General features: G+C 44.0%; 1 long non-coding RNA gene and 1 other non-coding gene across 2 annotated transcripts; both read left to right on the top strand.

The window, feature by feature from the left end:
- The first annotated feature begins 200 nt into the window (after window positions 1-200).
- LOC117080450 lies at window positions 201-1,210 on the top strand. Its single transcript, XR_004435852.1, has 3 exons — window positions 201-326; window positions 411-413; window positions 1,197-1,210. It is a non-coding gene; the product is annotated as an uncharacterized LOC117080450 (long non-coding RNA).
- A 31,706-nt stretch (window positions 1,211-32,916) lies between these two features.
- On the top strand, window positions 32,917-33,021 carry LOC117080700. The gene has a single exon (XR_004435925.1). It is a non-coding gene; the product is annotated as a U6 spliceosomal RNA (small nuclear RNA).
- The last annotated feature ends 26,847 nt before the right edge of the window (window positions 33,022-59,868 follow it).

Below are 59,868 nucleotides of genomic sequence, written 5' to 3'. Positions count from 1 at the left end.
CAGAGGCAGAAGGGACTGCAGCTTTGTCTCAGATGAGACTTTGGGCTTGAGACATTTGAGTAAATGTTGGAATGAGTGAAGATCTTGGGGGTCTTAGCCAAGACGACGGGGAAGAGTCATTGAAGGCATTTCATAGCTTCACTTCACGGTCCTAATTTTCCCTATGATCGTACCAAAAAGGGGTTGAACTGGCTTGACGGTTCTGCAGGCTGTAGAAAAGGACAGTGGCTTGGGGAAATGGTAGGTCAGACATCATTGTATTTTGCAAAGTGAGAAGCACATGAGATTTTGGGGGGCAGGGACAGAATAATCAGATTTGGCTGTGTGTCCCTGGAGACACTGATGGGGAATTGTAATCAGAAATATGAAAAGTGGGGCCAGGTGGAAGGTAATTGAATGATGGAAGGCAGTGGGTGTTGGAAGGTGGGGATTGGGGAGAATGGGGGATTATGGTGGGGATGAGGGGTAAAAAGTGGGCCTTGGGGGAGGATCCCTCAGAAATGGTTAAACACCGTCTCCTTAATGTTCCCTCATGATGGTGAGTTGTGGTGATGGTTTCCGAGCTGTGAGACTGAATGGATACCGGCCTCCTGGGTATTGGACTTGCGCGGGCCTGTGATCCCATTTGTGTTTGTTCCTGGCAAACCTCTACCCTTTGATGGAGAAAACTTCCCCGATGCCTGTAGTGTCGTTGTAGCTTGAAAGAAAAGACTCCCGCCGGGCGCGGTGGCTCAGTGTAATCCCAGCACTTTGGGAGGCCGAGACGGGCGGATCACGAGCAGGATCGAGACCATCCTGGCTAATACGTTGAAACCCCGTCTCTACTAAAAATACAAAAACTAGCCGGGGAGGTGGCGCGCCTGTAGTCCCAGCTACTCGGACTGAGGCAAGAATGGCGGAACCCCGGGAGGCGAGCTTGCAGTGAGCTGTCTGGCCACTGCACTCCAGTGGGCGACAGAGCGAGACTCCGCCTCTAAAAAAAAAAAAAAAAAAAAAGAAAGAAAAGAACTCTTTAGTTAGCGACTCATAGGCAAAAGGGACTGTAGCGTTTTCTCCGGTGAGATGGTGAACTTTTTACACTTGAGTTAATGGTGAAGTGACTTAAGACTTGGTAACTTTTGAGAAGGCATCATTGTATTTTACTGTGTGAGAAGGATAGGATATTCGGGGTTGAGGGTCAGAATAACATGGTTGAGCTGTGTGTCCCTAGCTAAAGTCGTGCGTGATTGTGATCCTGAATGTTGCAGGTGGGGCCGGGTGGGAGGTGATTGATTCATGGATGGGAGAGGGGTGGGGTTGGAAGTCAAAAGAGGTGGGTTAGGTGGGGAGGAGTTGGCTGGCTGTAGGGTGGTGGGTGGTAGGAAGGGAGTAGCCTGCTGCAGGGGCAGAGGCTCATGGAAAACCTCGAGCAGGGCAGCGTACCTGTGGCTTTGCAGGCTTTAGCCCCCATGGCTGCTCTCATGGGCTGGGCTGGTGTTGAGTGCCTGCAGCTTTTCCATACTGAGGGTGGGAGCGGTTGGTGGGTCTGTGACTCTGGGGTCTGGAGGAGGGTGTGTTGTCTGGGTGGGGGCTCCAAGGCCATATTTTCCTTCTGTGCTGCCCTAGTGAAGGTTTCCAAGAGGCTCTGCCTCTGCATCAGGCTTCTGTCCGAACAGGAGGGGTGGAGGTGGTTGGGCTGGCGGATCCCTCACCGGTGGTTAATCCTCTTGATGCTGAGCTCATGATAGTGAGTTCTCGTGAGATCTGGTCGTATAAGAGGATGTGGCACATCCTCTCTCAGTCTTGCTCCTACTCCTGCCATATTCATTGCTGTTTTCCTTCTGGCCTGATTGGGAGGCTTCCTGAGTCCTCCCGGAAGCAGAAGCCGCTATGCTTCCTTTACAGCCTGCAGAACCATGAGGCAATTAAACCCCTGTTTGTTATGACCATACAGAACGTAAGTACTGCAAAGTGGAGCTATGGAATATCTTCAGTGTCTTTTCCCCCATCGTCTTGGCTGTTAGCACTGGGCTTCTCTTTAATGCAAATATCTGAAGCCTTCTAGAAGTTTCCCCCTGAAAATGGGCTTGTTTTTCTTCCACACTGCCAGGCTGCAAGAAAGATAGCTGAAACTGTGAAGCAGGTTCAGAAGTGGGTCACAGCCAGAGATTGAGGGTTTGGAGAGCTCGAAAGAAGGCGGAATATGAGGGAACGTTTGGGCCATTGTAGACATGTGAAATCGTTGTGATTAAAGGCTGACAGAAGGATGGACAGTGAAGGCCAGGCTTATGCGGTCTCAGATGAAAATGAGAACTTAGTCCAGTCCGTCATTGATGGCCATTTGGGTTGGTTCCAAGTCTTTGCTATTGTGAATAGTGCCGCAATAAACGTGTGCCACCAACACGGCCAGGTATCCGTATGTAACAAAGCTACACATTGTGCACATGTACCCTAGAAGAAAGTATAATAAAGAAAAATGAGGAAGTTACTGGGAGCAGGAGCCAAGGTTCCTTTTGTTTTCCTGTAGCAAAGAGCATGGCTGCAGGGTGACCTTGCCCTGGAGATCTGTGAAACTTCCAACGTGAGGGTGAGGATGTAGTGTGTTTCTGGTGGAATGGACCTCTAGGCAGCATAGCAGAAAAGGGGCCCTATCTGCATCCAACAGCCTGTGCTCTTATGTGTGACCAAGGAAAGGAGCTCAAGTTGGAACTTCTATGTAAATGACAAGCAGAGCTCCAAAGTTTGAAACCTTTCTAGCCTGGCCAAGTGGTCCAAAAGAAAAGCTGGCTCTCAGGGGTAAAAGTCATGAAGGCTCCAGAAATGTGCGTCCAATGGAGCCCAGCGCTAATAGCCAAGACGATGGGGGAAAAAGCCTTGGAGGTATTTCACAGGTGTTTGCAGCAGCCCTTGCTGTGACAGGCCCCGGGACCTAGGAGAGAAGAATGGTTTCCTGGGCCAGCCCCGTAGCCCTGCTGCTGCTGCTGCGTGCAGCCTCAGGACACTGCTGCCTGCATCCCTGCAGCCCCAGCTCTTGCTCCAAGCTTGGCTGAAAAATGCACAGGTACAGATTGCTTGACTGCATCAGAGGGTGCAAGCAAGAAGCCTTCCTGACTTCTTGCATAGTGTTAAGCCGCGGGTTGACAGAGCACTAGTCCAGAAGGCTTGGGAGCCCTGTATAGATTTTCAGAAAATGTTGAAAATGCCTGGGTGTCCAGACAGAAGGCTGCCAAAAGGGCAGAGCCTCATGGGCCACCTCTGCTAGAGCGGTGCAGAGGCAGAATACGGGGTTGCAGCCTCCACACTGGAGGCCACCATCATGCAGATCCCAGACTCCTAGACCCACCAAGAGTTTTGGACCCTCTGTGGGTAAAAACTGCAGGCACTCAACACCAGCACAGCCTATGAGGGCAGCTTGGGGGGCCGAAGACTGCAAAGCCACAGGTGCAGAGCTGCCCCAGGCCTTGGGAGCCCAGCCCTGACACCGGGGACAGGGAGTAAGAAAGGATGACTTTGGAGCTGTGTGTTTGAGTAACTGGCCTGCTGGGTTTTGGACCTTCACGGGACCTGTAAGTCCCGTGTGTGTTTTGTTGTCTCTGGCAAAAGTCTTTCTTTTGGGTGGGAATTCTTATTCAATGCCTGGACAATCATTGTACCTTGGAAGGAGTTAACTTGCTTTCATTTCAGAGGCCCAGAGGCAGAAGGGACTGCAGCTTTGTCTCAGATGAGACTTTGGGCTTGAGACATTTGAGTAAATGTTGGAATGAGTGAAGATCTTGGGGGTCTTAGCCAAGACGACGGGGAAGAGTCATTGAAGGCATTTCATAGCTTCACTTCACGGTCCTAATTTTCCCTATGATCGTACCAAAAAGGGGTTGAACTGGCTGACGGTTCTGCAGGCTGTAGAAAAGGACAGTGGCTTGGGGAAATGGTAGGTCAGACATCATTGTATTTTGCCAAGTGAGAAGCACATGAGATTTTGGGGGGCAGGGACAGAATAATAAGATTTGGCTGTGTGTCCCTGGAGACACTGATGGGGAATTGTAATCAGAAATATGAAAAGTGGGGCCAGGTGGAAGGTAATTGAATGATGGAAGGCAGTGGGTGTTGGAAGGTGGGGATTGGGGAGAATGGGGGATTATGGTGGGGATGAGGGGTAAAAAGTGGGCCTTGGGGGAGGATCCCTCACAAATGGGTAAACACCGTCTCCTTAATGTTCCCTCATGATGGTGAGTTGTGGTGATGGTTTCCGAGCTGTGAGACTGAATGGATACCGGCCTCCTGGGTATTGGACTTGCGCCGGGCCTGTGATCCCATTTGTGTTATGTTCCTGGCAAACCCCTACCCTTTGGATGGAGCAAACTTCCCCGATGCCTGTAGTGTCGTTGTAGCTTGAAAGAAAAGAACTCCCTTTTAAGTTGAGCGACTCATAGGCAAAAGGGACTGTAGCGTTTTCTCCGGTGAGATGGTGAACTTTTTACACTTGAGTTAATGGTGAAGTGACTTAAGACTTGGTAACTTTTGAGAAGGCATCATTGTATTTTACTGTGTGAGAAGGATAGGATATTCGGGGTTGAGGGTCAGAATAACATGGTTGAGCTGTGTGTCCCTAGCTAAAGTCGTGCGTGATTGTGATCCTGAATGTTGCAGGTGGGGCCGGGTGGGAGGTGATTGATTCATGGATGGGAGAGGGGTGGGGTTGGAAGTCAAAAGAGGTGGGTTAGGTGGGGAGGAGTTGGCTGGCTGTAGGGTGGTGGGTGGTAGGAAGGGAGTAGCCTGCTGCAGGGGCAGAGGCTCATGGAAAACCTCGAGCAGGGCAGCGTAGCTGTGGCTTTGCAGGCTTTAGCCCCCATGGCTGCTCTCATGGGCTGGGCTGGTGTTGAGTGCCTGCAGCTTTTCCATACTGAGGGTGGGAGCGGTTGGTGGGTCTGTGACTCTGGGGTCTGGAGGAGGGTGGTGTCCTGGGTGGGGGCTCCAAGGCCATATTTTCCTTCTGTGCTGCCCTAGTAGAGGTTTTCCAAGAGGCTCTGCCTCTGCATCAGGCTTCTGTCCGGAAACAGGAGGGGGTGGAGGTGGGTTGGGGTGGCGGATCCCTCACCGGTGGTTAATCCTCTTGATGCTGAGCTCATGATAGTGAGTTCTCGTGAGATCTGGTCGTATAAGAGGATGTGGCACATCCTCTCTCAGTCTTGTTCCTACTCTGCCCATATTCATTGCTGTTTTCCTTCTGGCCTGATTGGGAGGCTTCCTGAGTCCTCCCGGAAGCAGAAGCCGCTATGCTTCCTTTACAGCCTGCAGAACCATGAGGCAATTAAACCCCTGTTTGTTATGACCATACAGAACGTAAGTACTGCAAAGTGGAGCTATGGAATATCTTCAGTGTCTTTTCCCCCATCGTCTTGGCTGTTAGCACTGGGCTTCTCTTTAATGCAAATATCTGAAGCCTTCTAGAAGTTTCCCCCTGAAAATGGGCTTGTTTTTCTTCCACACTGCCAGGCTGCAAGAAAGATAGCTGAAACTGTGAAGCAGGTTCAGAAGTGGGTCACAGCCAGAGATTGGAGGGTTTGGAGAGCTCGAAAGAAGGCAGGAATATGAGGGAACGTTTGGGCCATTGTAGAGACATGTTAAATCGTTGTGATTAAAAGGCTGACAGAAGGATGGACAGTGAAGGCCAGGCTTATGCGGTCTCAGATGAAAATGAGGCACTTAGTCCAGTCCGTCATTGATGGCCATTTGGGTTGGTTCCAAGTCTTTGCTATTGTGAATAGTGCCGCAATAAACATGTGTGCCACCAACACGGCACAGGTATCCGTATGTAACAAAGCTACACATTGTGCACATGTACCTAGAACAGAAAGTATAATAAAGAAAATGAGAAAGTTACTGGGAGCAGGAGCCAAGGTTCCTTTGTTTTCCTGTAGCAAAGAGCATGGCTGCAGGGTACCTTGCCCTGGAGATCTGTGAAACTTCCAACGTGAGGGTGAGGATGTAGTGAGTTTCTGGTGAGGATCCCTCACGAATAGTTGAACACCGTCTCCTTAATGTTCCCTCATGATTGTGAGTTCTGGTGATGATTTTCGAAGCTGTGAGATTGAATATTTAAATAATATTTAAATATTTAATAATATGTGATCCCGTTTGTTTTATTTTCCTGGCAAACCTCTACCCTTTGGATGGAGAAAACTTCCCCGATGCCTGTACTGTCGTTGTGGCTTGAAAGAAAAGAACTCCCTTTTAAGTTGAGCGACTCATAGGCAAAAGGGACTGTAGCGTTTTCTCAGGTGAGATGGTGAACTCTTTTCACTTGAGTTAATGCTGAAGTGACTTAAGACTCGGTAACTTTTGAGAAAGGCATAATTGTATTTTACTCTGTGAGAAGGATACGTTATTCGAGGTTCAGGGTCAGAATAACATGGTTGAGCTGTGTGTGTACCTACCTAAACTTGTGCATGATTGTGATCCTGAATGTTGTAGGTGGGGCCTGGTGGGAGATGATTGACTTCTGGATGGGAGACGGGTGGGGTTGGAAGTCAAAAGAGGTGGGTTAGGTGGGGAGGAGTTGGCTGGCTGTAGAGTGGTGGGTGTTAGGAAGGGAGGAACATGCTGCAGAGGCAAAGGCTCATGGAAAACCTCGAGCAGGGCAGCGTACCTGTCTCTTTGCAGGGTTTAGCCCCCATCGCTACTCTCATAGGCTGGGCCTGTGTTGAGTGCCTGCAGCTTTTCCATACTGAGGGTGGGAGCTGTTGGAGGTCTATGACTCTGGGGTCTGAAGGATGGTGGTGTCCCGATTTGGGGCTCCAAGCCCATATTTTCCTTCTGCGCTGCCCTAGTAGACGTTTTCCAAGAGGCTCTGCCTGTGCGTCCGGCTTCCGCTTAGAAACAGTGGGGTTTTGATATGGGGTGGTGGAAGGATCCTTCACCAATAGTTAAGCTCCATATTCTTGATGCTGATCTCCTGATAGTGAGCTCTCATGAGATATAGCCGTATAACATGATATGGCACCTCTTTCCTGTATCGTCTTGCTTCTACTCCTGCCATATGAAATATTTCATTGCTGCTTGGCCTTCTGGTATGTTTGGGAGGGTTCCTGTCTTCCTAGAAGCCGAAACCACTGTGCTTTTTTTTTTTTACAGCCAGAAGGGACTGTGAGTCAGTGAAACCTCTTTTCTTTATTTACATTCAGAAAATCAATGCTGTGCAGTGAAGCTATGAAATACCTTCGAGGCCTTTCCCCCAATCTCTTGGCTACAGGCACTGGGCTTTTTTATGCAAATATTGAAGGCCTTCTTGATGTTTCCCGCTGATAATGGACTTTTATTCTTTTACCACATCGCCAGGCTGTGACAAAGATAGCTGAGTATGTAGAAGTACGTTCCGAATTGGGTAATGGCCAGTGATTAGAGAATTTGGAGAACTTGGAAGAAGACAGGAAGATAAGTTAAGGTTTGGACCATTGCAGAGACTTGTTAAATAGTTGTGATTCAAAGGCTGACAGAAGGATGGACAGTGAAGGCCAGGCTTAGAAGGTCTCAGATGAAAATGAGCAACTTACTGGGAACAGGGGCCAAGATTTTCTTGTTTTTGTTTTTGTTTTCTTTTTTTGTTTTTTGCCTTAGCAAAGTAATGGGCTTCACAGTGACCCTTCCCGGGAGATCTGTAAAACTTTGAAGTTGAGGGTGTTGTATCTGATGGAATGAACTTCTAAGCAGCAAAGCTCAAGAGTTGTTTTGCCTACATCAATCACCCTGTGTTCTTATGTGTGATCAAAGAAATGACCATAGTTGGAACTGAAAGAGATCAAATAAAAAGACTAAAAGGCAGACATGAAGTCCACAGGCAAACAGCCCGGGCGGCGCCCTGACAGCCCAGGCGGCGCCCTGAGCCTAGTTAAAGATCGACCCGGGACCTAACGGATTAGGTTATCTATAGACTCCAGACGCTGAAAGGACAAATGTTGTGAAAGTCTCTGTCCTGCTCTGTTCTGTTCTAATTACCGGTGTCTACCATATATCTTAGTCCTGGGCCCAGTACAAACATATTCCTCTATGTGTCCCAAACTTCCTGAGCCCAGTACAAACACATGCCCCCATACATCCTAGAAACACCACCTAGAGAGCCCCTGATAAGGTCACAACCGTTTGTAGTTTTACTAAATGCGCGGGAACAAATAGAAACTGTTAATTGTATAACTTAGAATATTAACCAATTACCAATTGTGATACTGTGACCAAAAGAATTTCTTTGTACCTCTGTAACCTTACCTATCCTATCCTGTATGCATCGAGCTATAAAAAGCGGGCGCGTGCATCATTCGGGGCCCTCTTGTATGTTATAGAACATAGGGACCAAGTTTGAACTTGCATTAAAGATCCTTGCCGCTTGGCTTTGACTCTGGACTCTGGTGGTCTTCTTCGGGGAACAAACGGTCTGGGCATAACAGAACTTATATTTAAATGAGAAGCAGAGCTTAAACTTTTGGAAAGTTTGCAACCTGAACAAGTGATCCAAAAGAAAAGCTGATTTTCAGGGGGAAAATCTAGAAGGTTTTGCGTATTTGCATAAAAAGTAGCCTAGTACTAATAATTCAAGACAATGGGGAAAAGGCCTTGAAGGCATTTCACAAACCTTGGGGAGAATAGGGGATTATGGTGGGGATGAGTTACTGCCACTGGCCCTGGGGCTTAGGAGAAAAGAATAGTTTCCTGGGCCAGCCCCATGGCCCCACTGCTGTGTGCAGCCTCAGGACACTGCTGCCTTTATCCCTGCAGGTCCAGCCCCAGCCGTGGCTGAAAGATGCATGAGTACAGCTTGTGTCACTGCATCAGGGGTGCAAGCTCCAAGCCTTGGTGGCTTCCACGTAATGTTAAGCCAGCAGGTGCACACAGCACAAGACTAGAGCCTTTGGAGCCTTCATCTAGTCTCCAGAGGATGTATCAGAAAGTCTGGGTGTGCAGTCAGAAGCTTTTCCAAGAGGCAGAGCCCCATGGTAAACCTCTACTCGGGCAGTACAGAAGGAGAGTATAGGGTTTGAGTCCCCATACAGGGAGGCACCATTTTCCAGACCCCAGTTTTATAGACCCACCAGCTGCTTGCACCCTTAGTGTTGAAAAGCTACAGGTACTCAACACCAGCCCAACCCACGAGTGTAGCTGTAGGGGAAAGATGCTGCAATGGCACAGGTGCAGAGCTGCCCAAGGCCTTGGGATCCCAGCTATCACACCACCCTGTGCTCTGGATGTGGACATAGATGCCAAAAAGATGACTTGGAGCTGTAGGATGGAATGAGTGGCCTGATTGGATTTTTGACTTGCATGGGGTCTGTACGTCCCATCTGTGTTTTTTGCTTCTTTCTGATAGGTTTATTTTTGGCTTGGAATGCTTACCCAATACCTGTAGAATCATTGTACCTTAGAATTAGTTAACTTGTGTTGTATTTCAGAGACTCGGGGGCAGCAGGGACGGCAGCCTTATCTCAGAAGAGACTTTGGGCTTTTTACATTTGAGTAAATGCTGGAATGAGTTAAGACATTGGGGGACTGTAGGGAATGCATTATTGTATTTTGCAGTATGAGAAGGACATGAGACTGGGGGGCCAAGGGGAGAATAATATGATTCGGCTCTGTCTCCCGACCAAAACTCATGCGGAATCGTCATGGGGAATGTTACATGTGTGGCTTGGTAGGTGATTTAATCATGGTGGACAATGGGGGTTGGAAGTGGGGGTGTGGGAGAATGGGGGTTCATGGTGCGGGTGGGGGTGAAACATGGGGATGGGCGGCAGATCCTTCACAAATGTTTAAATGATGTCTCCTTAATGCAGTCTATGTGATAGTGAGTTCTCATGATAAATGAATGCTGTCCTGTTGGGTTTTGGACTCGCATTGGGCCTGTGTCCCAGTTGTGTTATTTTTCTGGGAAAATCTTCCCTTTGAATTGAGAACGCTTACCCAGTGCCTGTACCATCACTGTAACTTGAAAGAAAAGAACTCCCTTTTACATTCAGGGACTCATAGGCAGAAGGGATTGCAGCCTTGTCTTGGATGAGACTTGAAATTATTTCATTTGCCTTACTGCTGGAATGAGCTAAAACTTTTGGAAACTTTTAAAAAGGCATGTTTGTATTTTTCTCTGAGAGGGATGTGAGATTTGGGGGTGTCGGGATCAGAATAATATGGTTTGGCTGTGTTCCCCTACACAAAGTCATGGGGAATTGTGTTCCTGTATGTTGGAGGTGGGGCCTGGTGGGAGGTGATTTAATCACAGACGGGAGGTTAGTAGGGGTGGAAGGAAAAACAAGTGGGTAGGGTCAGAGGAGTGGGCTGGCAGTAGGGTGGTGAGAGGGTGGTGGGCAGTAGAAAGGGGTAGTTGTCTGCTGCAGAGGCAGAGCCTCATGGAAAATCTCTACTAGGGCAGGGCACCTGTGGCTTTGCAGGCTTTAGCCCCCATGGCTGCTTTCATGGGCTGGGCTGGTGTTGAGTGCCTGTAGCTTTTGTCATATGGAGAGTGCAAGCTGTTGGTGGGTCTATGAATTTTGTGTCTGGAGGAAGGTAACCTCCTGTGTGGGGCCTCGAAGTTATATTTTTTCTGCACTGCCCTAGTAGAGGTTTTCCAAGAGGCTCTGCCTGTTCCTGAGGCTTCTGCTTGGAAACAGTGGAGGGGGGATGGGGGGGTAGGGCGCAGATCTTTCACCAGTGGTTAAGCAGCATCTTCTTGATGCTGACGTTGTGATAAAAAGTTCTCAGGAAATCTGGTTGTATAACAGCTTTTGGCATCTTTTTCCTCTCTCTGTCTTGTTTCTACTTCTGCCATATAGAACATACCATTGCTACTTGGTCTTCTGGTGTGATTGAGAGGCTTCCTGAGTCCCCCCATAAGCAGAAGACTCCATGATTTATTTAAAGATTGCAGAACCATCAGCAAGTTCAACCTCTTTTCTTTCTGATTATACAGAAAATTAGTGCTGTGAAGCAGAGCTATGAAATGCCTTCAAGGTCTTTTCCCTGTTGTCTTGGCCATCAGCACTCATCTTGTTTTCAGGCAAATATCTGAAGCCTGCATGAATTTTTCTCCTGAAATGGACTTTTCTTCTTTTACCACATTGCCAGCCTGCAATAAACGTAGCTGAAAATGTGGAAGCAGGTTGAGAAGTGTGTAACCACCAGAGATTGGAGAGTTTGGAGGTCTTGGAAGAAGACAGGAAGATGAGGGAAAGTTTGGACCAGAGTAGAGACTTGTTAAATAGTTATAATTAAAAGGGTGACAGAAGGATGGACAGTGATGGCCAGGCTTAGAAGGTTTCACATGAAAATGAGGAGCTTACTGGGACCAGGAGCCAAGGTCACTTGTCTTTTTCCTTAGCAGAGAACATCAGTGCATGATGCCCGTAACGTGGAGACCTGTGAAACTTTGAATGTGAGGGTGATGATTTAGAGTGTATCTAGTGGAATGAACTTTTAGGGAGCAAAGCTCCAGAGGTGTCCTGTCTGTGTTGAACAGCCTGTGGTCTTATATGTGACCAAAGAAATGACCTCAAGGTGAAACTTACATTTACATGAGGAGAGCTTAAAAGTTTGGAAAATTTGCAGCCTGGCCAAGTGGTCAGAAAGAAAAGCTGATTATCAGTGGGAAAATTCAAGAAGGCTTCAGAAATGTACATAAAATGGAGTTCAGTGCTACTAGCCAATACAATGTTAAAAAGGCCTTGAAGGCATTTCAGAGACTTTTGCAGCCTGCTGTCACAGGCCCTGAGGCCTGGGAGAAAAGCCTGGTTTCCCTCTCCTGTCCCATGGCCCTGCTGCTGTGTCCATCCTCAGGACACTGCTGGCTGCATCCCTGCGGCTTCAGCTCCAGCTCCAGCCATAGCTGAAAGATGCACAGGTACAGCTTGGGTCACTGCTTCAGAGGGTGCAAGCTCCAAGCCTTGGTGGCTTCCACATAGTGTTAAGCCAGCAGGTGCACACAGCACAAAACTAGAGGCTGGGGATTCTTTGTCTAGACTCCAGAGTATGTATGGAAGAATCTGGGTGTCCAGGTCAAAACCTTTCCAAGAGGCAGAGCCTCATGGGAATCATTTACTAGGGCAGTACAGAAGGAACATATAGGGTTGGAACCCCCCCCCCCCGCCACAGGGAGGCACCATTCTGCAAATGCCAGATTCATAGACTCAATAACAGCTGGCACCTTCCTTGTGGAAAAGCTACAGGTACTCAACACCAGCCCAGCCCATGAGGGCAATTGTGGGGGTTAGACCCTGCAAAGCAACAGGTGCAGAGCTGCCCAAAGCCTCACACCCTTGTGCTCGGGATGTGGTATCTGGATATTTAAAAAAAAAAGAAAAATGTAAGACTTGAAGCTGTAGGATGCAATGAATGGCCTGCTGGGTTTTTGACTTGCATGGGGTCTGTAAGTCCCATCTGTGTTTTTTGCTTCTTTCTGGCCAATTTCTTCCTTTTGGCTGGGAATGCTTACCCAATGCCTGTACAATCACTGTACCTTGGAAATAGTTAACTTGCTTTGTATTTCAGAGGCTCAGGGGCAGAAGGGATGGCAGCCTTGTCTCAGAAGAGACTTTGGGCTTTGGACATTTGAGTAAATGCTAGAATGAGTTAAGGCATTGGGAAACAGTGGAGAAGGCATCATTGTATTTTGCAGTGTGAGAACAACATGAGATATTGGGGGCCAGGGTCAGAATAATATGATTTGGCTCTGCCTCCCTGCCAAACTCATGGGGAATTGTAATGGGGAACGTTAAAAGTGTGGCCTGGTGGAAGGTGATTTAATCATGGAAAAGAAGAGTGGGTGTTGGAGGTAGGGGTGTGGGGGAGAATGGGGAAGATTATTTTGTGGGTGGGGATGAAAGATGAGGGTTGGGGGGCAGATTCTTCACAAATGGTTAAACACTATCTCCTTAATGCTGTCCACATGATAGTGAGTTCTCTTGATGATTTTGGAGCTGTGAGATGGAGTGAATACTGTCCTGCTGGGTTTTGGACTTGCCTTGGGCCTGCGGGCCCATTTGTGTCATTTTTCTTGAAAATGTCTTCCCTTTGGATTGAGAAAGCTTACCCAATGGCCGTACCATCATTGTACGTTGAAAGAAAAGAGCTCCGTTTTAAATTCAGGGACTCATAGGCAGAAGGGACTGTAGCATTGTCTCAGATGAGACTGCATTTTTACATTTGGAATGAGTTAAGACTTTTGCAAACTTTTGAAAAGTCATGATTGTATTTTGCCCTGGGATAAGGACATGACGTTCTGGAATATCAGGGTCAGAATAATGTGGTTTGCCTGTGTGTCCCTATGAAACTCATGTGGAATTATAATCCCTAATGTTGAAGCGGGTGACTTAATTATGAACAGGAGGTTGGTGGTGGTGGAAGGTAAAAGGGATGGGTGGGATTGGGAGGAGTGGGTTGGCAGTAAGGTGGTGGGAGGGTGGGGGATAGTAGGAAGGGGGAGTAGCCTGCTGCAGAGGCAAAGCCTCCTTTAAAATCTCTACTAGGACAGTGCACCTGTGGCTTTGGAGGGTTTAGCCCGTCAGCTATTCTCATGGGCTGGGCTGGTGTTGAGTGTCTGTAGGTTTTCCACACTGAGAGAGTGAGCTGTTGGTGGGTCTATGAATCTGGGGTCTGCAGGGTGGTGGCCACCTGCGTGGGGGCTCCAAGCCTATATTTTCTTTCTGCATTTTTGTAATAGAGGTTTTCCAAGAGGCTCTGCATCTACAGGAGGCTTCTGCCTGGAAACTGGGAATTGGGAGTGTGAGGCATCTCTTTCCTCAATGTTTAAGCACCATCTTCATGATGGTGAGTTCTCATGAGATCTTGTAAATAGGGCGTGCCACCTTTTTCCTCTCTCTGTCTTGCTCCTAGTGGCATATGAGACATTTCATTGCCCCTTGACATTCTGTAATGATTGGGAGGCTTTGTGATTCTTCTCAGATGCAGAAGCCACTTCCTTACAGCCTGCAGAATTGTTAACCAATTAAACCCCTTTTCTTTCTGATCATAGAGAAAATTAGTACTGGGAGGTGGATGTATGAAACGTCTTCAGGGCCTTTTCCCTATTGTCTTGGGAGTCAACACTCAGCCTGTTTTCATTCAAGTGTCTGAAGTCTTTTTGTATTTTGCCCCTGAAAATGGACTTGTCTTCCTTTACCACATTGCCAGGCTGTGACAAAGATAGGTGATAATGTAGAAGCAGGTTCAGAAGGAGGCAGCAGACAGAGGTCAGGAGACTTAGGAGGGCTTTGTGACGGGAAGATGAGGGAAAGTTTGGATCTTTGTAAAGAATTGTTCAATACTTGTGATCTGAAGGCTGATAGGAAAAGAGACAGTGAAGATCAGACTTAGAAGGTCTCAGATGAAAATGAGGAGCTTACCGGGAACAGAAGCCAAGGTTACTTTTGTTTCGCTGTAGCAAAGAACATGGCTGCACGGTGACCCTGCCCTGGAGATCTGTGAAACTTTGAACTTGAGGGTGATGACTTAGTGCATATCTGGTAGAAGGAACTTTTGGGCAGCAAAGCCCAAGAGGTGTCATGTCTGTATCAGACAGCCTGTGCCCTTATGTGTGACCGAGGAAATGGCCTCTGGATGGGTCTTATATTAAATGAATCCCAGCTCTTATATTAAATGAGAAATAGAACTCAAAAGTTTGGAAAATTTGCAGCCTGGCCAAGTGGTCAAAAAGAAAAGCTGATTTTCTGGGGAAAATTGAGGAAGGCTTCAGAAACTTGCATGTAAAGGAGCCCAGTGCTAATAGCCAAGACAATAGGGAAAATGCCTTGAAGGCATTTCAGAGACCTTTGCAGCAGCCCTTGCTGTCACAGGCCCTGGGGTCTAGGAAAGAAGAATGGTTTCCTGGGCCAGTTCCATGACCCCCCTTCCAGTTCCGTGGTCCCCTCAGGACCCTGCTGCCTGCATCCCTGCAGCTCCATCTCCAGCTCCAGCCATGGCTGAAAAATGCACAGGTACAGTTTGGGTCACTGCTTCAGATGTCACTTCAAGCCTTGGTGGCTTCCACGTAGTGTTAAGCCAGGAGGTCCAGAGAGCACAAAACTAGAGGCTTGGGAGCCTGCATCTAGACTCCAGAGTATATACGGGAACACCTGTATGTTCACGCAGAAGCTTTTCCAATAGGCAGAGCCTCATGGGAAACCTCTACTAGGGCAGTACAGAAGGAATGTATAGGGTTGGAGCCCCTAAACATGGAGGCACCATTCTCCAGACCCCAGATTCATAGACCCACCAACTGCTTGCACCCTCAGTGAGGACAAGCCACAGGCAGTCAACACCAGCCCAGCCCATGAGGGCAGCTGTGGGGGATAGACCCTGCAAAGCCACAGGCGCAGAGCTGCCCAAGGCCTTGGGATCCCAGCCATCATACCCTGTGCTCTAGTTGTGAGATGCAGATTCAGAAAAGGTGATTGTGTTATGCCCAGACCGTTTGTTCCCCGAAAAAGACCACCAGAGTCCAGAGTCAAAGCCAAGCGGCAAGGATCTTTAATGCAAGTTCGAACTTGGTCCCTCCGTTCCACAACATACAGGAGGGCCCTGAACAATGCGTGCGCTTGCCTTTTATAGCCTAATGTAAACAGGACTTGTAAAGTTGCAGAGGAACGAGGGAATTCTCTAGGTTACAGCATTACAATTGGTTAACATTTTAAGTTTATACATTTAGCAGTTTTTTATTGGTTCCCGCGCTCTCACAAACGGCTGTGTCTTATCGGGGATTTTCCAGGTGGTGTCCTTCTAAAGTTGAGATATATGGTAGTCTTTGAATTGAAAGATATATGGTAGGGAGACATATGGTGGGATGAGCCCAGGAAGTTGAGGGATATATGGAGGGGAGACATATGGTGGGATATGTTTATACTGGGCTCAGGAAGTTGAGAGATATATGGCAAGCACTAGTAATTAGAACAGAAAAAGAACAAGACAGGGACTTTCACATTGCTTGTCTATACAACATCTGAAATCTATAGATAACATTATCGGTTAGGTCCGGCGTCAACTTTTAACTAGGCTCAAGGCGCCGCCCGGGCTGTCTGCCTGTAGGGTCAACTTCTAACTAGGCTCAAGGCGCCGCCCGGGCTGCCTGCCTGTAGATTTCATTTGGTCTCTTTCAATTGGAGCTGTAGGATTCAATGACTGTCCTGCTGGGTCTTTGACTTCATGGGGTCTGTAAGTCCTTGGATATTTCAGTAAAGGTTGGAATGAGTTAAGTCATTGGGGGACAGTAGAGAGGTCATCATTGTATTTTTCATTGTGACGTGGATATGAGATTTGGGGAACCAAGGCCAGAATAATATGATTTGGTTCTGTGTCCCTACCAATACTCACGTGTAATTGTAATGGGGACTGTTAAAGGTGGGACCTGGTGGAAAGTGATTTAATCATGGACAAGAATGGGTGTTGGAGGTAGGGGTGTGGGGAGAATGGGGGAGATTATTTTGTGGGTGGGGGTGAACGAGGTGGGGGTGCGGGTTCTTCACAAATGTTTAAACACTATCTCCTTAATGCTGTCCACATGATAGTTCTCTTGATGATTTTGGAGCTTAAAGATTGAGTGAATACTGTCCTGCTGGGTTTTAGATGTGCATTGGGCTAGTGGGCCCATTTGTGTTATTTTTCTTGGAAATTTCTTCTGTTTGGATTGATAAAGCTTATCCAATGTCTGTACCATCATTGTACCTTGAAAGAAAAGAAAGCCCTTTTAAATTCCGGGACTCGTAGGCAGAAGGGACTGTAGCCTTGTCTGAGATGAGACTTTGAACTTTTTACATTTGGAATGAGTTAAGATTGTTGGAAACTTTTGAAAAGGCATGATTGTATTTTACTGTGTGATAAGGACATGATATTCTGCAGGTATCAGGATGAGAATAAAATGGTTTGACTGTGTGTCCCTATAAAAATCCATGTGGAATTGTAATTCCAAATGTTGAAGGTGGGGCCTTGGGGAGGTGATTTAATAATGGATTGGAGGGGGCTGGGGGTGGAAGGAAAAGGGTTGGTTAGGGTGGGGAGGAGTAGACTGGCAGCAGAATGGTGGGAGGGTGGGGGGTAGTAGGAAGTAGCCTGCTGCAGAATGAGAGGCTCATGGAAAACCTCTACTAGGGCAGTGCGCTTGTGGCTTTGCAGAGTTTAGCCCCTACAGCTGCTCCCATGGGGTGGTCTGGTGTTGAAGGCCTGTAGCTTTTCCACACTGAGGGTGTGAGCTGTTGGTGGGCCTATGAATCTGGGGTCTGGAGGTCGGTGGCCATGTGTGTGGAGGCTACAAGCCCATATCTTCGTTCCGCACTTTCCTAGCAGAGGTTTTTCAAGAGGCTCTGCCTCTGCAGGAGGCTTCTGTCTGGAATCAGTGGGAGTTGGGGGTGGGCCGTGGATCCTTCAGCAATGTTTAAGCACCATCTTCATGATGCTGCCCTAGTGATAGTGAGTTCTCCTGAGAGCTGGTTGTATAATAGGGCGTGGCACTTCTTTCCTCTCTCTTTCTTGATCCTACTCCTGCCACACGAATCATGCCATTGCCCCTTGACATTCTGTTATGATTGGGAGGCTTTCTGAGTCCTCTCAGATGCAGAAGCCACTATGCTTCCTTACAGCCTGCAGAATCATGAGCCAATTAAACCTCTTTTCTTTCTGATCATAGAGAAAGTTGGTACTGCAAAGTGGATCTACTAAATGTCTTCAATGCCTTTTCCCTATTGTCTTGGCAATCAGCACTCAGCTTCTTTTCATTCAAGTACCTGAAGCCTTCTAGAATTTTCCCCCTGAAAATGGGCTTGTCTTCCTTTACCACACTGCCAGGTTGTGACAAAGATAGCTGGTTCAGAAGGGCGCAGCAGACAGAGGTCGGAAGAGTTTGGAGGGCTTCGACGACAGGAAGATGAGAGAAAGTTTGGATCTTTGTAAAGAATTGTTCAATATTTGTGATCAGAAGGCTGATAGGAAAATAGACAGTAAAGATCGGACTTAGAAGGTCTCAGATGAAAATGAGGAGCTTCCTGGGAACAGGAGCCAAGGTTACTTTTGTTTTGCTGTAGCAAAGAACGTGGCTGCATGGTGACCCTGCCCTGGAGATCTGTGAAACTTTGAACTTGAGGGTGATGACTTAGTGCATATCTGGTGGAAGGAACTTCTGGGCAGCAAAGCCAAAGAAATGTCTTGCCTGCATTGAACAGCCTGTGCTTTTATGTGTGACCAAGGAAATGGCCTCTGGATGGGTCTTATATTAAATGAATCCCAGCTCTTCTATTAAATGAGAAATAGAACTCAAAAGTTTGGAAAATTTGCAGCCTGGCCAAGTGGTCAAAAAGAAAAGCTGATTTTCAGGGGGGAAATTGAGGAAGACTTCAGAAATTTGCATGAAAAGGAGCCCAGTGCTGACAGCCAAGACAATAGGAAAAATGCCTTGAAGACATTTCACAGACCTTTGCAGCAGCCCTTGCTGTCCCAGGCCCTGGGCCTAGGAAAGAAGAATGGTTTCCTGGGCCAGTTCCATGACCCCCCTCTATGTGCAGCCTCAGGACCCTGCTGCCTGCATCCCTGCAGCTCCAGCTCCAGCCCCAGCCATGGGTGAAAGATGCAGAGGTACAGCTTGGATCACTGTTTCAGAGGGTGAAAGCTAGAAGCCTTGGTGGCTTCCTCATAGTGTTAAGCCACTGGTGGACGGAGCATGAGACTAGAGGCTTGGGAGCCTCTCTATGGATTTTGAAAGATGGATGAAAATGGCTGGGTGTCCAGGCAAAAGCATCCCAAAAAGGCAGAGCCTTATGTGAAACCTCTACTAAGGCAGTGCAGAAGGAAAATAGGAGGTTGGAGCCCCCTCACTAGAAGCCACCATCATGAAGACCCCAGATTCACAGACCCCCCAACAACTTGTATCATCAGTGGGGAAATGTCACAGGCACTCAACACTGGCCCAGCCCATGAGGACAGCTGTGGGGCATGAACCCAGCAAAGCCACAGGTGCCAAGCTGCCCAAGGCCTTGGGAAACGAACCCTCACATCCCTGTGCCCTGGATGTGGGGCAAGGTTTTGAAAAGGGTGATTTTGGAGCTGTAGGATTGAATGACTGGCCTTCTGAGTTTGGAGTTTTTCATGGGTTCGGTAAGTCCTACCTGTGTTTTGTTTTTTTCTGGCAAAATTCTTCCTTTTGGCTGTGAATGCTTAACCCAATGCCTGTACAAGCATTATACCTTTGAAGTAGTTAACTTGCTTTATATTTCAGAGGCTCATGGGCCTAAGGGACTGTGGCCTTGTGTCAGGTGAGGTTTTACGCTTTGAATATTTGTATAAATGTTGGAATGATAAAAGATTTTAGGGGACTTTAGGAAAGGTATCATTGTAGTTTGCAATGTGGGAAGGACATGAGATTTGGAGAGCCATAGGCAGAATAATAAAATTTAGCTCCATGTCCCTATCAAAACTCATGTGGAATTGTAATCGGAATCTTAAAGGTGGGACCTGGTGGAAGGTGATTTAATCATGGTGGAGAGTGGGGGTTGGAAGGTTGGGGGGTAGGGAGAATGCAGGAATTATGGTGGGGATGAGGGGTGAAAATTGGTTGTGGGGGTGGATCCTTCATAAATGATTACACACTATCTCCTTATTGCTGTCCTTTTGACAGTGAGTTCTCTTCATGATTTTGGAGCTGCAAGATTGAATGGATACTGGCCTTCTGGGTTTTGGACTTGCGTTGGACCCGTGGTCCCATTTGTATTTCCTGGGGAATTTCTTCCCTTTGGATTGAAAAACCTTACCCAATGCCTGAACCATTATTGTATCTTGAAAGAAAAGAACATCCTTTTAAATTCAGGGACTCATAGGCAAAATGTTCTGTAGACTTGTCTCAGATGAGATGTTGAATATTTTACATTTGAGTTCATGTTGGAATGAGTTAAGACTTTTGGAAACTTTTGCAAAAGCATGATTATATTTTGCTCTATGAGAAGGACGTGAGACTGCAGGTGATCAGGGTCAGAAAAATCTGATTTGGCTGTGTTTCTTTATCAAAACTCATGAGAATTGTAATCCTTAATGGTGGTGGTGGGGCCTGGCTGGAGGTGATTTAATCATGGATGGGAGTGGGGTGGGGATGGAAGGAAATGGGGTGGGTAGGGTGAGGAGTAGGTTGTTAGTAGGGTGGTGAGAGGGTGGTGGGTAGTAGGAAGTGGGAGTAGTCTGCTACAGAGGCAGACGCTCATGGGAAGTCTCTACTAGGGCAGTGCACCCGTGGCTTTGCAGGCTTTAGCCCCCATGGCTGCTCTCATGGGCTAGGCTGGTGTTGAGTGCCTGTAGCTTTTCCACACTCAGAGTGCAAGCTGTTGGTGGGTCTATGAATTTGGGATCTGGAGGATGGTGGCCTCCTGTGTGGAGACTCCAAGCCTGTATATTCCTTCTGGACTGCCCTAGTAGAGGTTCTCCAAGAGGTTCTGCCTCTGCAGGAGGCTTCTGCCTGGAAACAGTGGGCGATGGTGTGGGTGGATCCCTTACCAATGGTTAATCTTCCTGATGCTGACCTCGTGATAGTGAGTTCTCATGAGATCTGGTCATATAACAGGGTGTGGCACCTCTTTCCTCTCTCTGTCTTCCTCCTACTCCTGCCATATGGAACATCTCATTGTCGCTTGGCCTTCCTGTATGGTTAGGAGGATTCCTAAGTCCTCTCAGAAGCAGAAGCCACTATGCACCCTTAACAGCCTGCAGAACCATGTGCCAGTTAAACCTCTTTTTAAAATAATATTACAGAAAATTTGTACTGTAAGAGTGGAGCTATGAAATGCCCTGAAGCTTTTTTCCTCTTTTTTTTTTTTTTTTCTTTTTTTACTCTTAGCATTTGGCTTCTTTTATATGCAAATATATGAAGCCTTCTTGTATTTTCCCCCTGAAAATGGACTTTTCTTCTTTTACCACATTGCCAGGCTGCCACAACGATAGCTGAAAATGTAGAAGCAGGTTCAGACGCTGCCCAGTTTGGAGGGCTTGGAAGAAGGCAGAAAGATGAGGGAAAGTTTGGACTATTGTAGAGACGTGTTAAATAGTTATAATTAAAAGGGTGACCATAGAGACTTGTGAAATAGTTATAATTAAAAGAGTGATTGAAGGATGGACAGTGAAGGCCAGGCTTAGAAGGTCTCAGATGAAAGTGAGCAACTTACTGGGAACAGGAGCCAAGGTTACTTTTGTTTTGCCTTAGCAAAGAACTTGGCAGGATGGTCCCTGTGCCCTGGAGATCTGTGAAACTCTGAACTTAAGGGCGATGATTTAGGGTGTATTTGGTGGAATGAACTTCTAGGCAGCAAAGCTCAAGAGGTGTCTTTTCTGTATCGAACAGCCTGTGGTCTTCTGTGTGACCGAATAAATGACCTCCATTTGAAACTTATATTTAAATGAGAAGCAGAGCTTGAAGGTTTGGAATATTTGCAGCCTGGCCAAGTGGTCAAAAAGAAAAGCTGATTGATTATCAGTGGGAAAATTCAAGAAGGCTTCAGAAATTTGCATAAAATGGAGCCCAGTGCTAATAGCTAAAACAATGTTAAAAAGGCCTTGAAGGCATTTCAGAGACCTTTGCAGCAGAGCTTGTTGTCACAGGCCCTGCGTCCTAGGGCCAAAGAATGGTTTCCTGGGTCAGTCCCATGGTCACACGGCTGTGTCCATCCTCAGGACCCTGCTGCCTGCATCCCTGCAGCTCCAGCTCCAGCTCCAGCTCCAGCCATGGCTGAAAGATGCACAGGTACAGCTTGGGTCATTGCTTTAGGGATGCAAGCTTCAAGCCTTCGTGGCTTCCACATAGTGTTAAGCCAGCAGGTGCACAGAGCACAAAACTAGAGGCTTGGGAGCCTTTGTCTAGACTCCAGAGTATGTACAGAAAATCCTGGGTGTCCAGGCAGAAGCTTTTCCAAGAGGCAGAGCCTCATGGGAAACCTTTACTAGGGCAGTACAGAAGGAAGATATGGGGTTGGAACCCCCACACAGGGATGCAGCATTTTCCAGGCCCCAGATTCATAGACTCACCAACTGCTTGCACCCTCAGTGTGGAAAAGCCACAGGCACTCAACACCAGCCCAGCCCATGAAGGCAGCTGTCAGGGAAAGACCCTGCACAGCCACAGACACTGAGCTGCCCAAGGCCTTGGGAGCCCAGACATCCACCACTGTGCTCTAGATGTGGGATGCAGATTCAGAAAGGGTGACTTAAGATCTGTAGGATTCAATGACTGGCCTGCTGGTTTTTTGACTTGCATGGGGTCTGTAAGTTCCATCTGTGTTTCTTGCTTCTTTCTGGCAATTTTTTTCCTTTTGGCTGGGAATGCTTACCCAATGCCTGTACAATCATCGTACCTTGGAAGTGGTTAATTTGCTTTGTATTTCAGAGGCTTGGTGCAGAAGGGATGGCAGCCTTGTCTCAGATGAGACTTGGGGCTTTGGACATTTGAGTAAATGCTGGAATGAGTTAAGACTTTGGGGGACTGTGGAGAAGGCATCATTGTATTTTGCAGTTTGACCAGGATATGAGATTTGGGGGGACCCGGGTCAGAATAATATGATTTGGCCCTATGTCCCTGCCAATACACTCATGGAATTGTAATGGAGAATGTTAAAGTTAGGGCCTGGTGTTAGGTGATTTAATCATGGAGAAAAGTGGGTGTTGGAGGTAGGGGTGTGGGGATAATGGAGGAGATTGTGGGTGGGGGTGAAAGATGAGGATGGGGGACGGATTCTTCACAAATAGTTAAACACTATTTCCTTAATGCTGTTCGTGTGATAGTTCTCTTGATGATTATGGAGCTTAAAAGTTGAGTGAATACTGTCCTGCTGGGTTTTGTACTTGCGTTTGTGTTATTTTTCTGGGGAATTTCTTTCCTTTGGATTGAGAAAACTTACCCAATGCCTGTACCATCATTGTACCTTGAAAGAAAAGAAATCCCTTTTAAATTCAGGGACTCATTGGTAGAAAGGCCTGTAGCCTTGTCTCAGATGAGACTTTGAAACTTTTACATTTGGAATGCGTTAAGATTTTTGGAAACTTTTGAAAAGGCATGATTGTGTTTTGCTCTGTGAGAAGGACATGAGGTTCTGGGGTATCAGGGTCAGAATAATATGGGTTGACTGTGTGTCCCCATAAAACTCAAGTGGAATTGTAATCCTTTATGTTGGGGCCAGGTAGGAGGTGATGCAATCTTGGACGGGAGGGGGTTCAGGATGGAAGGAAAAGGAGGGGTTGGGTTGGGAGGAGTGGGTTGGCAGTAGGGAGGTGGGAGGGTGGGGGGTAGTAGGAAGGGGGAGTAACCTGTTCAGAGGCAGAGGCTCATGGAAAACCTCTACTAGGGCAGTGCATCTGTGGCTTTGCAGGCTTTAGGTCCCATGACTGCTCTCATGGGCTGGGATGCGGTTGAGTGCCTGTAGCTTTTCCATATTGAGGGTGTGAGCTGTTGTTGGGCTTATGAATCTGGGGTCTGGAGGATGGTGGCCTCCTGTGTGGGGGCTCAAAGCCTGTGTTTTCCTTCTGCACTGCCACAGTGGAAGTTTCCTAAGAGGCTCTGCCTCTGCAGGAGGCTTCTGCCTGGAAACAGTGGGCCTTGGTGTGGGTGGAGAATCCTTCACCAATGGTTAATCTTCTTGGTGCTGATCTCCTGATAGTGAGTTCTCATGCGATCTGGTTATAACGGGCTGTGACACCTCTTTCCTCTCTCTGTCTTGCTCCTACTTCTGCCATATGAAACTTTTAATTGTCGCTTGGCCTTCCGCTGTGGTTAGGAGGGGCCTGATCAGTGTTGGCCTGGTCAGTGGACCTAGTCAGTTGGGACTTGGTCAGTGAGCCCTTTTTAGTGGGGGTGTGGTCAGCAGGGGTCTGCTTAGAGAGGGTCTTATTAGGGGGATCTAGTAGTGGGGGTTTTGGCAAGTGGGGACCTAGTGGTAGACAAATGTTTGGTGTCTGGTCAGTGCAAAACTGGGCTGTGGGGCTGGGTCCGCTGGGCTTAGTGGTGGCCTGGTCAGCATGGGCTGGGTCACTGGTGACCAGGTCAAGGGGTGCTATTCAGTGGAGTCCTGGTGACATCGGACCTAGTCCGCAGGGCCTGGTGGGCGTGTCCTCATCAATGAGGCCTTGTCAATGGGGCCCTGGTCAGGGAAGCCTGGTGAGTGGAACCTAATCAGTGGGGGCCTGGTCAGAGAGGATTTGGTGAGTGGTGGCTTTTGTTGCATTGGTCTACAGGGTGACCTGGTCAGCGGGGATCTGAGCAGTGCGTGCCTGTTCAGTGGAGCCTACTCACTAGGGTCACAGTCGGGGGCATCTGGTCACCTCAAGACTGGTTAGTAGGGGCTTGTGCATTGGCAGTCTATTTCCTGGAGGCCTGGTGAGTGGGGCTTCATCTCTAGGGCCAGGCAATGGGGTCATGATCAGTGGAACTTGATCAGTGAGGCCTTGTCAGTAATGACCTAGCCAGTGAGGACTTCTCAGCGAGGCCCTGGTCAGTGAGCTCTTGTCAGTGAGGCCTTGTCAGTAAGGCCCTGGTCAGTGAGGCCTTGTCAGTGAGGCTTTGTCAGTGGAGTCCTGGTCACTGTGGGCCTGGCAGCGGGAATCTGGTTAGTGGAGCCTGGTGATGGGGGTCTAATCAGTGAGAATGTGGTCAGGGAGGACCTGATGTGTGGGATCTAGTCAGCAGGGACCTAGTCAGTGGGGGCTGCTGAGCACTGCTGGGAGATGTCAGGGGAAATGCACGTTATCGAGGGCCCTGTGCACAGCTGGGATGGCCCAGTACTGTCCAACAGCCTAGTCAAAAGTGGACAAAGCCAGTGTTTGGGTGGACCTGGGAGATCTTGCTGAGAGATTCTGACAGGACAAAGGTAAAGGAAGGGCCAGAGTGGCCCGAGAGGTGGTCCCAGTCTGCGGTCTGCACAGGATGGAGGAAGCCAGGGAACAGGCAGTGTGGGCAGCTGAGTGCAGGGAGGCAGGTGCATGCTGGGAGGTCAGACCCTGTGAGGGCTGTGGGGCCATCAGGTGGGTGGGCTCTAGGTGCACCCTCAGTGCACTGGGCAGGTCTCGGCCCAGGCTCCCTGGATCCTGGCTGGGTGATGTGGTCACTCCCTGAGGGACTGCTGTCAGGCCCCGGCCACCCACCCTGGGCAGCACTGTCCCGTCTCAGGACTGGACTTTCTCAGATCCCGCAGAGGGCACAGCCTGCAGCCCAGATGGGGCAGCCCCTTGGTGCAGACTGAGCTCTCCATGGTCCTGGAGCCAGCCTGCACTCACTCTTCTCCCAGGTCCTGCTTTTCCAGTGTCAGCAAGCAGGGAGGCCCCATCCTCCCTTCCCTATGTGTCTCCTGGGCTGAAAATTGTGGAGCACTGGGAAAGGGGTGGTACTTCCCTCAGGCCCATTTAGGGGGGGACTGGCTCCCAGCCTGGTGCAGGTCCTCAGCTCTGCCTTGGTTGCCTTAGAGTGAGATGGGTCAGTCAGTGCTTTGAAGGTAAAGGTGAGAGACAATCCCTGCTGTGTGTGAGGCTGGTCTAGGGAGGGAGGACTTAACAGGTCCTCCCAGTCTGTCAGGCCTGGGCAGCACTGTCCTGTCTCAGGACTCAGAAAGTCCAGTCCTGAGATGAGGTGGTGCTGCCTAGGATGGGTGGCTGGGACCTGACAGCAGTCCCCCAGGGAGTGACCACATCACCCAGCCGGGGTCCAGGGAGCCTGGCCTGAGACCTGTCCAGTGCACTGAGGGTGAACCTGGAGCCCACTCTCTCTGATGCCCCCACAGCCCTCACAGAGTCTGACCTCCCAGCCTGCACCTGCCTCTTCCTGCACCCCAGCTGCCCACCCTGACTGTTCCCTGACTTCCTCCATCCTGTCCAACACACAGGACAGCCTGTGTGCACATTTCGTGGCAAGTGGAAGTGACACACCATCCCTGGGAGGCGCCTTGGTTCCTGCCAAACCCTGCCCCAGAACTCTGTCCCTGAGTGGTTTTACCAAACCCAAAGCCCAGAACTGCGATTGTGGCTCAGGCGTCAGCACCTGCTAGTGCCAGGACACTACTGGGAGGCTGGGACCTGACCAAAGCCCATGGTGTCTGTGACCTGAGAACAGGGTGTCTTGGGGTCATAAGGACAGGCCACAAATGGCCATTGGGTCATAAAGCTTGAACTCCAGTGTTTGTCCTTCCCTGGCTCCTGGTTCAGTCCCATCAGGGCCCTGGAGCCCAAGACCTAGCATCCAACGTTCCCTCCAGGAATCCTGGCGGCTTGGCTTACTTTGTTTTGTTTCATCTGAGAGCAAAAATGTTTCATCTGAGAGCAGAATGTCAAAAAATGAGACCGAAAAATGGCTCATTGTGCTTAATGACCAGAAGAAATCTAGGAGCAGCCAGAAAGTAATGTGGAAAGCAGAGGACCTCCATAGGACCTCCATGACCACTGTCTGCAGAGCCAGTGGTACAGGCGCCCAGTGGGGCCTGGCACCACCTGCCTCTCAGAGGGTGGGTGGCACACTGTCCTTACATGGGGGACAGCAGGCCTGCTCATCAGCTTTTCTACCGGTCTCTGCAAGCATCATATTGCTGGAAGAGAATCTCATGCCAGAGCTTGGATCATCCCTTGCTCAGGGGTTAGGGTTTGTCTCTTGGTGACCTAAATGAAAAAACAGGTCCAGATCAGAGTTCCTGACCCTGAGCACTCATCCACCCTTTGAATTGTGAGAGGGGAGGCCTAGTCCTAGGTAAACCACAGATCCCAAGGCTGGAAACCTTCAGAATCTTCTGGCCCCTGATCCTGCCTGGGGCCCCTGTGGCCTGTCTCGCTGAGCACTCTTCCATCTGTAGAGGTCTCGGCTGCTCTACAAGGAAACCCCCCTTTCAGGTGTGGGGCTGGGCATGGTCACTCCCGCTGGATGTCTAGACCTAGGGAAATAGCAGGTACAGCCTTTCCACCCTCATCCAGAGCAGGACACACAAGCCAGGTGATGTCAGGAGCCCAGGTCTCCAGCTGGAGGGAACGTCAACCCTGCAGTGGGAGCTGGGGCCTGTCACACACCCAGGCACAGATGGTAACATAGGCACTACAGGTAAGCTGGACTTGGTATCCCTCCATGGCTTCAGAAAGAAGCCAAACAAGGAGATTTCTGCAGAATGAAACCTTTCCTTCCAGAAGCACTGCTGACCCTTTGGTGGTTGCCATTTGTGGCAGTGAGCCTTTTATCCATTCTGAGGTTGGGCTGGTGTCTCCTCTTGGACCTGCCCTACAGATCATAAAGGAGAACAGCAAGAGGCCCCCAGGAAACATCCACAGAAGGCCCTGGACATCAGCCACATTCTGAGAAGCATGTCATGTTTTGGGAGGGTTAAGGCATCAAGTATGGTCTATGGGGCTGGAGTATCCCTGGGCAGGTGAGGCAATCCAGAGCTGTGAGGGCTTCCCATGGGAATTAGGAGGTCCTGAGACAGAGGCAGGGATTCCACAGGAAGAGTCACAGAGCCACCAAGGGCTCTCCTGGCCCAGGGAGCAGTCAACCCCATGGACCTGCTGGCCTCCAAGCCCTGGTCCAGGCTGGGGCATGAAGGGCCAGGAGGCAGCTCAGAGTGGCAGGTAGGGAGAGTAGTGTGTTCAGAGGGCAACCGTTTCTGGGTATGCTGTGGTCCTGAGATTTTGGGTGGGAAGGGTTTCCAGGATTTTATATGTGTTATAGAGCTGCTTCCTCTCCCCAGTCTCACCCTGCAGGAATCCCTGTGAATATATTGCCATCATCCTGGAGCTCAGTGCCCTCATAGTGTAATGGCACCAGCAGATGTGCCTGTGCACGGACTTCCTGCACTACCTCACTCCTGAGGGGTGATGCTTCTGCAGGGCCTCTGACTTGGTGCACAACTTCAGACACCATCATCCTGGTGCAGCACTGCACCCTCACTAGCCAGGGTGTTGATGACTTCCTCAAGGCCAAGGCCACGTTCAAGGCTTCGGACTTCATTGATGCACTTGTGCTGAGCAAGGTGGGCTTCTCCAGGATCTTAATTCAGGAGGTGGAATGGAGCTTGAGATCAGTGTCTGATCAAAAAAAACTTGCACTTGATCTGGAGAGCTCTGGGGAGCCATGGACGGTGCTGGATAAAGGACGGACAGTCAGCCACGTTTTACAGATGACTGTAGAAGACTGCCTGGAAGGAGTGAACAAGAGCCAGGAGACCAGGGAGGGAGCTTGTGGGGCAGGCCTGGAGATGGCAAGGGAGGGATCCTGCTTGAATGAAAGGTGTCAGGGACTGTCTCAGGTTACCCTCAGGTGCCCTCAGAGCTAGTGTGTTCATGGGTCTTGCCTCTAGGATGAAAATGGAAAGTTGTTGTCAGATGAGGACATATAAATAGAGGCTGGCATCTTCATGAGTGAGAATCGTGGTCCTAGTGTGGACTACTGTGGGAACAGGGTCTCTCCATCCAGGGACATGGTGGATGGACCCTTTGTCACTTCATTCTGCCCTTCCTTTCCCTCCTTCCATTCTCCCGAGGGCCTCAGTGCATGGGAACTGACCAACCTCTGGTGCTGAAGCGGCCAAGAGACCCAAGCCTGTGTGGCTGCCTCTTAGGATATATCAGCACAGCCAGTGGCCTCCACTGGATCCTGTACAACCTCAGAAGACAACCAGACACCGGGAGTGCTGCCAACACGTGGTGCAAGAGTTCTGAGGGTCTGCAATCCAGAAGACATTGAATGGTCGGTGGAGGGCCTCATGGCCTGTTTCCCATCCCCTTTCATTGGCTCTGCTCCAGGTGGTGAAGGGGGATAATGTCTCTGTCAATTCTGCCATTTTGGCCTAGCAGGAAAAGAGAGCCCAGAAGCAGGGCCTGGTACCCAGCCTGCCTAACAAGGGAGAATTTGTAGGCTTTGTGGACAGAAAGATCTGGGAGTCCCTGTCAACCAATAACTTGCTGAGACAATAAAATCAGTTTTCTTTTCTGAACTACATTTCTGTCATTTGTAAATTGAGCGGAATTTTTTCTACTGCACAAGGCTGCTTGGAGAATTACTGACAGTGTGTGTAGAGCAGGTGCCAGCCAGCAGGCATTTGATGTCCAGACCACTCCTCTTCCCCGTTGATTTTCTGCCTAAATTTGCATTTTGTTCTTAAGACTTTCACTCCCTTAATTTTGCTCTTCCCTCTGATTCCCACCTTGTCGTCTATCCCATGGAGTCACCAGGATCAAAGTGGGTAACAGTCATGTACGCTTGTATGTGTATGTACAGACACACCTTGTTGGGGTTGGAGTGTGGGGGTGTTTGTGTGTGGTGTGTGTGTGTGTGTGTGTGTGTGTTGGAGTCACTGGCCGAAACTCTCCATACTAGGCTGTGTTGCTGCTCATTGCTGGAGGTGCTGTCAGGGTCCCTGCCCTCAATCCCAGGTCTGACCCTTGCAGTGCAGGCAGGACTTTCAGGAGGAATCATGCCCTTGGAAGGATCCCTGAGGAGTGACTGGTGGGTATTGGTGGATAAATACCCCAACTCCCTTGCTGTGGGTAGGATGACTCTGAGACACATGTTCTGTGCTGTCTCTCAGGGGTATCTGACAGGGCTGAGTCCTGGCTGCCACCGTGGAAACTTTCTTGATGAAGCTCCCTTTAACTGCTGCATTCCTTTCCTGTCTCAGTTCCCCACTCCTCTACTGGTGTTTCCTGGGATTCCCACCCTAAGGAAGAACTTGCAGTAGAATTACTGTCCTAGAGTCATCTCCAAATACAATTTTTGTATTTGAATCTTTGCCTCAGGATCTACTTCCAGGAAACTCAAACTAAGACACACATTTTTCTGTTGGCTCCTTCAATCCCCATAGGCCTGCCATTGTGCCATTTTTATCAAAAAGGAACACGAGGATCAGAGAGGGAAAGTCACCCAGCTGAACAGTGGTGGAGTTCAACATTGACCATGGGATGTCTGACCCCAAGTTGGGTGCTTGCTCCTGTCTGATGAGACTCCTCCCTTATCAGGGTCAAACGAGTGAATGCAGGATTTTACCAGCAGGGCCTCTGATGCCTGTGCCAGAGAAACCCCAGGCTCATGGCTGGCGTCTGTGCATTCACTCATAACCTCGTTAAGAGTAATAATGAAAAACATGCTCAGGGCTGACCATTTTCCTGGGGCTGTTGTTGTAGGCACTCTGCTTACTTTAAGTCATGTAATTTTCACAATAACCTTGTTTTTACTTCTAGTTGTTAGATGAAAAAACTGTGGCAAAGAGCAATACAGAGAGTTGCAAAAATTCATATCACTGGTCCAGGTTGAACCAAGAAGTCTGCACCTGGAGTCCTTGTTTGTAACCATGGCACCCTGGCTTCTCAGACATCTCATAGTGGAGTTCCACCATGTGTCAGGCATGGCACTGAGCAGCTTCTTTTAAAAACATAATTTGTAATTATGTAGATTACTAATTCTACTTCAAAATGCCACACAGCCTTCATGTGATAAAATGAAACTATTGGTAAGTCTAAGCATTGAGAAAAAAACATTGTTTTTTCCACTCCTGAGTCCATGGAGAAGCTGTTCCAGTAACTCAGAGGGAGAATCTGCAGCTGAAAGAGGAGACCAGAGGAGACATCACTCCCTGTGCCCTTTGATTGCATCCAGATGCCCCCACTGATCACACTACCATCTCCTTGTTAGACTAGAGAGGCTGCCTCCTATTGTAGCTCACCTCCAACAGTGAATTAGCACCAGCTCTCCTAGCCCCACAGCCCAGGGTCCACTTAGCCCCTCTATCCTGCATGGTCCCCTTCCCCACTGGGAAGCAGATACCCAAATGGGCATCAGAATCCTATTTCTCACTGCAGGCCCCTCTGCTCCTTATGAGTGGTGTTTTGTGGGTGTCTTCCCTTGGTTTTGGATGAGAAACACCCTTTCCCCTTCCACAGGGATTGTTTCTTTGGCCCCCACTTGGAGTTTTCCCCTGGTGGGGCAACGGGCAGGTGGGGGTGGTGGGACGAACTCCTTGGAACCAGCAATGACAAACAGATCCCACTTGGGGGAAGTTCATGCTAAGTGGCATGGGTCCTCTGGAATTTTCTGAAGCTTTCCTGTTTTCCCCCCGCCAACCAGCTCATGTGATCTCCTAGGATCTCTACTAAGATACTGGCAGCCTGGCTGCCCCTGGACGTTCCTTCAAGTCCTGGTTATGCTTCATGACCTGTATTGTGGTGAGTGGCAAGCAGCACCTGCTTCTGGCTTCACTGTTGGGCCAGATTTTATCCCCACCTCGGCTCTGCAATGCGACTGCTTCCGGCTTCCATCATGGACGTACATGAAATTGCCCCGTGTTTCTGTTTGGACACCAATAAGGAAGGAAGCATGAAAGACTCAGAGGTCAGGACATTCCATTGCCCTCCTGGTGCTGGGTCTTTAATCCTGGGATGGCTTCATGGACTGGTCGTTCTCCATGGCCCCCTCCACCTTTCTCAGGTTCCTACTCAAAAGTCACCTTTTGGAGGGGTCTCCACGTGTCACTGTGTTTGAAACAGCTCCCTTGGTTTCTTTCTAGGGAAAGAAACTTTTTGAGTTGTAGCCTTCATGCTCCACCACTGTTTGCTTGCCGAGGCTCTGTGGGGTGGGGAAAGGTGCTGACATCCATGGACTGGGGCAGCAGGGCCTGCTGTACTGGTGGTTTGCTGGGTACTAGAATTGTTCCCCATCACCCTACTGATGCTTATTTAATGCCAATTCAACAGTTTATGTTTTTTTACAGGATCCCAGTTTCTGAGCTAGGACCTGTGGAAACACAGTATCTTCCTTTCTAACTTGTCATTTTAGCCATCCAAGTGTTAGGCTGCAAGACAAACTCACATTCCCCAGGGGAGGTTGAGGCGGAGGGGACGCTTCATTAGGTCTGAAAGGGCCCCGGGAATATGTTGCAGCAGTTCTCAGATGATATCGATGGGAAGCCCAGGTTTGGATCAACATGCCCAGCCTTGAATGACAAATTAAAGCAATAAAATAGACCTATTTTTCCTCAGTAGGATGCTTTCAGTTGAACCATTTGAGTAGATTGAGAGAACAAAAAACAGCAGAGAAATACCTTTAAAATATTTACTGTCTTCTTTTTGAGACATTTGTATTTAAGTAGACTTAGTAGTAATCAGAACCTCTCTGATGTGTTTTACAAAGACCACTGATTTGCTTTAAAAATTTTTTTTTTGGTCATTACAGTAGAGAATAAAGTAGGGGTGAAATATGTCAGGTGTGGGGCCAACTATTCATTTATTAAATGCAATTTCAAGGATCTTAAAACAATAATTTTTTTTCCATTTTAATATTTAATGAAAGTAGATTTTTAAAAAATCTTCAGAACTAATTAATCATTAATTGAATGTCAAAGAAAAATTGCAAGAGATATTGTTAAAGAGGTGAAGAAAATGTTACTTAAGACTATTTCAAAAGAGGTCGAAACTATTGCAACAGAGGAGAAAGACTGAATTCAATTCTGTTGAAACAAAAGGCAGGAGAGTTTTGCATGAGCTAGTAAAATCTACTGCATGATGTTAGGAGAGAGGTTGGTCAATGTGATTAGGCCAGAAGTGTTTACTAATTGAGGCTTAGGAAAGTTACATTTCTAGCCTCTCCTAAAGACTGGAAGATAGAGGTGCTATCTTTCTAGATGATTGTCTTTCAATGGGGTAGCTCCCAGGTCATTGAGAGTGACATTTCTGTGTTGTGAAACCAGCCAGAGGCTAGGGAATGACTTACATATTCCCTAGAAATAGGAGATGTATCAAAATCTGAGCTGTACATTTGGAGCCTCAAGGACCTAGGGGGAGAAAAGTTGTTTTTTAAAGCTTCTCAAAAGTGGGAACCCTGGTTAACCACCGAGGTTGTCTGGAAATCCAAAAGGTGATTTCCTGAACGGATAAAACAGAATTAAACTTGCCATAACATGCACCATAGTGTAGAGACACTAATCCTTAAAACAGTATTAAGATGCTCACTTCGCTTGCACACATGCCGAAATTGGAAAGGCACATGTAAGATTAGCATGGCCCCTGTCCAAAGATGACATGTAAATTTGTGACATTTCCTTTGTAAAAAATAGTATTGAGGTATTAATAACTTAAAATCGTATTAAGTATTAGTTGTTCTGAGACTACTGATTCCCCCAGGCAACTTACCAGAGAAATTTCTCTCTAGGCTAAGATAAAATCAGCTGAGGAGTCAGTGATATTATAGGTTTAAACAATTCTCAAGTAATAAAAACATAATTCAATCAAGAAAAACGTGTCACTAAACAGAAGAGCACTGGCATGAAGTCATAGGAATTTCAAGACTCAAACTCCTAGAGTCTGGAAGAAACAGACATAGAACAAATCAGCACATCTAGGTGACAACCAAATAACCATAAAGGAAGAGAGGTCATGTCATGGTGTTGTTGTCACCGAGTGAGTTATAGAGAAATGCCCCACTCTGAGATGAATTCAGGAGTCCTTTATTAGCCGGCGACTGAGAGACGGCTGGTGCTCAGAATTCTTTCGGCCCAGAAGAAGGGGCTAGATTTATTTTTATATTGTGGTCTAAATAGGGGAGGGGGAGTTTAGCTGAAGCAATTTTTACAGAAGCAGAACAGGCATAAAGTTAAAAAATTGTTTGGTTACAGAAGCAATTACAGAAAAAATAAACAGTTCCATGTGCAGGGGCTTCAGCTATCACAAAGAGATAAATGCAGGGGTTTTAGGTGCCGTCCACCGAGCACATCCCCAGGAGCTGCTGGTTCAGCTTGCCTCAATATATTATCAGTAAGTGCATTCCTGGACGTGCTTGGAGTCAACTTGCACTAGTTATGCCCTTAAGGGAGGAAGGTAAAGGGGCTGTGAGTGAAGGAACTAAAATGGAGTCTGTCCGGCTCTCTCAGTTAAGAGAAAGACAATCAGGTTAAAACAACGTAAGGTATCGCAGTAGTATAACTCCTATTTCTAGCTGCTCTTGCAACTAAAGGTGGCTGTGTAGAGAATAACTCTATTCCTCTATATTGTGTTTGGACAAACCATCTTTCAGTTGATTTAAGCACACCTTCAGAATGAAACATAATTTCTTATCTCAGGAATTCCAAAGTCTAATGGAAAAGGCAAGCTTATATTGAATAATTTAGCAAAGCAGATTGTGCTTGGCAATAATAAAGGAATTCAATATCTAAGAAATCAGAAAAGAAGGAAATATCTGTTTCATAGTTGTAATAAATTAGAACTTTACCATGCAGAATAGAAAGAGAGGCATTTCTCAAAAGATTAAGAGAGGTATAAAGTAAACGTAAATGTAAACTATAGCGGTTTTCTTAGGCAGAGAGTCATGCTTTAGGATAATGAAGGGAATGCTGGTATTCAGGTTCCTTTGGAGAAAGCAACACTAAAAGTAGAGTTATCATTTATGAGATCCAAGAAGCCCAAGAAAAGGTACTAAGAGCCTGAGCCACAGCAGGCTCAGGCGTTTTTCCTAAATACAAAGGAATGAATAGCTAAATGTGACAAATGTCAAGGTATCTTTTAGGAAAGTTACACTTCCTCTGAACCCCAACAGAAATCAAAGACAGTCACCCTACTTCCCTCCTTGCCTCTCTTCCAAGGATACAGCTATGTATTTTTTTTTTTTTTTTAAGTAAAGGGAATATGTCACTTGACCATGTCTCTATCCAAGGTGAATTTCTCCAAAACCACAACTTTGGGGTACTTGTATGTGATATAGTTTAAACCCCACTGAATTTGATTTCTCACCCTCCCAGACACTTACCTTTATTTTTCTCTATATTTGTTTTTTGTTTGTTTCCTTAATATATTTCGGGAAATGGATTTGTGGGCTGTCCTACAGGAGAAGTTACAGTGAATGGAAAAGTGTGAAGAAACTTTCTATTCTCCCAAGAGTATAGGGCAAAGAGGGTGCAACTGCACCCAAAATATCAGTGTGGAAGAGTCACATAACTGATACTATAAAGTAACACATTGTCTTACAGAATTCTCATTCTTAGGCTAAAATATTACCTTCTTCATCAAACTTACGTGACCGCATGTTTGATGTTGTTTGAGTAAAATATAATACTCTTTTATTTCCCAAATTCACACACACACACCCACAGACACACACACATATATATATATATATATATATTATTTGGGAAATATATGTGCTATAGTATTTATATTTATTCACTTCTAAAATTTGTACTTAATTAAAATGACAAAAAAATAAAATTGCAGCAGTGGCTGTGGGGTCACTTTTTATGCCATCTTCTCATTCATTCACAGAGGTGTGCTTTTGAGCTCCTGCTACCAATCATGGTCTCAAACAGTGGCCCCTAAGGGATCTGCTTGACCACGCACTTCAAGTTTTCCAGTATATTTCAAAGCATCTATAAACCTCTATCAAAATATTTCCAGTCAAAAATTTCTACAGTGGCTTCTGATTTCAGCATTGAGACCTGACTGATAAAGAGGTCAGATATTATGCTTTACGTCTGATAGCACCTGGAAAAAGGTAGGATATCTGGTAAGATATTAATAAACACTTGAATGAGCATAGTAGCTGTTAATTGCTATATAACAAATTACCAAAAAATATGGCACCTTAAACAAGAAACTTATTTTATCACATGGTGTATGAGAGTCAGGAATCAGGGAGTGCTTTCACCAGATGGTTTTGGCTCAGAGTGTTTTCAGAAGGCTGCAGTCAAGGTTTAGGATGAAGTCTGCAGAAAGCTTGTCTGAGACTGCAGGGCCATTTCCAAGTACATTCAGTGGCTATCAGTAGGAGCCCTCAATTTCTCACTGACCACGGATCAGAGGCCTCAGTTTCTTAACACATGGGCTTCTCAGTGATGCTGCTCATGACATAAGAGGCTGACTTTTGCCAGAGTAAGTGATCTGAAGAAAGGAGAGAGAAAGGAGAGACAAAATGAACTTGGGGAGTGGTGAGGGGATGAGAATGCCAAGATGAAAGTCAGAGTATCATTTGCAATCTATCTCAAAAGTGAAATGTCATCACTTCTCATATTTGTCACAGACCCCATCCTCCTATACTGTGGAAAAAACTACAAAAGAAGTCTCAATTCTAGAACATGGGGATTTGGGGGACCATCTTGAAGGATGGCTGCCACAGTCTGACTCTTTTCCCCAATGATTTATGTCTGTCTTACATGTAAAATACTCTCATCCCCTCCCAGGGACCCCAAAGTCTTGTCTCATTCAATTTCGGTGTGACATCCAGAATCTTATCATCTACATCAATTCCAGGTGCAAAGGAGTCTACTTCTGTGTAATTCCTTAAGGAAAGCACCTTGTGTCCAGATATTTTTCAGTCTGGGGTCTTGTGAGCTAACAAGATGATGACACTTGCCCTCCAACACACACACGACTGACATAGAGTGGTGAGACAAGCTTAGAACAGCTGAAGTAGTAACACCCATTCGAACTAGAGAAAACAAGAGTTACACCTACTGGCCCACAGCAAGGCTTAAATCCATCCAGGCACGTGTTGAAAGTTCCTTGATTAGGACTCAAACTGCTGCCTGCAAATGATTTACTGTGGTTCTGGGCTTCACCCTCTGGGATCTTGCTTCTGCCCTGAGTTACCCTTTCTTTTTCACAAAAGGAAGTACATGTTTGCAGCTGCTTCCTACTTGCAGAAATTTGGAAGTTGCAGGCTTTAATTTCTGCTCTCTGTCCCTTTCATGAAGCTGTCTGTGATTTTTTAGATATAATCTTCTGTAAAAATATTTTTTGTCTCCTTCAACCTTACTGAGGTTCACTAGGTTAAACAAAAGCCACAGTCACAAATTGCTTTGAGGTAACTCTTTCTCCACTATGGGCTTCTATTAAAAGAACTAAAGGACATCTTCCATAAACTTTTTAAAGGCCTTATTATTTGATTGAAGGAATCTGTGGATCTACATATTTTTGCTATATTCTGTTGGTCACACATACTAATCGTGGTTTCATGTAGGAAAAGGTTACATAAGAGTGTGAATACCACTTGGGAGCTGTGATCATCTTGAACTTTGACTACTATAATTTTTGAAAGCTTCCCAAATAGTGCATGTCATACATTTGTTGTTAAGTGTTATATCGTAAAGGTTTTTTGAGTGCCTATATCTGCTCTGAATTTTTAAAAGTAGATATCTTTAATTAGTCACATACTTTATGAGTCATGTGTACTAGTCAGAGTTCTCTAGAGAAACAAAACCAATAGAATAGATGTGTGCATGTGTGTGTTTGTGTGTGTGTGTGTGGTGTGTGTGTGTGTGTGTGTGTAGGGGAGATAAAAAGAGAGAGAGAAATTGATTTTAAGTAATTAGCTCATGCAGTGATATGACTTCTCCGTGTCCCCACCCAAATCTCATCTTGAATTGTAGCTCCCATAATTTCCACATGTTGTGGGAGGGACCTGGTGAGAGATAATTATATCATGGGGGCAATTTCCCCCGTACTGTTCTCGTGGTAGTGAGTAAGTCTCAGGAGATCTGATGGTTTTATCAGGGGTTTCTCCTTTTGCTTGTCTGTCATTCTCTCTTGCCTGCTGCCGTGAAAGATGTGCCTTTCACCTTCTGCCATGATTTTGAGGCTGCCCCAGCCACGTGGAACTGTGAGTCCATTAAACCTCTTTTTCTTTATAAATTACTCAGTCTTGGATATGTCTTTATCGACCGTGTGAAAATGGACTAATACATGCAGTTTATAAAGGCTAGAAAGTTCAACCACAGGCCGGCAGGCTGGAGATGCAGAATGCAGTTTCAGTCTGTTCAGGATACTATTGCAAAATACCATAGAGTGAGTAGTTTATAAACAAGAGAAATTTTTTTCTCACAGTTCTGGATACCGGGATGTCCAAAATTAAGGCAGATTTACTCTCTGGAGAGGGCCCACTTCCTGGTTTATAGAAAGTGCTTTCTAGTTGTATTATCATATGTGGTCCTCATATAGCTCTCTGGGCTTCTTTTATAAAAGCCCCGATCCCATTCATAAAGGCTCCCACCTTATAGGGCTTAGAATTTTAGCATATAACTTTTGAGAGGACATAAACCTTTAAACCATAGTATTCAAAGAAAAGCCAATGCTGTGGTTCACAGGTCTGAATGTCATCTGCTGTAGAAGTCACCCGTGCTTGCAGGAAATCATTCATTTGTTCTATTCAGGCCTTCAATTTACTGGATGAGGCCCACCCACATCATGGAGGGCGATTTCTTTACTCAAAGTGTACCAATTTAAATATCAGTCTCATCAAGAAGGACTCTCACAGAAACATCCAGACTGATGTTTGAACAAACATCTGGGTACCATGCCTAGTCAAGCTGACACATAAAATTAGCCATCACATCATAAAAGTACTGTATTCATATTTAAGCAAGGCACTGAGATACAGTATTTTGGCATAATGAGTTAGAATGGTTCATATCAATATCTATATGCACGATTTTCCTTTTAATTGAGGCTTACTTTCAGTTCCAGGGTGGTGGAAATGTAATTTTTAATCAAGTTCAGAGTGTAAAAAAGTAGCTTACAGTCAAATCTACTGTTGGGATTCAGACAGTTAGCATGATTCTCAGATTAAGATGAGAAAACAGAAGCAAGTTTTAAAGATAGGCTTAGAAAGGGCCATAGGAGAAAATTACAAAAGATAAATAAAAACCTACACTATCAACCATCTTACCTGAAAGGATTGGGCATTTAGCAGAGAGTGGTGGATTCAGGTATAGTGAGATGGTAGGCATAGTGATCTATTATTGCATTTAATTCCCTTAGCACTTATTCTTAACCAGACACTGGGATCACCTTTGTTTTTAAGGATCTGCCTGGTTTGCTTGATGTTTGTTTTTTATCTACAGCAATGTATACCCCCACCATTAGTATTTGTTTCCCCATGTCCTAGCCAACACTTGATATGGTCAAATTTTTAACCTTTGCCAATTCAGTGTATAAAATAAAATACAACGTTTAAACTGTTCAGTGGTTTTAATTCAATTTCATGTCATTGTTTACGTACACATTTTCTGATTACAAATTAGTTTAAACTAAATGTCATGTGGTTTTGAATGTGCTAGGCAGAATAATGTGCTCCCCATCCCATGCAACAAAGATATCCATGCCCCAGTTCCCAGAACCTATGAATATGTTATCATACATTGGTAAAGGGATTTTCAGATGTGATTAAGGTTAAAGAGATTGAGACAGGAAGATTATCCTGCAGCTGGGTTTTCCCAATGTAATCATAAGAGCTCCTAAAAGCATAAAAGATGGCAGCAGAGTCAGAGAAATTCAATGCAAGAAGAATTCCATCCACTGTTACTGGGTTTGAAGATGGAAAATAAATGCCACAAGCCAGGAAATGTGGCATCCCCTAGAAGCTATAAGTGACTCTCAGTTTATAGCCTACAAGAAAACAGGAACTGTAGTAACACAAACTCAAGGAATTAAATTTCACTAACAATCTGAAAGAGCAAGAAACGAATTCTCCCTTAGAGCCTCTAGAAAGCAATGCATCCTGCTGACAACTTGATGTTAGGGTGTTGAGAACTGTTTCAAACCACTGACCTCAAGAAGTGTAAGATAATAAATGTGTTTTGTTTAAGCCATACATTTTGTGCTAATTTGTCATGACAACTATAGAGGTTTGACATTAATATTTACTTTTTCATGGCTACCAGTTCATATTTGAACATTTTTTCTAGTGAGTTGTTGAAACTTTCTTATTAATTTGTAGTTTCTTGTGCATTTTGTTTAATAATCTCTTGTATTATAGTCTCTATGAGTTGCAAAAATCTCTCCATCTAGCACTTGTCTCTTAATTTTGATTATGGTTGTCTTAATATACAGATGGCTTTAATATAATGTGGTAAAATTTACCAAAATATCCACTAAAGTTTATTCCTTTGTTGTCTGAAGAAAGTACTTTTTCTTTCATTGTCAAATGATAACCAGACTATATACTGATTTGATCAATAAGGAGACTTCTAGGTTGAGTGCTGATAATGTAAATTGGCTTCTTATGGTTGCATCTAGTAAGATTCAGAGAAGGAGAGATGAGCAAAAGATGAAATTTCTGTTTGTAGTACTTTCCACAATAACATTTAGTTTCCATTTTTTTTTCTCTCAAACAATATGAAACTGACTTATCGGGGTCAAAAACCAACAGAATGTTACCAATTTTACATGATACAAAATATATATTCTCTACCAAATTTTTCAAATTATTTGACGGGATCTGATCAAGGTTTATAGTTTTTATATGAGTCATGAAAAATGTTTCACTTTATTTTTTGTTTTAATACTTTACTTTCTGGGATACACGCCCTACAGGGAGTGTGATGTTCCCTTCCCTGTGTCCATGTGTTCTCATTGTTCAACTTCCACTAAGGAGTGAGAACATGTGGTGCTTGGTTTTCTGTTCCTGAGTTACTTTGCTGAGAGTGATGGTTTCCAGCTTCACCCATGTCCCTGCAAAGGACATGAACTCATCCATTTTTATGGCTGCTTAGTATTCCATGGTGTATATGGGTCACATTTTCTTTATCTAGTCTATCATTGATAAGCATTTGGGTTGATTCCAAGTCTATGCTATTGTGAACAGTGCTGCAATAAACATACATATGCATGTCTTTATGGTAGAATAATTTATGATCCTTTGGGTAGGTATTCAGTAATGGGATTGCTGGATCAAATGGTACTTCCGGTTGAGGAAGGAATCAACACACTCTCTTCCACAATGGTTGAACTAATTTACACTCCCACCAACTGTGTAAAAGCATTCCTACTTTTCCACATCCTCTACGGCATCTGCTGTCTCCTGACTTTTTACTGGTCACCATTCTAACTGGCATGAGGTGGTATTTCATTGTGGGTTTGATTTGCATTTCTCTAATGACCAGCAATGATGACCTTTTTTTCATATGTTTGTTGGCTGCATAAGTGTCCTCTTTTGAGAAGTGTCTGGTCATATATTTTGCCCACTTTTTAATGAGGTTGTTGGAATTTTCTTGTAAATTTATTTAAGTTTCTCATAGATTCTGGGTATTAGTCCTTTGTCAGATGGATAGATGGCAAAAATTTTCTCCTATTCTGTAGGTTGCCTGTTCACTCTTCTGATAGTTTCTTTTTACTGTGAAGAAGCTCTTTAGTTTAATTAAATTTCATTTGTCAATTTTGGCTTTTGTTGCCGTTGCTTTTGGTGTTTTAGTCATGAAGTCTTTACCCATGCCTATGTCCTGAATGGTATTGCCTACCATTCAGGTAGGTTTCTTCTAGGGTTTTTATGGTTTCAGGACTTACATTTAAATCTTTCACACATCTTGAGTTAATTTTTGTATAAGTTGTAAGGAAGGGGTCCAGTTTCAGGTTTCTGCATATAGCTAGCCAGTTTTCCCAACACTGTTTATTAAATAGGGAATCCCTTCCCCACTGCTTGTTTTTGTCAGATTTGTCAAAGACCAGATGGTTGTTGATGTGTGGCTTTATTTCTGAGGCCTCTGTTCTGTTCCCTTGGTCTATATATCTGTTTTGGCACCAGTACCATGCTGTTTTGGCTACTGTAGCCTTGTAGTATAGTTTGAAGTCAGGTCTCCAGCTTTGTTCTTTTCACTTAGGATTGTCTTGGCAATGCAGACTCTTTTTTGGTTCCATGTAAAATTTAAAATAGTTTTTTCTAATTCTGTGAAGAAAGTCAATGGTAGCTCGATGGGGATAGCATTGAATCTATAAATTACTATAGGCAGTATGGTTATTTTCACAATATTGATTCTTCCTATCCATGAGCGTGGAATGTTTTTCCATTTGTTTGTGTCCTCCCTTATTTCCTTGAGCAGTGGTTTGCAGTTCTCCTTAAAGAGGTCCTTCACATCCTTGTAAATTGTATTCCTAGGTATTTTATTCTCTTTGTAGGAATTGTGAATGGGAGTTCACTCATGATTTGGCTATTTGTCTGTTATCGGTGTATAGGAATGCTTGTGATTTTGCAGCCCATTGATTTTGTATCCTGAGACTTTGTTGAATTTGCTTATCAGCTTAAGGAAATTTTGGGCTGAGATGATGGGATTTTCTAAATATACAATCATGCCATCTCCAAACAGAGACAATTTGACTTCCTCTCTTCCTATTTGAATATGCTTTATTTCTTTCTCTTGCGTGATTGCCCTAGCCAGGACTTCCAATACTATGTTAAATAGGAGTGGTGAGAGAGGTCATCCTTGTCTTGCACTGGTTTTCAAAGGGAATGCTTCCAGCTTTTGCTCATTCAGTATAATATTGGCTGTGGGTTTATCATAAATAGCTCTTATTATTTTGAGATATGTTCCATCAATACCTAGTTTTTTGGGACATTTTAGCATGAAGAGGTGTCAAATTTTATCAAAGGCCTTTTCTGCATCTATTGAGATAATCATGTGGTTTTTGTCATTGTTTCTGTTTATGTGATAGATTACATTTATTGATTTGTGTATGTTGGAGCAGCCTTGCATCCCAGGGATAAAGCTGACTTGACTGTGGTGGATAAGCTTTTTGATGTGCTGCTGGATTCAGTTTGCCAGTATTTTATTGAGGATTTTTGCATCGATGTTCATCAGGGATATTGGCCTGAAATTTTCTTTTTTTGTTGTTGTATCTCTGCCAGGTTTTGGTATCAGGATCATGCTGACCTCATAAAATGAGTTAGTGAGGAGTCCCTCTTTTTCTGTTGTTTGGAATAGTTTCAGAAGGGATGGTATCAGTTCCCATTTGTACCTCTGATAGAATTCAGCTGTGAATCCATCTGGTCCTGGGCTTTTTTTGGTTGGTAGACTATAAATTACTACCTCAATTTCAGAATTTGTTATTGTTTTATTCAGGGATTCGACTTCTTCCTGGTTTAGTCTTGGAAGGATATATGTGTCCAGGAATTTTTCCATTTCTTCTAGGTTTTCTAGTTTATTTGTGTAGAGATGTTTATAGTATTCTCTGATGATAGTTTGTATTTCTGTGAAATCAGTGGTGATATCCCATTTATCATTTTTTATTATATCTATTTGATTATAATCTCCTTTCTTCTTTATTAGTCTGGCTAGTGGTCTATCTGTTTTGTTAATCTTATCAAAAAATCAGCCCCTGGATATGTTGATTTTTTTGAAGGGTTTTTTGAGTCTGTATCTCCTTCAGTTCTGCTCTGATCTTAATTATTTCTTCTCTTCTGTTAGCTTTTGAATGTGTTTGCTCTTGTCTCTCTACTTCTTTTAATTGCGATGTTAGGTTGTCCATTTTAGATCTTTCCTGCTTTCTCCTGTGGGTATTTAGTGCTATAAATTTCCCTCTAAACACTGCTTTAGCTGTGTCCCAGAGATTCTGGTTTGTGTGTCCTTCTTCTCATTGGTTTCAAAGAACATTTTTATTTCTGCCTTCATTTCGTTATGTAGCCAGTAGTCATTCAGGAGTAGGTTGTTCAGTTTCCATAGTTGAGCAGTTTTGAGTGAGTTTCTTAATCCTGAGTTCTTATTTGATTGCACTGTGGTCTGAGAGACTGTTATGATTTCCCTTCTTTTGCATTTGCTGAGGAGTGCTTTACTTCCAATTATGTGCTCCATTTTAGAATAAGTGTGATGTGGTGCTAAGAAGAATGTATATTCTGTTTATTTGGGGTGGATAATTATGTAGATGTCTATTAGATCCCCTTGGTCCAGAGCTGAGTTCAAGTCCTGAATATTCTTGTTGATTTTCTCTCGTTGATCTGTCTAATATTGACAGTGGGATGTTAAATTCTCCCACTATTATTGTGTGGGAGTCTAAGTCTCTTTGTAGGTCTCTGTGAACTTGCTTTATGAATCTTGGTGCTCCTGTATTGGGTGCATATATATTTATGATAGTTAGCTCTTCTTGTTTCATTGATCCCTTTACCATTATGTAATTCCCTTCTTTGTCTTTTTTTATATTTGTTGGTTTAAAGTCTGTTTTATTAGAGACTAGGAATGCAACCCTGCATTTTTTTTGCTTTCCATTTTCTTGGTGAATTTTCCTCCATTCCTTCATTTTGAGCCTACTTGTGCCTTTCCACATGAGAAGGGTCTCCTGCATACAACACACCGATTGGTCTTGACTCTTTATCGAATTTGCCAGTCTGTGTCTTTTAATTGGGACATTTAGCCCATTTACATTTAATATTAATATTGATATGTGTGAATTTGATCCTGTCATTATGATGCTAGCTGCTAATTTTGCCCATTTGTTAATTCAGTTTCTTCATAGTGTTGATGGTCTTTACAATTTTTGCAGTGGCTGGTACTGGTTTTGCCTTTCCATATTTAGTGCTTCCTTCAGGAGCTCTTGTAAGTCAGGCCTGGTGGTGACAATATCTCTCAGCATTTGCTTGCCTGTAAAGGATTTGATTTCTCCTTCACTTATAAAGCTTAGTTTGGCTGGATACTAAATTACTGGTTGAAAATTATTTTCTTTAAGAATGTTGAACGTTGGCCCCCACTCTCTACTGGCTTGTAGGGTTTCTGCCCAGACATCCACTGTTAGTCTGATGGGCTTCCCTTTGTGGGTAACCTGACCTTTCTGTCTGGCTGCCCTTAACATATTTTCCTTCATTTCAACCTTGGTGAATCTGACAATTATGTGTTATGGGGTTGCTCTTCTCAAACAGTATCTTTGTGGTGTTCTCTGTATTTTCTGAATTTTAATGTTGGCCTGTCTTGCTAGATTGGGGAAGTTCTCCTGGATTATATTCTGAAGAGTGTTTTCCAACTTGATTCGTTTTCCCCATCACTTTAAGATACACCAATCAAACATAGGTTTGGTCTTTTCACGTAGTCCTATAATTCTTGGAGGGTTCATTTGTTCCTTCTAATTCTTTTTTCTCTAATCTTGTCTTCATGCTTTCTTTCATTAAGTTGATCTTCAATCTCTGATATCCTTTCTTCCATTTCATCAATTCACCTATTGATACTTGTGTATGCTTCACGAAGTTCTTCTGCTATGTTTTCAGCTCCATTGGGTCATGTATGCTCTTCTCTAAACTAGCTATTCCAGTTAGCAATTTTTCTAACCTTTCTTCAAGGTTCTTAGCTTCCTTGCATTGGTTTAGAACATGCTCCTTTAGCTCAGAGGAGTTTGTTATTATCTACCTTTGGAAGCCTACTTCTGTTAGTTTGTCAAATTCATTCTCTGTCCCATTTTGTTCCCTTGCTGGGGAGGAGTTGTGATCCTTTGGAGGAAAAGAGGTATTCTAATTTTTGGAATTTTCAGCCTTTTTGTGCCTTTTTTTTTTCTGCTTTTGATCATTGATGTTGCTGACCTTCGGGTGAGGTTTCTGTGTGGACATCCTTTTTGTTGATGTTGATGCAATTCCTTTCTGTTTGTTAGTTTTCCTTCTATCAGTCAGGCCCCTCTGCTGCAGGTCTGCTGGAGTTTAATGGATTGATGGAGGCCCACTTCAGACCCTATTTTCCTGGGTATTAGCAGCAGAGGCTGCAGAACAGCAAAGATTGCTGCCTGTTCTTCCTCTGGAAGCTTCATCTCAGAGGAGCACCCGCCAGATGCCAGCTACAGCTCTCCTGTATGAGGTGTCTATCATCCCCTTCTGGAGGATGTCTCCCAGCCAGGAGGCATGGGAGTCCGGGACCCACTTGAGGAGGCAGTCTGTTCCTTAAGAGAGCTCGAGCACTGTGCTGGGAGATCTGCTGCTCTCTTCAGAGCCAGCAGGCAGGAACATTTAAGTCTGTTGAAGCTGCACCCACAGCTGGCCCTTCCTCCAGATGCTGTGTCCCAGGGAGATGGGAGTTTGATTTACAAGCCCCTGAGTGGGGCTGCTGCTTTTCTTTCAGTAACACCCTGCCCAGAGAGGAGAAATCTAGAGGGGCATTCTGGCTACAATGGCTTTGCAGAGCTGTGGTGGGTTCCACTCAGTTAAAACTTCTCAGTGGTTTTGTTTACACTGTGAGAGGAAAACAACCTACTCAAGTCTCACTAATGGCGGATACCCCACCCCTGACCAAGCTCAAGTGTCCCAGGTTGAGTTCAGACTGCTGTGCTGGCAGTGAGAATTTCCAGCCAGTGGATCTTCGCTTGCTGGGCTCCATGGGAGTGGGATCTGCTGAGCTAGACCACTTGGCTCCCTGGCTTCAGCCCCCTTTCCAAGGGAGTAAATGGTTCTGTCTCACTGGCATTCCAGGCACCACTGAGGTACAAAAAAAAAAAAAACTCCCACAGCTAGCTCAGTGTCCGCCCAAATGGCTGCCCAGTTTTGTGCTTGAAATCCAGGGCCCTACTGATATAGACACCTGAGGGAATTTCTTGGTCTGTGTGTTGCGAAGACCATGGAAAAAGCGTTGTATCTGGGCTGGAGTGCACTGTTCCTCAGGGCACAGTCCCTCAGGGCTTCCCTTGTCCAGGGGAGGGACTTGCCAATCCCTTGCCCTTCCTTCCCCTGCCCCGCCCTGCTTCAGCTCACACTCCGTGGGATAAGCCCACTGTCTAACCAGTCCCAATGAGATGACTTGGGACCTCAGTTGGAAATGCAGTAATTACTGACCTTCAGTGTTGATCTCACTGGGAGCTGCAGACCAGAGTTGTTCCTATTCAGCCATCTTGCCAGCCACCATCACTTCACTTTAATAATTAAAATTTCCACACTAGATTTAACCATTGCATGGATTATTAGAATAGTTATAAAGAGCAATTTCAAAGTTACCATTAAAGAATTTGCAGAGAAATGTGCACCATTGTCAGGCAAGATATATCTCAGAGACATCTACATGGTTCCTTGGCTTTAAGTCACGCAGCCTGTAGGTAAAGCTAGAGTTGCAGAAAATTAAAATAGCTTTTTGCCTGGCCTGAGTATCTTACCTAAACCATATTTGTATATTACTACTATTATGTTATCTTGTAATTTTCCATAGCAGATTTTCCCAGGTTTCTAGTTCATTTTTCAGCCTATGCTCTTCTAGGTAGCTTCTTCTTTTCTGCCTTGCATGGATACAAAAGAGCACCAGACCGGGTGTTAGCATAGTGTTCAGCTGGAACATCTTTGCATTCTTGCAGGGGTTGCAGGCTATCATTACTTGAAAACTGGTTTTAGGCTTTTTGTGTCATTGTTATTACTGCTGCTGCTCTTTTTTTTTTTTTTTAATTGAAATCAGGAAAAGAGAGCAACTGAATCCAACACTTGGCCTTGCTGACTGCTTGGTAGACAGTGACCTTCAGCCTCTCTCACACAACATCATATGATACTGTGTGGATTCAGGAATGTAAATACAATTTCTGTATCTAGCACGATCTTTTATATATTAAATCGGTGGGAGGCAGAGGCTAGGAAGAGCTTTCTATATTTAATGAAGCTCTTTGTTATCTAAGGATGTGATCCAGGAAATACCTCATGCATTTGCTTCAAAGTCTAAATTTTGTGGTGGCAGATGGGATTAGGCTAAGAATACCCAGAAGCCAGTTCTCTTTCTAAGGAAATAATAATGATGATGAATATTGTTATTACAATGATTTATTTCATCAAGGCTCTAAGTTTTTTTATTAATCAGAGTTACAGCTTGATATAATTTCAGGGCAGAAATAGAGCTCTTTTCCCCACAGCAGACAAAGATTTCTTAGTTAAAATTAAAGCATATTTTAATCATGAATTTCTTCCACAGGTTAGACAAAAGGGAAAGGTTAGCCAGAATATAGTTAGAAACCAGTACACAATTCATTTATTTGAGATTGTTTCACATTATCAAACCAGTCAAATATCATTTAGTCTACTCATCAGTGAATCAATAAACAACGGCAATCTTGAAGACTTAATGGGTGAATTGAAGAACATTCATTTCAGTGTTCTGAAGTATGTTCTACAGAACCTTCCTCCCTATGATACTCTAAGGAGAAAAAAATAGTTCTGTAGTCAAATATGCATTTGAAAACTGGTCTGTCTATAAAATAGATAGATTGTGTGTGTGTGTGTGTGTGTGTGTGTGTAGAGAGAGAAAGAGATACACATTACATGTATGTAGTCATGGTCCACATTAGCATTTAAAGGTTCTAAGAAGTGCTACAATAAAGAAATCTGTATTACTCTTCAAACTAGTTTTTCCCAAATTTACTTGATCACAGACCTTTTGTCTTGAATAATGAATATTGACATATTTCAAAAGTACATTTCCAGAAAATTTATACTGTGAAACTCTTACTTACTTATTACATATTTGCAAGATCAGGATTCTAAAGATTTAAATTTTTTTTTAGATTTCAAAAATATATTGTTTTAAATTCTATTCATGATCCACATAGAATGAAGATAATATATGCCAAAATATTTTTGCCTCCTCCCTTTCTTTTTCAAAAAATGCTATTCCAAGGATGAAATTGGCCAGATCTCTTACACTGCTCTCTACCCCTTTAAGTTAGGGGAAGAAAATGACCTTTTTTTCTACTTTAAAAAGAAAGCAAACAAACAAAAAAGAAGTCTATCAAATAATCCCCATCTGTTTACCAATTATACATAATGGTGAGTCACTGTTTTCCTATGAACAGCATAATTACCAATGCACAAGCACAAAACGTGTCCACTTATAATCAAGAATCTCGACACTTGTTTTTGGGGGGCTGAGCAAGATGGCCGAATAGGAACAGCTCCAGTCTCCACTCCCAGTGCGAGCGACACAGAAGACTGGTGATTTCTGCATTTTCTTTTTTTTTTTTTTTTTTGGAGGCGGAGTCTTGCTCTGTCACCCAGGCTGGAGTGCAGTGGCCAGATCTCAGCTCACTGCAAGCTCCGCCTCCCGGTTCCCGCCATTCTCCTGCCTCAGCCTCCCAAGTAACTGGGACTACAGGCGCCCGCCACTCGCCTGGCTAGTTTTTTGTATTTTTAGTAGAGACGGGGTTTCACTGTGTTCGCCAGGATGGTCTCGATCTCCTGACCTTGTGATCCGCCCGTCTCGGCCTCACAAAGTGCTGGGATTACAGGCTTGAGCCACCGCGCCCGGCCTATTTCTGCATTTTCAACTGAGGTACTGGGGTCATCTCACTAGGGAGTGCCGGACAATCGGTGCTGGTCAGCTGTTGCAGCCTGACCAGCGAGAGCTGAAGCAGGGCGAGGCCTCACCTCACCTGGAAGCACAAGAGGGAAGGAAATCCGTTTTCCTAGCCAGGGGAACTGAGACACACAACACCTGGAAAATCGGGTAACTCCCACCCCAATACTGCACTTTAAGGAAACAGGCACACCAGGAGAATATATCCCATACCTGGCCGGGAGGGTCCCATGCCCATGGAGCCTCCCTCACTGCTAACACAGCAGTCTGCCCCGATCTATCCGCAAGGCAGCAGCGAGGCTGGGGGAGGGGTGTCCGCCATTGCTGAGGCTTAAGTAGGTAAACAAAGCCGCTGGGAAGCTCGAACTGGGTGGAGCTCACAGCAGCTCAAGGAAGCCTGCCTGTCTCTGTAGACTCCACCTCTGGGGAGAGCGCAAAGCTGAAGTCCAATAGGGGAAGCAGCGGGGGCAGGTGCAGACGCGAACGACTCTGTCTGACAGCTTTGGGGAGAGCCCTGGATCTCCCAACGTGGAGGTTGAGATCTGAGAATGGACAGACGGCCTGCTCAGGTGGGTCCCTGACCCATGAGTAGCCTAGCTGGGAGACATCCCCCACTAGGGGCAGTCTGACACCCCACACCTCACAGGGTGGAGTTACCCCTGAGAGGAAACTTCCAAAGGAAGAATCAGACAGCTACACTCGCTGTTCAGCAATATTCTATCTTAGGCAACCTCTGCTGCTGATACCCAGGCAAACAGGGTCTGGAGTGGACCTCAAGCAATCTCCAACAGACCAACAGACAGTCCTTCTGACTGTCAGATGGAAAACTATCAAACAGGAAGGACACCTATATCAAAACCCCATCAGTACGTCACCATCATCAAAGACCAGAGACAGATAAAACCACAAAGATGGGGAAGAAGAAGGGCAGAAAAGCTGGAAATTCAAAAAATAAGAGCACATTTCCCCCTGCAAAGGAGTGCAGCCCATTGCCAGCAATGGATCAAAGCTGGTCAGAGAATGACTTTGACGAGATGAGAGAAGAAGTCTTCAGTCCATCAAACTTCTCAGAGGTAAAGGAGGAATTACGTACCCAGAGCAAAGAAACTAAAAATCTTGAAAGAAGAGTGGAAGAATTAACAGCTAGACTAATTGATGCAGAGAAGATCATAAACGAAATGACAGAGATGAAAACCATGACACGAGAAATACGTGACAAATGCACAAGCTTCAGTAACCGACTCGATCAACTGGAAGAAAGAGTATCAGCGATTGAGGATCAAATGAATGAAATGAAGCGAGAAGAGAAACCAAAAGAAAAAAGAAGAAAAAGAAATGAACAAAGCCTGCAAGAAGTATGGGATTATGTAAAAAGACCAAATCTATGTCTGATTGGGGTGCCTGAAAGTGAGGGGGAAAATGGAACCAAGTTGGAAAACACTCTTCAGGAATACAGAGAACGCCACAAAGATACTCCTCAAGAAGAGCAACTCCAAGACATATAATTCCCAGATTCACCAACGTTGAAATGAAGGAAAAATCTTAAGGGCAGCCAGAGAGAAAGGTCGGGTTACCCACAAAGGGAAGCCTACCAGACTCACAGCAGATCTCTCGGCAGAAACTCTACAAGCCAGAAGAGAGTGGTGGCCAATATTCAACATTCTTAAAGAAAAGAATTTTCAACCCAGAATTTCATATCCAGCCAAACTAAGCTTCATCAGTGAAGGAGAAATAAAATCCTTTACAGGTAAGCAAATGCTTAGAGATTCTGTCACCACCAGGCCTGCCTTACAAGAGACCCTGAAGGAAGCTCTAAACATGGAAAGGAACAACCGGTACCAGCCATTGCAAAAACATGCCAAAATGTAAAGACCATCGAGGCTAGGAAGAAACTGCATCAACTAACGAGCAAAATAACCAGTTAATATCATAATGACGGGATCAAGTTCACACATAACAATATTAACCTTAAATGTCAATGGACTAAATGCTCCAATTAAAAGACACAGACTGGCAAACTGGATAAAGAGTCAAGATCCATCAGTATGCTGTATTCAGGAGACCCATCTCACATGCAGAGACATACATAGGCTCAAAATAAAGGGATGGAGGAAGATCTACCAAGCAAATGGAGAACAAAAAAAAGCAGGGGTTGCAATCCTAGTCTCTGATAAAACAGACTTTAAACCATCAAAGATCAAAAGAGACAAAGAAGGCCATTACATAATGGTAAAGGGATCAATTCAACAGGAAGAGCTAACTCTCCTAAATATATACGCACCCAATACAGGAGCACCCAGATTCATAAAGCAGTCCTTAGAGACCTACAAAGAGACTTAGACTCCCATACAATAATAATGGGAGACTTCAACACTCCACTGTCAACATTAGACAGATCAACGAGACAGAAAGTTAACAAGGATATCCAGGAATTGAACTCATCTCTGCACCAAGCAGACCTAATAGACATCTATAGAACTCTCCACCCCAAAACAACAGAATATACATTCTTCTCAGCACCACATAGCACTTTTTCCCAAATTGACCACATAATTGGAAGTAAAGCACTCCTCAGCAAATGTCAAAGAACAGAAATTATAACAAACTGTCTCTCAGACCACAGTGCAATCAAACCAGAACAAAGGACTAAGAAACTCAATCCAAACCACTCAACTACATAGAAACTGAACAACCTGCTCCTGAATGACTACTGGGTACATAACGAAATGAAAGCAGAAATAAAGATGTTCTTTGAAATCAATGAGAACAAAGATACAACATACCAGAATCTCTGGGACACATTTAAAGCAGTGGGTAGAGGGAAATTTATAGCACTAAATGCCCACAAGAGAAAGCAGGAAAGATCTAAAATTGACACTCTAACATCACAATTAAAAGAACTAGAGAGGCAAGAGCAAACACATTCAAAAGCTAGCAGAAGGGAAGAAATAACTAAGATTAGAGCAGAACTGAAGGAGATAGAGACACAAAAAACCCTCCAAAAAATCAATGAATCCAGGAGTTGGTTTTTTGAAAAGATCAACAAAATTGACAGACCGCTAGCAAGACTAATAAAGAAGAAAAGAGAGAGGAATCAAATAAACGCAATAAAAAATGATAAAGGGGATATCACCACCGACCCCACAGAAATACAAACAACCATCAGAGAATACTATAAATGCCTCTATGCAAATCTACTGGAAAATCTAGAAGAAATGGATAATTTCCTGGACACTTACACTCTTCCAAGACTAAACCAGGAAGAAGTTGAATCCCTGAATAGACCAATAGCAGGCTCTGAAATTGAGGCAACAATTAATAGCCTACCACCAAAAAAAGTCCAGGACCAGATGGATTCACAGATGAATTCTACCAGAGGTACAAGGAGGAGCTGGTACCATTCCTTCTGAAACTATTCCAATCAATAGAAAAAGAGGGAATCCTCCCTAACTCATTTTACGAGGCCAACATCATCCTGATACCAAAGCCTGGCAGAGACACAACAGAAAAAGAGAATTTTAGACCAATATCCCTGATGAACATCGATGCAAAAATTCTCAATAAAATACTGGCAAACCAGATTCAGCAGCACATCAAAAAGCTTATGCACCATGATCAAGTGGTCTTCATCCCTGGGATGCAAGGCTGGTTCAACATTCAAAAATCAATAAACGTAATCCAGCATATAAACAGAACCAAAGACAAGAACCACATGATTATCTCAATAGATGCAGAAAAGGCTTTTGACAAAATTCAACAGCCCTTCATGCTCAAAACGATCAATAAATTCAGTATTGATGGAACATACCTCAAAATAGTAAGAGCTATTTATGACAAACCCACAGCTAATATCATACTGAATGGGCAAAAACTGGAAAAATTCCCTTTGAAAACTGGCACAAGACAGGGATGCCCTCTCTCACCACTCCTATTCAACATAGTGTTGGAAGTTCTGGCTAGGGCAATCAGGCAAGAGAAAGAAATCAAGGGTATCCAGTTAGGAAAAGAAGAAGTCAAATTGTCCCTGTTTGCAGATGACATGATTGTATATTTAGAAAACCCCATCGTCTCAGCCCAAAATCTCCTTAAGCTGATAAGCAACTTCAGCAAAGACTCAGGATACAAAATTAATGTGCAAAAATCACAAGCATTCTTATACACCAGTAACAGACAAGCAGAGAGCCAAATCAGGAACGAACTTCCATTCACAATTGCTTCAAAGAGAATAAAATACCTAGGAATCCAGCTTACAAGGAATGTAAAGGACCTCTTCAAGGAGAACTACAAACCACTGCTCAGTGAAATCAAGAGGACATAAACAAATGGAAGAACATACCATGCTCATGGATAGGAAGAATCAATATCGTGAAAATGGCCATACTGCCCAAGGTTATTTATAGATTCAATGCCATCCCCATCAAGCTACCATGACTTTCTTCACAGAACTGGAAAAAACTGCTTTAAAGTTCATATGGAACCAAAAAAGAGCCCGCATTGCCAAGACAATCCTAAGTCAAAAGGGCAAAGCTGGAGGCGTCACGCTACCTGACTTCAAACTATACTACAAGGCTACAGTAACCAAAACAGCATGGTACTGGTACCACAACAGAGATATAGACCAATGGAACAGAACAGAGTCCTCAGAAATAATACCACACATCTACAGACATCTGATCTTTGACAAACCTGACAAAAACAAGAAATGGGGAAAGGATTCCCTATTTAATAATGGTGCTGGGAAAATTGGCTAGCCATAAGGAGAAAGCTGAAACTGGATCCTTTCCTTACCCCTTATACGAAGATTAATTCAAGATGGATTAGAGACTTAAATGTTAGACCTAATACCATAAAAACCCTAGAAGAAAACCTAGGTAGTACCATTCAGGACATAGGCATGGGCAAGGACTTCATGTCTAAAACACCAAAAGCAACGGCAGCAAAAGCCAAAATTGACAAATGGGATCTCATTAAACTAAAGAGCTTTTGCACAGCAAAAGAAACTACCATCAGAGTGAACAGGCAACCTACAGAATGGGAGAAAATTTTTGCAACCTACTCATCTGACAAAGGGCTAATATCCAGAATCTACAAAGAACTCAAACAAATATACAAGAAAAAAACAAACAACCCCATCAAAAAGTGGGGAAAGGATATGAACAGACATTCTCAAAAGAAGACATCCATACAGCCAACAGACACATGAAAAAATGCTCATCATCACTCGCCATCAGAGAAATGCAAATCAAAACCACAATGAGATACCATCTCACACCAGTTAGAATGGCAATCATTAAGAAGTCAGGAAACAACAGGTGTTGGAGAGGATGTGGAGAAATAGGGACACTTTTACACTGTTGGTGTGATTGTAAACTAGTTCAACCATTATGGAAAACAGTATGGCGATTCCTCAAGGATCTAGAACTAGATGTACCATATGACCCAGCCATCCCACTACTGGGTATATACCCAAAGGATTATAAATTATTCTACTACAAAGACACATGCACACGTATGTTTATTGCGACACTATTCACAATAGCAAAGACTTGGAATCAACCCAAATGTCCATCTGTGACAGACTGGATTAAGAAAATGTGGCACATATACACCATGGAATACTATGCAGCCATCAAAAAGGATGAGTTTGCGTCCTTTGTAGGGACATGGATGCAGCTGGAAACCATCATTCTTAGCAACTATCACAAGAAGAGAGAACCAAACACCGCATGTTCTCACTCATAGGTGGGAACTGAACAATGAGATCACTTGGACTCGGGAAGGGGAACATCACACACTGGGGCCTGTCATGGGGAGGGGGGAGGAGGGAGGGATTGCATTGGGGAGTTATACATGATATAAATGATGAATTGATGGGTGCTGACGAGTTGATGGGTGCAGCACACCAACATGGCATAAGTATACATATGTAACAAACCTGCACGTTATGCACATGTACCCTAGAACTTAAAGTATAATAAAAAAAATAAAAAATAATCTCAACTCTGCCAGAATAGTCTCAGATATCATTTTTATAATAATATGACCAGGCTTTTTAAAGAGGACAAGCTATATATATATAAGCTATATATATGTCCTTGTTTTTCTTTTTAGAACCAGATTTGAAAATATACTTTAGATGCCAGACAGTAAAATAGAATTTTTATGTGCATGACTATCATAATCCATATGCACAAACCTATCTCTCTCCAAATTACAGAGAAGATGAACCCAATTAGGAAGAAAATTATGATTGCAGTCTTTTCCATTGCATGAAGTTATTTTTCTTTGAAAGTTCAAACACATTACAAAAGAAGTTAATAAAGAATATTTTTCTTCATTCATTCAAAACTATTTATTAAAGCATAGACACAATTATAAGGCAGTATGTTAAATATTACTTGAATGTGTAATTAAAAGAGACAACGATGGTTTTATCCCATGTTCTTGAAATTACCATGTAACTACAAAGATACGGGACGTTCCTAATGGGTATCATTATGTGGAAGACACTATATGAAAATTTACTGTCCAGGTTTTGGCCTGCAATTTCATTTTTCCTTTTTTTTCCATTGACTTAAGCCCTAATTATATTCAATTTTTTTTTTCCTTCAACTGTTATCTTAAGTTCAGGTGTTCATGTGTAGGATGTGCGGGTGTGTTACATAGGTAAACATGTGCCATGGAGGTTTGCTGCACAGATCATCCCATCACCTAGGTTTTATCCCCAGCATTCATTAGCTATTCTTCCTGATGCTTTCCCTCCCCCAGTGCCCTGATAGGCCCCAGTGTATGTTTTTCCCCAAAATTTGTCCATGTGTTCTCATGATTCAGCTCCTACTTATAAGTGAGAACATGTAGTATTTGGTTTTCTGTTCTTGCATTAGTTTGCTGAGGATAATGACTTCCAGCTCCATCCATGTCTCTGCAAAGGACATGATCTCATTCCTTTTTGTGGCTACATAGTATTCCATAATGTATATGTGCCACATTTTCTTTATCCAGTCTATCATTGGTGCACATTTTGGTTGATTCCATGTCTTTGTTATTGTGAATAGTGCTTCAATGAACATATGTATCCATGTATCTTTAAAATAGAATGATTTATATTATTTTGGGTATATACCCAGTAATGGGATTGCTGGGCCAAATGGCATTTCTGCCTCTAGATCTTTGAGGAATGGTCACTGTCTTCCACAAAGGCTGAACTAATTTACACTTCTACCACCAACAGTGGAAAAGTGTTCCTTTTATTCCTCAACTTTGCCAGCATCTGTTTTGTTTATTTGTTTGACTTTTTAATAATGGCTATTCTGACTGGTGGGAGATAATATCTCATTGTGGTTTTGATTTGCATTTTTCTAATGATCAGTGATGTTGAGCTGTTTTCATATGTTTCTTGTCCACATGTATGTCTTTGAAGAAGCTGGCCTGCAATTTCTTTATGCTTTCCTACTTTGACACATTGGGCTTAATCATTTGTGAACTTGGACTGGAACAGAGAAAGAGAGCAACATCCTCAGTCCCCAACATGATTTTGGCCTCCAAAATCTCACCATTTTAATGAGTAGTACAGTCAGTCACAAAGGAAAGAAAATCTTTTTTTTTTTTTTTTTTTTTAACAAAATACAAAGACGTAATTTAACCAATCTACTTCTCACCTTCCTTCAACTGGATCTGCTCTAATTCTGCCAGGTCTTTCTTCCAATTGTTTAAGTTTCTTGTGGTTTGAAGATCTCCTCCAAAATGAGAGAAAGTCACTATCTATATTTCTCAAGGATTTCAAGAGAGAAGAGTACACTAAATAAATGTCTAAACAGTGAAATAGCCACTTAATGAGGAAGATAGACTTCCTTGTTTCTTAGTCTGAAAACTCTGCTACCTACCACTATGACCTATTTATTTCCTTCAAACTAGAATTATAAATGGGGAAGTGGAAGGTCATTGAGTTTCACTGAAGGTCATATGGATCTGTGTGTCCCTTTAGGGAGCTTATATTATTCTAAGAGTAGTTAGCACTTGTCAAATGAGGCTACACTTCAGATTCTATAAATAAAAATGAGTCTCAAGCCCCACTCCAGACATTCATATTTTTCTATAATGCATTCAGGTGATTTCTAAATCTGCAATTTTTGCTATAACAGACATTGAGTTGCCCTGGTAACTTGAATATAAAACACACTACTATGACAGTCACCAAGGAAGTCCAGAGAATAATACCAGTGAATCATATCTGAGCAATTAACAGAAATGTTGGCTTCTTGAGGACATCAAATAACCCAAGCCAAGCTCAAGACTAAACCCTAGAGTGGTTAAGGAACTTAGAGAATCGAGATAGCTAGTACTAGAAATACAATCATGTGTTCCTGAGATAATGGCTAAGAGATATGACAGCTTCAGTAACACTTTCAAAAATGGTTTACATTAAGGCCTTCGAACAGAGTAATAAGACATGGGATCCAAAAAAACATATGCACAAGGCTATTTTTATTCAGAGTCCTTGTTTGCAGGAAATAGAATACCACTCAAAGTAGCTCGAACCAAAGCAGATAATTCATTAGAAACAAGCAAAAGGTACCTCATAAAACACAGGGCAGACAATATGTAGTCAGGTTTTAACAAGAACTAGAAAGGATCAAGGGACTTGGGTAACATTCTCTTTTTCTTCTTAGTGACAAATATCTTATCTTTGCTTTCTTTGTGGTCTCGTATTTGCTTCTAAGACCAGTATTATTTACTTCTCCATGTCCAAGACATATCCTCTCTTTTTAAATGTCCACAGTGATGCACCAATGTCACAAAACCCCAGTTCTATGTATTCAAGAAAGATAATTTGATTGGCTAGCTTGGGTCACATGCTCATCAATGGTTGTGTCACCCATGAACATAAAAGAAAAGCATGCCTACAGCTACCCTTACATGTAAATAGGAGTGAGTGTTAGAGGTAGTACTTAGATAAAGGGGCATAATTTGTCCAGTTTCAAAAGAAAAAAATTCAATATTCTGCAGTATGATTTATAGCAAATTGCATAATATCAATTTATTTTTAATTTGGGTCAGTGGAGTTGTGGTTCACAGGCTATTAATCCAATGATATTGAGGCAATCCAACTTCATATGCTAAAAATAATTTGCCACTTAAGCTAAGTAAACATGTTTTCAACAAATAACATTCTTGTAAATTTAGCTTTTCTCTCAAACATTCATACCCCTGAAGTTATGTCAACTAACCTTCCAACAACAGTAAAAAAATTCAAAATTATAGGAAAGTCTTTTATCATTGTGGCAAGTAGACTTAAAAGTTAAAATTTCTAATGACAAGACACAAAATACATATGATTCTACATAAATACTTTGTACCTGATATATACACCTTTGTTAGCCTCTTCTCTTATCAACATAAATGAGGGCTTATTGTTAACCCAATGATTTTTATTTTCAAAATCACTTGTATTTTCTCAAAATTTCCTTCAACTAAGTTTCTCTCAACCTACTTTTAATCAAGGAAAATTAAAGATATTTGGGACTACTATTTTTTAATTTTGTAAATGTTACACCAAAAAGTATTTACAGCATGTTATCCACAAAAGAAAGAAGGATGAATTGCCTATATCAAGAATGTTAAACAGACAAGGACCTAAGTAAGTCATGTCAAGTTTTACAAGTGGTGGGAAACTTAATTAGCCCAGACCAAGCAAAGAAACTAGACTTTAAGTATAGTGCTAGAGCTCAAAATAAGGCCCTATGAGTCTTTGTAATTATTCAAGTGGGTGTATGGAAGAAAAAAATAAAATAAAATTCACTAAATGCAAAAACTACACTGAGCATAATTTAAACTTTCATTCATAATTAATGGCCTCTGTATCTGACTTGGCAAACTAATAGTAAATAATTCAAGATGGTAAAATAAAAGATACAATTCCATTCTCTAATCTGCCTCTTTCCATAATGTATCCTACAACAGGAAAACCAGAAGTTCTTTAAATCTGTAGATAAGAGTACTGAAGGATAACATGAAAACGTGAACAACTGACTCATAATGTTAATGCATTTTTACTTTCTAATATTGAATGGGACAGGAGGCTCACACCTGTAATCCCAGCACTTATGGAGGCCGAGGTGGGTGGATCACTTGAGGTCAGGAGTTGAAGACCAGCCTGACCAACGTGGTGAAACCCCGTCTCTACTGAAAATGCAAAATTAGCCCAGCTTGGTGACACACACCTGGAGTCTCAGCTACTTGGGAAGCTGAGGCAGGAGAGTTGCTTGAACCCAGAAGATGGAGGTTGCAGTGAGCCAAGATCGCACCATTGCACTCCAGCCTGGGCAACAAGAGTAAAACTCTGTCCTCCTACCAACAAAAAATAAATAAATAAATAAAAGAAAGAAAGAGGACAGGAACTTCTGGAACCTAAAATGTAAATACATTGTATAAATATAATGTATGTAAATACTGTATTTAGATTAATATAATGTATTTATATAATATAATGTAAATACAGTATTTACATTATATTAATGTAAATTCCAGTATTAATATTACATTAATACTGTAGTAATACCGTATTACATTTATATAATTATATATAATTACATTTATATTTATTACATATGTAATTATACATATTTTATTGGCATATATAATAGTTTTGAGGCACTAGAGTGAACGTTGTGAGTCAGCTGGGATGTAGTGACACTACAGTGAGGAAAATTCATCTTATATGGGGGATATTTCCTTAGTGTTAATGTTACTGTAAGTAAATCTATGGTATAGTTCTAAATTAAAAACCTAATATCTCTTGACAAATTTCAGTGTCAAAATTTTAGGAACATTATGAGACTGTCTATATAATGCATATGACAATGTTTAAGAGGAAAAGTAAATAATTCACAGAGTTCACCCAGAAAGAAAGTCACCAAGGAGC

Source organism: Trachypithecus francoisi, unplaced genomic scaffold (assembly GCF_009764315.1).
Source record: "Trachypithecus francoisi isolate TF-2019V2 unplaced genomic scaffold, Tfra_2.0 Contig00231, whole genome shotgun sequence".
NCBI classification, from domain to species: Eukaryota; Metazoa; Chordata; class Mammalia; order Primates; family Cercopithecidae; genus Trachypithecus; species Trachypithecus francoisi.
The sequence above is the reverse complement of the archived record's forward strand: the minus strand, read 5'-3'. Positions and strand labels throughout refer to the sequence as shown.